Raw genomic sequence first — 69,081 nt, 5'->3', positions numbered from 1 at the left:
CTTGGGGCTGCACCGCTTCTCCCCTCTGGGTTTACCTGTTGGTCACATGGAGAAATCAGCCACAGGAGTCTCCCGTAGAGAAGAGACCAAACGTCAGTGATTTCCTTCTCCTGCTATCTGAAGTAAAAGAAAGCGGTGAATTCTCGCTGGACATTTGCTAAGGTTATCCTGCTTGAGCTCTGTGGTCAGGGCTCAGCTCAGAGGAATGGTGACAGTGCTGGGATAGGAGCACTGAACTGCCAGTGTGGCACTAGGGAGGGTTTGGTGAGACTCTCAGTGCTGGGCAATGAGGGCATCAGCTGCTCATCCCTGGGCCAGTCGGTGTGCAGCCTCACTGAAGGGGTTTTAATGGGTCAGGGAGACGGGTCATATGGGGAACATCAGGATCTGATTTCTTCTTTTATGTCCCCAGCAGTGGGGTCCTGCCTCAGTCTTGGGTTTTCCAAGCAATCCTCATTTCTGGATCTGCTGAGATCCAAGCTGGAGCTGCAGGGCTTCCTTCTGGTTGCTTTGCCTGTATTGCGATGGGACTTTTCCCTTGTGGCGTGCAGCTTCTGGGCAGGGATGGGATGGAGCATCTCCAGAGGAAAGCAGTGCCAGTGCATCTGACAGTGGTCCCTGAGGGCTTCCAGACCCAGAGTGAGGTCCCAGAGCAGGACTTGAGGGCAGGTGGGCTGCTTGGAGAGGTGGGACATGAATGGAGGAGGGATGGAGCTCCCATCAATCTCACAGCAAGGCCACGGATCCAAGGCAGCAAACCCCAGATGCCATCAGGTGCCTCCAAGCCAACCTCCTCTGCAATGTGGTTCCACATTTTTATTTCCAAACCATTCCAGAGCAGCCGTGGTGGAACAAATCTGCTCAATTCTCAAAGCAGGGGTTGTGATTTTCCCATCCTTCACATAAGGGGGAAAAAAAAATAATAATAAATCAATAAAAAATGAAAACCTGTCCGCAGGAAAAGCTTCTTCAGTTTCTCAAAGGCTTTTTCAATAAAAGAGAAATGGCTGTTTAACACCCTGTGTCCTCAGAGCAAAATCTGAGTTGAGGACCCGTGTAGAACAAAATGATTTTTGCAGCAGCTTTTCTCAGCCTGATGCATTCACACTTCGGCCCAACCAGAGCACTTTCAGTGGAAAGGTTCCTTTTGATCTAGAAACTGTTGTCTTTGGCTTTTCTTAATTGAAAACTGCTTCTATTTTCACTTAGAGCTGCTCTGCCATCCCCAGCCTGCATGGAACCACTCGCATCCACTGCCTTGTTATCCAGGACTGGGAGCAGCCGCTGTGAGGGGCTTTGAGCTCAGGGTGTTGCTGAGGCACAGCTGCAGCATTGGGACAACAGTTGGTTTGTCCTGTTCTGGGTATTAAAAGGGGGAAAAAACACCACCCGTATTTCAACCCAGCTCCTTGATTTTTGGCTGTGGTGCCCGTGGGGTGGTGGGGATGCTGCTGGAGCTGGGACTTCAGCACATGAGGTTCTCTGCCGAACTGATGATGGCTTTCTTGCAGCCACGGGTCAACACGGCACCCTGTGATGCTGCTGGGGTTGGCACCCACTGGGTGCCAGGGTTGGGTGTCCCTGGGGCTGGGGGATTGAGCTGAGTGCTTTTCTAACCACGGCCTCTTTGGTGCACACGTCTGCAGGAGGCTGCAGGGAACACGTGTGCACGCCTTGCCTCTTATCACCACCGCCTGCCCCGGCTGCTCCATCATTTCCTTGTTGTTTCCTCCCAGGGTGAGCTGCTCTGCATCTTTGCTTTCTGCTCACACAAAACAATGGTTGCAGAACCGTCTGCAGCGAAATAATAAAGTAATAATAATAACAGAACAAAGCAACAACTGCAACAACAACAAAACCCGACGAACTGCAGCACTCCAGGCATCCATTGACACAAATATCATTCGGACACCCCTAATGTCTCCACCATGCAGAGCTTCTCTTGGTCAGGGGGGGCTTTGCTGCTCTGCTGCCAGCACTGCAGCCATGGGGGTGGGTGTATCATACCTCTGGTGGGGAATGCTGCTTGCTTGAGCACTGCAGTGCCCTCAATCTTGCATTAGGATCCCTCATAGGAAGGAAGGAGAAGCCCAAAGAGCAGACTGTTGTAAGGATGCTCTGGTTGCTGCCTGCTGGGCTAAGCACTGCATACCACTCTGGTTTGCAAGCATCTCTGCAAGGCTGTTGCAGCACGCTGCAGGGCCAGGGGAGCATCGTGCCCTGCAAACCTCACTGCGTGCTCCTCACTGCAGCCCCCTGCTCCTCTGCACTGCACTTCTAGCTGCCATTCGCAGCTCTTTGTTATTTTCTGCGGTTCGTTTTTAAAGACAAAAAAAACAAATAGCTGACAGCATCCCGCTGCTCATGGAAGGAAACTATTTAGGGACACAACCAGTGGGTTTTGGAAAATGTACCATAAGAGGAGAGCTGTGCTTCCTTCCAGGCTCTCTCCCTGCGATGCAGCGGCCGCTTTGCTGCCAGCTCAGCCGGGCTCCTCCAATTTCCAAGTGGAATAATTGGGAGACAGCTGGAGCCGGGGGCTCTTTGTGCTTCCCGAGCCTTTGTCCCTCTTGGAGAAGGACGTCATCCTCCTGGAACTGGTTTGAACACGTCCTCGGAGCTGGCTGATGGGTTTGGCAGGGCTGGGTTTGGGGGAAGAAATGGGTTTTTGAGAGGTTGGGCTGAAATGGTGCAACTGGTTGCGCTGGAAATCGGGGGTCTTTGAGATCACCTCCAAGCCAAACCGTTCTGTGATTCCATGAACCCCTCCAGAGCCGAGCTGGGAAGCGATCAGAGAGGAGATGAGGAGATGGGCAGCTCTTGGTCGGTGCTGTCCTGCAGGGGGTGGGCAGAGAGGACCCTCCTTGGTGCCCCCCATCCTCTGCTAAAGCCTTCAGGAGATGTGGGCTGAAGGTGGCTGTGGGGCTGTGCTCTGCTTGCAGGCAGTGCTGCCATCCCATGCTGGCAATTCACGGTTTGGAACTTCTAAATTTGGCTCTTTTGGGGTGAATGGTGGGGAAGGAGGAGCGCAGCGCTTCTCTCTCTCTCGCTCCATTGTCGGATCAAAGTCATCCCGGCTTTAAAGGCTTCCCATTCAGCGCGGGGCCAACAGGGAGCAGGATCGTTAAAACGTCCGAGCACCGCCTTTCCGTGCTTTGAAATCACTCGGGATCGCTCCAGCTCTGCACAACCACCCTGAGCAGCTCCTGGGCCCGGCTACGTGTCCCAAAATGCAGCTGTCACCGGGCTGCAGCCTGCAAGCTCACCCCAGCGAGCCTTCTGGGGGCAAAGCAGCTCCCTTCGCTCCTGAGGATGCTTTGTTTATCTCTCCGTGCACAGGAAAACAGCTCTGCCTTGCCAAGGCAGCAGCACGAGCATCTGCACAACGCCCATGGGCCCAGTTTTGCACCATCTGGCAGGGTCAGGATGCTGCTGAACCACCCTGACGGCAAAGGGGGGCAGCAGCCGAGGGGCAACGGGAGCTGCTCAGGGAAGAGCCCGCACTGAGGACGCTGCTCCGGGCAGATCGATGCTAATCCCATTGTGTGCACTGCAGAGCTGGCAGCAGAGCAGGAGGGCAGCAGGGACAGCCCATCCCCAGCCCTGATTGTGCCACTGGTGAGCTCAGGATGCAGCACTTCACCCCCAGGCTCAGCTTCTCCATCCCAAATCCTCCTTTCTGTGCCACCTCCAGAAGGCAGCTCCGCTTTCCCTCCTGATTATTATCATTGTTTTGTGGCTAGGAGAGACCATTGTGTTCGACCACTCTGACTTCCTGCGTTAGGCAGGCCGTGAAGCTCCACGTGGCACTGAGCCTCATTATTAGCATTTATTACTGCGGAGGGAACGAGCACAGAAAGCACAGCTCCACGGGTGGGGAGCTTTTTAAAGCAATCACCTACGGCCACGCAACCTGTTATGAAAACTCTCTGCATAACCGAGCTGGATTTGTTACGTGACATGTGGGTAATTAGAGGGAAATCAACGTCTCTTGATGAGATGAGAGCCCACCGTGTTTGTTCTGGAAATGAGGGGTGTCAGCGGTGTTGTTGGGGGTGTTTCCCCCCCCTGGGGGCTGTGCAGGAGAGGATGAGGGTGGTAGCAATGCTGCCTGATACCCAGGTAGGAAGCAGCAGTGCTAACACTGGCTGCTCAGTGGTAGATTTGCCCAATCATCCTCCATGCTCAGTGCTGATGAGGGCTTTGATTCCAGTTTTTCTCCCCCTGCAGCCCAACCCCACTGAGGTCCAGCCCAGGTAGGAGCTCTCTGGACACAAAGCAGCTGTTTGGTTTGGGAGGAAGAGGGATAGAAGACCCCAAATAGTTGAGGACACAGTGAAGCTTTGGGCAGCTCGGAGTGGAGTTTAAGAGGTGATCAATGGGTGTGTGATGAGACAAACCCGGGGAGCAGAGCAGGAGGAGGGAGGGATTGAGCTTGGTGCAACGTAGGAGCTGCAGTCCATCTCCTCCCCATCCCTCCCTCCCCTCAAACAAGCACCTGGCTTAGCCTTAACTCTGCCCACCTCTCCTTCTCCCTCCCCATCACTGCAGGATGGCTCCTGTCCCCATTCACCCTGCTGCACCCGAAGCCACCTGCTGACCCAGGTAAGACCTCCAGAACTTCTGCAAGCCAAACTGAGCTGCTAAAGGGTCTGGGTGAGGTTGGCATCTGGGTTCTCTTTCTCCCTTCTGCACAATGAGGGAGGATGAGAGAACTCAAGGAGCCAGCAGGGCAGGGTTCAGCCCTAATGCTGTGCCCCAGGTGGCGGCATGGGGAGAAGGAGGGAAGAGACAAGAGGCTGGACTCATCGAGGCATTCACAGCCTGGCTTCCCTCCTCTCTGATTTTGTTTAAATTAAGCCATCTGCCCACATTAAATGGTAAATTATCTCAGCTGCTGCCTGTCTCCCTGTGGGGAAAGCAGCTAGAGGAGGGAGGAAAGGGGGGCAAAGGCTGCAGAGTTGCCTCTGGCTGGGATCTATGATGCTCTCATAGAGGTGCTGCCTCTGATGTATGCCAGAAGTCAGACCCAGGTAAATCAGATTCACTCCTTTGTCCTTGGCACAGGGCTGAGGGCTGTCCCTGATCCACCTGATGATGAGCAGCGAGTCACAGCGAGAGTCAGCTCGTGTCCTTGGGCGTCCTCTGGGCACAGCACTCAGTGGAGCGGGGAGATGGGAGCCCATATGAATCTTCAGCTCAGAGCAATGAAGGAATCCAGTGTACCGGGACGGCAGCACCAGAGCTGCCATGAGGAATGGGCATGGCAGGACCTGGGTTAGGTCAAGGGAGGCTTGTACCTGATTATTATTATTATTATTTTTAATTATTATTATTATTTTGCAAGTGGCATCAGCAAAAGGATGGCTTGTCATCATGTTAATTGAGCAAGAGCCTTCTGGTCCTCTCTGGGCACTGGGGGGGCTCCTCTGGTGGATGTCTGTCCCCAGGGAGCCCCATGCCCTGTGCAGGGTCAGACCTGGTGTGCCTTTTCTCACTTGGTATAACATCAGGTGAAGCTGTAGGGTCACCTCCTGCTCCCATCCCCAGATGCATTTCGGGGCACCTTACCTCAGCCTCTGGGCTGTGACGTGTGGGTGCTGATGGGCTCCCAAGAGGAGGCTCCTGGATCCATCCCACACTGAAATAGGGATGCAGCAGTCAGTGGAGCATCCCCAGGGCAGGGCGAGAAACGAGGCTTTGAAATCTTGGGATTAAAAGCAAGCTGTGCATTTTCCCCTGTCCACACCTCCTCTCTCCCACCTTCCAGCCATTATTTGTGAGTTATTTTCCAATCAGCAGGCTAATATTCACAGCAGCTTGAGTCTGAGGTGTGAGAAACAACGGCAGTGCCAAAGCTCTGAATGTGCAGCAGGCACCCAGGGTGGGATGGGTGGAATGCAGCAAGAGTGTCAGCAGCAGTTGTTGCATCTCCTTGGAGTGATGGTGACCTGATTGCTGGCAGCCTTTAGCCTGGGCTCATTAAACACCAGCAACTTGGGTCTCATAAAGCTTTCTGGAGAGATCCGGAGGAAAATCTCAGCTCTGAGCATCCTTGGGCTGGGAGATGTGTGCTCTTGCGTCCCTGCTTCTCCATCTGCCCTGTTGGATGGTTTGGAGGAGGCTGAATGGGAAACGCAGGCTGGATCCCAGTGGTGGAATGCAGGGGTCAGGATGGGGCTGTTCTGCTGGGGTGATGCAGATGTGGGTTAAATCCTGCCCTGGGCTGGGGGGGCTCTGGTGCAGTGTGCCTGCCATCATAAAGGCCAGCAGCGCTCAAGCAGGGGGGAAGTGCTGCATAAAAGGTAATGGTGGGTTGCAGGTGGGGGAATTCAGGTAGGAAGCGGTAGAAAACCCCAGAGAGAGAACAGAGGAGAGGCAAAGAGATTTTTCCTCCTTTTTTCCTGCTGGAAGACAGCGGGAGATGCTTCACTTTTCCAGCAAAGCCACCAAAAGGATCCAGGCAAAAACCAAAGTGCCCAAAACAAAGCAGTTGGAGGCGAGGGGAGGGAGAAAGGGATGGGGTGGATGGAGCTCAGAGCCCAGGAGTTAATGGCCTGTGAGCAGGATGGATGGCGAGGGTGGGGGGCAGAGCCTGAAGGGCAAATCCAACTGCAGGAAAGATGAATGAGGGCACCCAGGATGAGCTCTGCAGCTTCCCAAGGGCGCAGCAGGAGGATGGGGCAGGAGACGGCCGCGGTGATGAAAGGGTTAAACAAACAAAGCAGTCTCTCGTCGTTTTCCAGCAAACATTTGGGCTTTCTGCTCCTTTGTGTGCCTCTCCTGGCAGTGTTTAGGTGCAATAAACCCACGTGTGTGTGTGTGTGCAGTCAGTGCCCTTCCCTGAGGGCTGCCGGGGGAAATAACCCCCTCCATCTGCAGGGCCTCTGAGCCGCGGGATGGGTGATTATCCACAGGTGTCAGACGGGGAAACTGAGATGCAAAGCAGTGGGGTGGGTTGGAGCAAGGTGGGAGGAGAGCCGGCAGCGGGGCTGCAAGCAGCGGGGCTGCAGTGTTTGCTTTGAGGGTCGCCTCAAACCATGAACCATGAAGATCAGGGCAGAGTCTGTGCTGAAGTCTCCTCTGGAGCTGCTTTCAGCCCGGGTTCTCTGTGCTCTCCATCAGCTCTGCTCTTTTTTTGGATGGCTTTTTTTTCTCTGCACCCAGCCGGGCAGACAGGAGAGATGAAAATGAGCTCTCATCTTCTGCGGAGGAGAAGTTCATGGAGAGAGATGGAGGAAAAGCGAAGGGAAATTAAGCAGAAATAGCTTCGGGGTCATTTAAAAATATCCCCACGGCTCCCTGAAATATAGACTGAGCAAGAATTCATAGTCCATGGCTGAGGGAGCTCCAGGCACCGAATGTACAGAACGGTCCTTGATGAAGACCCATGGGATGGGCTGGAAGGGAGAGGTTGTGGGGATGGAGGGGGTAGGTGAGGGCTGCAGGCAGCTCCCAGCCCCCCCCCCTCCCCGTGCCCACCCGTGTGATGATGCACTGGGGGATGAAGCTGCCATGGGGTGATGTTTAGGGGGTGCCAAGCACTGCGATGGCAGCAGCGTGGTGCTCCTCGCATCGTCCAGCCTGTTGGTTTTGAGATCCTGCTTTCCATCTTGCTGTGCTTCAGGAGTAAGGAGCCCCCCCTTGTTTCTAACAGCATCCTGGACTGAAGGAAGGCTAAAAAGACAGGTCTGGATCAGCCAAAGCCCATGAATTATTCACTGCTTCTCCGAGTTGCAGAGGATCCCATTACGAGGTGCAGAAGGGTCTCCTTCAGCAGCACAGCCTCACCCAGAGCTGTCAGCTCAGAAACCCAAGAGCCGGAGGGATCTCAGCTCGCACCTTCCTTCCCCAGGGCCAGCGCTGCTCCCATAGCGAAGGCAGGCAGGCTTTGACTTTGGGGCTCTGCCTGAAGGTTGGTGGGTGTCTCCTTACAGACCCGATTATTGATTGTCTCCTGCCTGAATTCCCACCCTGTCCAGATTGTAGCTGCTGCCCTCGAGATGACGGATGGAGCTGCCAGCCTCTGATTTATTTTAATTGCCATCTTCCCTTCCCGCTGGCGATGGAGAGGCACCGTGCTGGGGTGCTTGAGCTGGAGGCTCTGGGGGCATCTGGGTGTTATTATTATTATTGTTTTGAGGTTGTCTGGGTTGGAGCATCCTCTTTTCCTGTCTGTCTGGTAAAGGAAAAAGTCCCTCTGAAAATACACGGTCCGGGCACATGGGGGCCATCTCCTCGGTCCCCATGAGAGGGTGCTGAGCTCTGCAAGCTGCTGATCAGCTCATCCCTTTGTGGCTGCTTGTGCAAAAGGCTGAGAAGCACCGTTTGCTGCAGGCTGCACCCTTGCTTCCCTCCCCACCAGGACAGTGGGGAAAGGGCCTGAGATTGTGCTGGGAGCTGGGCTGGCTTTGCACAGCATCTCTTAGCGTTGCCTCTCCCTCTCACAGCAAGCGGCACTCATCCTGCAAGCATGTCATGCTTGGCAGTGACCACAGCTTGCAGCAGAGATGGAGGCCTCCCCTGTATGTCCCCTCTGTCCCTATCCAAGGAGAGTTCTCTGCCCAGGATCCCTTGCTGGGGCTGAGCCCTATATCAGACATTTGGGGGGGGCTATGTGAGGTTCCCTTGTCCGGAGCTGCCACCTGTTTGCAGGTCATGCAAGGCTGCTGCAGAGCTCACTCATCACATCATGGCGCAGCAGCGTGTCGCCGTGCAGTGACATGGCAAAGCATGGAGCAGAAATTCCAGTGCTTAAAGGCACCGGGCTGAAACTCGTCTGCTGAGCCTGAGGACTTCGCCATCCTTCTGCAACGGGTACCCAAAATCTTCTGCCTCCATCCCAGTAGATATCACTGGATGGGGAATGGCAGGAGGGTCCCTGATGGATCCTGGGCTGCAGTGCAGGATGTGGTCCTGCTCTGTGCTCCTCACGCTGCCTTAATTCTTTCCCCTCTTTGGGGCTTATTCTCCCCTTTCTATTCATCTCCGAATGCTAGGTGGAAAGTGAACAATTACTGTTCTAACGGCTCCTCGAATTCCTTTGTGACTTATCAAAGCCGAGAGGTATGGGCAGAGGAGGAAGGGCGATGAAACGCAGAGGGAAGCAAGAGGGAGCGATCTGCCCAGGGCTGGGATGGGGTACAGCGGAGTCGGATCCAGGTCCGGCAATTCCTGGGCTGTCGCTGCCCTCTGCCGGCTGCGGGGGCCGGGGAGCAGCGGGGTGCCGGGATGCTCACAGAGGATGCTGCCAGGTCCTTGCTGCTGTGCAGTTCGTGGGATTGGTGTTGAGCTGGGCTGGATGTTGGAGGAATGGAGGTTGGCTTCGGCTGTGCAATTAGCTGATTGACTTCAGAGCGTGGGGAGGAGAGCAAAGGGAGGAAAGGCAGGCGGTGGGGCGAGCTGTTCTCACTGAGCACGTTCAGGTGTGGAAGCACAGAGCCGACCTCAGACTCTGCTATTTGGGCTGCAGGATGCAGCCTGCTCCTCCTGGCTTTCCTCGAGGTGCCGTGAGCTGTCTCGTGGTTTGCTGCCAAGCTTCACCAGGAGCCCATGGGGTGGATGTTCTCCAGCTATTCCTTCTGCTGGCCAAGGCAGACAGCGTCACATGAATTGCAGTGAGTGTGTGGGGGAAGCTGAGGTCAGAGTGCACGCCTGCTCACTCTTGCACTGCAGAGAGGCTCCCAGGAGGGCTCTTGTGGCTTTGCCTAAGTGAAGCTAACACATTTCGACATCTCTAATGGCCAGCTGGGATGCGAGTGGATCTCCAGGAAGAATGGAGGCTCGTCTGGATGCAAACCTGCCAACAGGCCAACGCCTCCCCAGCGGAGATGCTCAGAAGTCATCAATGCAGGGGGCTTGGCACCCCTTTGCCTCTCTTCCTCTGAGACCATTTCCGCCCTGGCTTTGAGGAGAAGATGCTCAGTTAAAGCCAAGAGAAGTGTTTCTGCAGAAAACAGCACGTTTCACTGCTCCTGCAGCACCCAAGAGTCCCCCAGGATGAGTGCAGCTCTGCAGAGGGACCTGGAGGGCCGACTCCCACTGACTCCAAATGTAATTAGACATCTACATCTAGGCCAGGGGCTCAAGGGCCATCTGGCACTTTAATTATTCATGCACGTAAGTAAACACAGACAGAACGCTCGTTATCTAGCTTGGGCCTGGGGAGCCATTCCTGCTTATGCAGAATCATTTCTCATGGTCTGACACAGCATGCGCTTCTCCAGGGCTTATTTTGGGTGCTGCATTATCTTTCCCTACCCCCAAACTCCCCCCTTCCGAAGGTACCAGTGCCGCCAAACCACCCATTACACAAATCCACATCTGCCGTTGGCTGATGAAGGGGTGGATAAACTCGAGAGAAGTCCCTGCTTGGAAGGAGCAGATCTGGAGGAGGGAAATGAGCTGAAGTGCCTGCCAGGAGAGCCGTCCCTCTGGCGATGCGGCCCAGTGCTCCCCCAAGGTGTCTTTTAAGCTGTGACTCATCAGCTGTGGAATTTTAATTTCTGTGTTTCGCTCCCAACCTGAGGACCTTGGCAGTTAGAAATCTCCAGCATTCGAAGCCTTTCCTCTCGAGCCCGTGGAGCTGTGCCACGTCCGACCAGATGTAGCCTCCAAGGCGAAGCTGCAATGTGGCAATGGAGGATTTCCCCCCCACGTTTCGATCTCACCTGGCCAAGGAGCGACTCCTCAGCCACGGGACACCCATGGAGGGCTGATGAAGGGGGTTAGGGTTATTTGTTCTAAACCAAACTGTTGGGGTTTTGTTTTCAACTCTGGAATGTTCTGCTCCCCAAAGCACGCTGTGGGTTGGATCTCCTTCCTGAAGCTCGGGGTGCAGAATCCTTCCTAGCAGCACAGGTCCTGGAAGGGAAGCATACAGCAGCAGTGCTGACAGGGCAGTGATTTTCCTCTGGGGGAAAGAAGAGGCCAGGCTCTCTCCTCCTGTCGTGTCTCCCCAGGAGAGCAGCGATAGGAGCTCATTTTCCGAAGCCCAACGCTTATTTCAAGCAATTCCCATGGCTCCTAGCCCTATATTTAGACACGAGCTATTTACCCACAGCTCAAACCCACTCAGTTTTGCGAGGCTCGCTGAACCGCCCCTGTCAGATGGAGGAGATGCGACAGGGCGACACAAACCCTACCGGGCTGCTATTAAAAACCCCGACTCACTTCTCTGTTGGACGCAAGCGTCCCGGGGGAGTGATCCCGTTACTGCCCACCTCCCCGAGGAGACCAATCAAGATCAGAGCGCTCCTGACTGACGACCGCGTTAGCCAATCCGCGTGCTCCAGGCCGCATCCACTCAGATGCCTGGGGAGATTTTCTCGTCCAATGGTAAACGAAGAGCGGAGCGTGAGCAGCTGCCCGCGCTTCTTCAAGAGTGGCGTTGGCTTCAGCCAGTCAGAGCTGGGCAGGCCGGGTTAGCAGTGGCCAATGGAGAAAGGGGCGGGTAAAGTGCTGCTCGCGAGAATTTGAGAGGGACGACGGGAACCTGCGGACCAATGGAGAGCGGTGGGGCGGCAGGGCCGCGACAACTGGCAGGCGAGAGAGCCAATCGAAAGGAGGAAAGGATTTGGCCCAATGACCAATGACTAAAGGAGGTCCCTCGCCGCCGAGCCGCTCCTAGTGACAGGAGAGCGCGACCAATCAGAAGGCCGCGCCCTTTCTAACTATCCAATGAGATAGCGGGGCGGGGCGGACGGGGGGCGGCTCTTCCCGGCGCGCGAGGCCGGCCCGTAGACGGACATCTCTCTGAGCCAATGGGAACGAGCATCGAGAGGGCGGCCGGGCGGGTCTTCCGCCCGGCGGGAGAGAGAGGGTGGGGGCGAGGCGCCAAACGGCCAATGGGCGCCGAGGGGGCGGGGCCGGCGGCCGCCGCGGCTTCCAAGATGGCGGCGGATGCGTGAGCGCGGCGGTCAGTCCGTCGGTGAGGCCGCCGGGGCGCAGGGCCGGGCGGGAGGCGGCCCCGCCGGCCGCCGCCATGAAAGGCAAGGAGCGCTCCCCGGCCAAAGCCAAGCGGTCGCGGGGCGGAGGGGGCGGCGAGGACTCGGCCTCCTCCTCCTCCTCTGCGCGCGGCGAGCGGAGCAGCAAGAAGCCGAGCGGTTCCGGCGGCGGTTCCAACGGTGGCAAAGCGGCGGCGGCGGCGACTTCCAACGACAGCAACAGCGGCAGCGGCCGGCGCGGCCCGCACACGGACAAGGCCGCTCGCGCCGGCAGTCGGGAGTACGAGAGCGGGGCGGCGGCGGCGGCGGCGGCGGCGGCGGGCGGCGGGGGCGGGCGGCACAGCTACGGCGGTAAAAGCGCGGAGCCGTCGCGGAGCGGCAGCGGCCGCGGAGCTGAGTCCAGAGCGGCGGTTGCAGCCCAGTCGTCCTCCTCGTCCGAGACGGGCGGCGGCGGGGAGTACAAGACGCTGAAGATCAGCGAGCTGGGCTCGGCTTTGAGCGACGAGGCGGTGGAGGACGGGCTGTTCCACGAATTCAAACGTTTCGGCGACGTGAGCGTTAAAATCAGCCGCCTCCCGCCCGGCACCGGCGCTGCTGATGAACGCGTGGCTTTTGTCAACTTCCGCCGGCCCGAGGATGCCCGAGCTGCCAAACACGCCCGCGGCCGCCTTGTGCTGTACGACCGCCCGCTGAAAATCGAGGCCGTCTACGTTGGGAGCAGCGGTGGGAGCAGCCGGAGGCGGAGCAGCCGTTCGCCGGCACTGCTGGATAAGGAATCTCCCTACGGAACGACCGCCGTGGGGCTGGCGGCGGCGGCGGCGGCTGTACGGCATCCTGCAGCCGGGGCGACGCAGCGGGCTTTGTCCCCCGCCGGCAGCGGTGGGGCTTTGGGTTATCGGGACTACAGGCTGCAGCAGCTCGCTTTGGGCCGCCTGCCGCCTCCGCCCCCTCTGCCCAGGGAGTTGGAGAGGGAGAGGGACTATGGGGGCTTTTATGAAGCGCGAGTGCGGCCGGCCTATGGGCTGGAACGGGTGGCCAGCGTGGCGGCTGCTGGGGGATTCCGTGGAGGAGGAGGCGGTGCTGGAGCTGCTGGCGAGGAGGAGATCAGCCCTGAGGATGACCAGAGGGCCAACCGCACGTTGTTTCTGGGCAACCTGGACATCACCGTGAGCGAGACAGATTTACGCCGAGCTTTTGACCGTTTTGGGGTCATTACTGAGGTGGACATCAAAAGGCCGGGGCGCGGGCAGACCAGCACTTATGGTTTTCTTAAATTTGAAAATCTGGACATGGCGCACCGGGCCAAGCTGGCCATGTCAGGAAAGGTGCTTTTGCGCAACCCTATCAAGATCGGGTATGGTAAAGCCACTCCAACTACCAGGCTCTGGGTGGGTGGTCTCGGGCCCTGGGTGCCCCTTGCCGCCTTGGCCAGGGAATTTGATCGTTTTGGCACCATTCGTACCATTGATTACCGCAAAGGTGATTCGTGGGCCTACATCCAGTACGAGAGCCTGGACGCGGCGCAGGCGGCGTGCACCCACATGCGTGGCTTTCCCTTGGGTGGGCCGGACCGCCGCCTCCGCGTAGACTTTGCGGATACCGAGCATCGGTACCAGCAGCCCTACCTGCAGCCCCTGCCTTTGCCACCTCCTGCTCATTACGAGCTCGTGGCAGAGGCGGCTGCTTTTGGGGCTCACCGGGGAGCCCCTCCCGATCCGCTTCGGGGGGCCCGGGACAGGACGCCACCGTTACTCTATAGAGACCGTGACAGAGACCTTTATCCCGAGACAGAGTGGGTGCCACCCCCACCCCCTGTACGGGACAGGAGTAACCGAGCAGCTGCCTACGACCCACTGGAAAGCCTAGAACGCCGTCGGGATGGTTGGTCCTTGGAGCGGGACCGAGGGGAGCGGGAGTTGGGCAGTAGTAGGGATCAGCCTAGGAAAAGGAGGCTGGCCGAGGACGGAGGCCGGCACTTGGACCGCTCTCCGGACAGCGAGCGCTCCTCTTCCTCTCGGAAGCGTCACTGCTTGACCACGACCACACCGCCAGACCGCAGCCCCGAGCTCGTCGGAGGGAGGGAGCGTTACAGCAGCGACCCGGAGCGCTCGTCGTCCCGCTTGCTCCTCTTGGAGCGGCCCTCTCCCATCCGGGAGTCGCGGAGGGGCAGCTTGGAGAGGGGTCAGAATGAAAAGCGTGACCGAAAGAATTCCGCTGAAAGGGAGCGGAAACATCGCACTTCTGCAGCAGCTGCTGCACAGGAGTGCAAAAGCCCGGCCAAAAAGGATGAACGTGCTGCAGAGGGAGGCGGTGGAGGCTCTCGCCTCAAACCTCCGCCTCAGAAACAGCAGCAGGACGGAGCGTCGCAGGCTGGGGGAGCCCCCAAGCTGTGCTTGGCGTGGCAGGGGATGCTTCTGCTGAAGAACAGCAATTTCCCGTCCAATATGCATCTGCTTCAGGGGGACCTCGGAGTTGCCAGCAGTCTCCTTGTGGAGGGAGCGACTGGTGGGAAAGTAGCTCAGCTCAAGATCACCCAACGTCTTCGTCTGGACCAGCCCAAGCTGGACGAGGTGAACCGCCGCATCAAGGTGGCTGGTCCCAATGGCTATGCCATCCTTTTGGCCGTGCCTGGCACATCAGACAACCGCTCCGCAGCCGGGGCTGGCGAGGCCACCACCTCCACCCAGAGGCCGCTCAGGAATCTGGTCTCTTATCTAAAGCAAAAGCAGGCTGCTGGGGTGATCAGCCTCCCTGTGGGGGGCAACAAAGACAAGGAGAACAGCGGGGTCCTGCACGCCTTTCCGCCCTGCGACTTCTCCCAGCAGTTCCTGGACTCCACGGCCAAGGCGCTGGCCAAATCAGAGGACGACTATCTGGTCATGATCATCGTCCGTGGGGCATCCTAAGGCCCTCGTGTGCTCTGTACCCAACCCTGCCTACTCCTCCACGCAGCCCCTCCAGCGTGTGCCAGGTGCTATGGGATACAGCCTTAGCCAGCCCCGTCGTTATTTTAAATTAGATCTTTGTAGGTGATTTTCCTTGCCCGTTTTTTTTTTTGTTGTTGTTTTGTTGTTGGTTTTTTTTTTTGTTGGTTTTTTTTTTTCTTTTTTTTTTTTCTGTTACTGCATTTTTCTATAAAGTTAGAAGCCAGAAAGGTTGGTTAGCCATTAGCGTGAGTAGGATGTTTGGAGAATCCCTTATCCGTGGGGATAGCAGGGAGGCTCGGCCTGCTTCGATTTATGAGGAAAAAAAAAAAAAAAGAAAAAAAAAAAAAAAAAAGAAAAATAACAAAACCCCACAACAAAAGACTGGGGAAGGGGGTGGGGTGGGGGGGGGAGGGAAAAACAAACTCCCATCTTCCTCGTTTCGATTCGTGTCCTTTTCTCATTTCATGTATTTTTAAAGCAAGTCGGACAGCTCATCCTCTATTATAGAGTTCCGAACCGAAAAAGACCAGATTTAAAGCACTCAGTAGTTTGAATGAAAAAAAAAAAACCAACCCCACATCCCTGCTAAATGCAGCCTGGTGTCAGCTGTTGTTTTGAGTCGTGGTTGTGCTGTGATGGCCTCAGGCCCACATCGTCCCCTTCCTCAGGAGCCTGAAGGGTTTCCCTTTGAGTCCTATGGCTCGAGGTCGATGTCCTTCAGGTGAGCAGCACCTGCTCTTGGGTTCATTGCAGAACATGAGTTTCCTCTATTGGGTGTTTGATTCATCCGGCCCCCACAGAATGCATGCACTGAAAAGTATGCTTTTTTTGGGTTGGTTTTCTGAAAGCAACAAAAACAAAACAGCAGGCGTATTTCTCCTCTTTCTCTCAGTTCTGTTGTATCCCATATATGCACTTTGGGTTTGTAGCAGTGACAATGTTTGGTAAATAGCTGAGGACTTTGTTACAAACCATGAATGTCTTGTGCTTACTCTGGTATGCAAGAAAACAAGGAGGTGCTTTAAGAATATATTGTGGTTTTTTGTTTTTACTGCCTTTCTCAAAGAGTTGCAGGTACAGTGGGGTCTGCTTCCACAGTGCAAACTCTGAGCAAGTGTGCTTCTCTCCAGAGATGGTTTTAATTCTGTGATAATTTAATTACCTAAAAGTTCTCGTTATCCTTTTACCTCTTTGTTAATAGCAAGGAACTGCTGTCTGCTAGGAGCTTTTCAGGTACAGTACAGTGGGCATTACATGAGGTTTATCATTCTGTAGGCATGAAGCGTTCTTAGCATCTTGGAGAAGCGCTCCAGGGTGCTGAGGTGGGAGGAAATAGTTTGCCTTGATTTTTCCAAAGAACTTTGCTCGTTTTCTCATTGGTTTTCCCCTCACTGGGCACTTTCCTCCAGCTGCCACACTTTGCTAATGCAGCATCGATGAGGGGGGAAAAGGCATCCAAACCCCCGCTGTTTCAGTTAACAGCTGGAGGGATGTTGTCTCTGGCTTCTGAGCTGAAGGGTGACTCTGACTGTATTGATACACAGGCCCTGAAATGTAATCTTGCACTTAAACCCAGAATGTAGTCTTGCACTTAGCCCCATTTTCAGAGACGGGCAATGTAAACGCAGCACTGCTCCTCTCGGTTGCCCTCCAATGACTGGTGCAGGTTGGTCTCCCCATCGACTTCCACCACACACACACAGAAAAAACCCCATTCCAAGAGTGGGGATGGGTTGCCAGTCGTATCTGTGAAGGAGGAGATGTGTTGAATGTATTGTATGGACACGGCAGCTGTGTGGTGCACTGGGGATTCGCTGTCACAGAGGTGCGTTTCCGTAGGACCTCTTGATGGAGCAGCTTTCATTGGGGTTGGGTTTCCCATTCGTGGCCTGAAGGAGCAGTGCTGCGTCCCGAGCATCGCTGGCAGCTGAGAACTTGAATGTGGCAGCGTAACTTGAAAGCAAATTTTGGTTTTAGAGCCACTTTTCTTTCTAAAAGCCTCATTTAATGCTCTTAAGTGTTTGAGGGCGAAATCCGGGCTTCCTGGGTTCCTGTCCTTCAATGTGAATGTAACAGATGGCAGAAATCAGCCGTTCGTCTTCCTATTAACAAGGAGAACTCCTCAGAATGGCACCAACAGTGCAGATAACGACGTGTTAGGAGATGATCTGGTGTGTTCACCACTTCCTGCACTGAATGTCTGTTTGAATTCTCGCAGGTGTCTGTTGTGTGTCGGCCTGCAATCAGCGCCGCTGCTGACTTGCTTTCAGTGCTCCTTGCATTTGGGCTGAGTTTTCCCCTGAATCCGAAGCGGGGAGCAGAGTTTGAAGGGAAAGAAACTTGAACTGCTGGCAATTCCAATCTGCCCAAGGCCCCAGAGAAGCACTGATGTTACTGACGTCCAACGCTGACGCTTGCTGAGCACGCTGCTTGTTCATGCTGACACCCAACGGATGGCTGCGGTCGTTTTAAAGCCTGTAAAACTTGGGGTCAACACAGCTTGTCCACGCATCAGAGCAAACTGTGGGTGAGCAGCTGGGGCAGCGTGGGCTGCCTTTCTCCTTGTTCAGTAGCAGTGGTTGTGCTTTTATGGGTCGAAGCCGCGCTGCGCCGGAGGACAGCAGGGAGCGTGGCAGGCTGTGTTTGACTCCAGGTTTTCTGCTTTCTTGTGGGACGGAGTACCTGCTTCTTTAAATCTGGTTTCTTTGTGGTTGCTGCTCTGTTTTGTAAGCGAGGATTTTTAACACCCTTTGAGGGTAATTAACGTCAATTCATTGACTGGCAACATTTGTTTTGCCGGCTCTTAGTTGCGTGCTGCCATTGAGTCTGGCACGGCGTTGGCTGTGCTTTCCCTTGGGCCCCAAAGCGTGCACCATTGGAGTAACTGTCCTCTGAAAGTCATCTTGGCCAGGGCTGACCGCGTGTAGAGGTCCGTATGTGACACCACTTCTGTCTAGAGCAGAACAGATGTAGCAGACTTCAGCTCTCTAATCATATTTGGCATTATGCTGCTCAGGCAGGAGCTCAGTATTCCTTCTGACGTCGCGCGCAGCCAGCGTTCCTTGTTGAATTACTGTGGAGAAAGGATGTCCTTTTTCCTGAATCATTTTGTATAGCTGTGCTTTTATGCTTTGGGGAAAGAACCTCAAATGACTCAGACTTTTGTTTAAGATTTTAGTAGGGTTGTTTTTTTTTTTGTTGTTGTTGTTGTTTTTTTAATTGGAAACTTTACGCAACTTCCTTGGCTGCTGGCCAGTGGCTTTGTTTGCTCCAGCCTGGTGCTCGGTCTGCTGCTGCCTGTTACCATCAGCTCTGCGGGTGGAGGCTTCTGGGTTACAAGTCCCAGGGGATCCTTTAAAGCATTGCAGAGGGAGAAGGGATTTTTACGTGCCGGGCAAACCTTAACCTTCTCCGTTGAAGTGTATGGATGTTGAAGGAATGATTTGGTGACCCTACGGAGGAGAGCTTGGGGTGTCTCGCATCGTTGCAGAGCCATCGAGCTGATGGTAACCGAGGTGAAAGGCCTTAAGTATTAACGTGGAGGAGGAGTGAATGAAAATTGTGAAGACAGGTTCAAAAACTCTGAGGACTCAGGGAAAATGGCTTGGAAATACTCAGTTCCGGGCTTTATGTAAACAGTGGTGAGGGCAGTGCTCCTGTGGAGCCTCTTGCACGCCTGTTGAACAGAAACAAGAGTGGAGAAAATTGCTGCCATGCATAATACAGAGTTTTTGGGGTTCTTTCCCCCTTGTCTGCCCATTTTTTATGGACTTTCTGCAGATTGTGCTGAAGGACAGGTATTCCAATGAATTCTAACCTGAATGCTGGGATGGTTTTTGCGTTATTGGGCTGAAAGCAGAGCGTGTTGTTCAGAGAATGGTTAACCAAGCCCACGCCTGCAGTTCTGGCTGTGTGCAAATGATGGGTGAGAAACACAACTTGAACAGCATCGGCTGCCGATCCTATGGGGTGCATCTTTGCTTTGCCCTCTCCTTTAACGTCATTAGAATGACATGGGAGAGCTGAGAGCACGAGAGAGCCTTGTGAGCACTGAATGTGGTGCTTCTGTTGATACGTTGCCTTCAGGAGGTGCTCTCTGAGGAAAGCCAACCCCATTGGCATCGCTTGGGTTGGTTTTTCTCGCGGCTGCTCCTTCTGATTTGTCACGCTGGCTGTTAATGGATTCAGTCTGGTGACCATTGATGCTGTAAGCCTGCTTTAACCTCGGTCCAAAACCAAACGCCGTGCTGCTCGTTGTGCTTCTGTACATGGAAGGTGGCTTCGTTCGAGGTTTCGTGCCCTTGGGTGGTGTTGGTGCTCTTTGAAGTCTGGGTAGAATATTCAGGAAGGCTTTGTCATTCTGTATAATGTCAGGAGGGGGAAATCTGTTGTATGCAATTGTATGGAATAACGTTTTCTTTCCTCCTGCAAGCAAAGCTGGCGGACTGCAGAGGACAACAGCATGGGATACCGAGCTCTAATGGACCTTTGGGAAGAGAAGCTGTGGCTTGAGTGGAATTTACATGGGCCTCTTGATGGAAGAAAGCTTATCTGTTTAGTATTTGTGCATTTTACTAAAAATGGCAGCTTTAAAAAAAAAAAAAAAAAAAAAAAAAAAAAAAAAAAAGTTGTGTATCTGCTATTGTGATGCCAATGGCCGTGTTTTAAGTGGAAAAAAAAAAAAAAAAAATGACCTCTTTGCTTTGTGCTGTGTACACAAGATTGCTGGAAAAGTAAAGGAATACCCTTCTGATGGCTCACACAGCTTCCCGTAGCTGTCACTCAAACATGCGCTCACAGTTGAGCTGATTTTGTTTCATTCTAAATAAATTGTTTCTTTTGAGGAAAATGGTTTTTCTGCCTGGGAGTGAATTGACAACAAACGTTTGACCCCTTTGTTTGCAGCTGAGGGGTTCTTTGCTGCTGCTGCTGCTCGGTGGCTGAGCCGACGCTTGCGGCTCTTGCGCAGAGAAGCGGGGAGAACGGAGCTTTTGCATTGACCGGCGTGTTTTACCTGCTTGGAAGAACCCAGCATCACCCTTTGGTTTGGCAGCACCGGGGTTCCTTTGCTGCTTCAGTCCTCATCCGTACGAGGAAGCGGTGCTGATGCTGGCATGCAAGGAGCAGGGAAGCGGCGCCCTGCAGCACAACGGTGCCCGAGGCTTCGAAGAGCCGGAGTTTGCTGAATGTTGTGTTTCTGATCGGTTTTGGTTCACCTCGCTTGTTTTGGGCTTTTAGTTTTCATTGTGATTTTCATTTTTTTTATTTTTTAAATCGTTTTTTTTTTTTAATTATTTTAAGTTCGAAGAGAGAGAGGAAAAAAAAAAAAAGCTCGAGAGCGCGTTGAAATCTTGCACGTAAAACCTTTACAGCAGGAAAAAAAAAAAAAACCAAACCTAAAAACCTGACAGGAGGCGTTAAAAGCGTGTTTAGATGCCGTTAATAAAGCCTGTCCTCCACACGTGGAGCTGCTCCTCCACCTCCGGGCCCTTTGCAGCCGTCCCTTTGCAGCAGTTGCCTCCCTTTGCAGCGGTTGTGCGGTGCTGGGTGTAGTTCAGGACGGACGACGAGTCGGTGTTGGTTAATTTAAAACCTTTGCGTTGGTGTTCAGTGCTGGTTTTGGAGCCCACCCCACCTGCCTCGGATGTGCATGCGCCCTGATCGCGTCCCAGGTACGGCTGCACGTTTGCTTGTGGCCGAGCACGCTGTGCAGTGCAATGGTGACAGGAGGACGGAGGCGGCCCGCCGCGTTTGGCTGCTGTTGTTCTGCCTTCCCCTGGCCGAGGCTCTGCGGTGACTTCGGGGCGCAGTTTGACCGTCGTCGGGATGAAGAGGAAGCTGGCACTGCTGCGTCGTCGCCTTCAGAAACCTCTGGTGCGGCGTTAGGATGAACGTGGCTCGCGGATGAAGACGCCTTGAAACGCAAGCTTGCCCTGATTTGCTTTGACATCCTTTCGCCTGCCGTGGATAAACAACCTGGTGCTGGCCTGTGGCCATACAGGAGGGCTGCAGGGCCTCCCAGCTGAAGGATGCTGCTCCCGGGGCACGGAGCTGTGTAGATCCCCAAAAACAGGTAAGGGGGTCGAGAGCTTGGACTGAACTGTGATGTAAAAAGAGGTGGTTTTGTTGTTTGCCTGTTGGTTTTTTGCTTCTCCAGCCTCGGGTGCCTGCTCACTTGTACTAATGGGCTTTGCTCGGTGCTGGGATGAGCCCCGTGTTTGCTTTGGGGGTTCTCCTATTTGATGCCACGAGGTTTCCATGCCCACAGGATGGGTTTTCAGTGTGGGAAAGCAGAGCTGATGTTTTGGCTTTGTGGGCTGACTCACCCAGGGCACAGCCTTTAATCGGGCTAATTGCAGTGTGGAGCTGTGCGTGCTGATGGGATGCTGGTATGGGTGTCTAAATGAATCTGTTGTCAACGAGAGCATTTTTAGGTATCACCAACGAGGTTTCCAGTCTTGCTGACGTGGGGAGAGCCCTGAGCTGAGGTTTTCTTCCCGCAGTTGGTGTTTGTAGTTCAAATTCGTGTGTTGAAAATGCCTGTGCATGCATGTGCCGTTGGGCTGTGAGCTGTGCTGCGACCCAAAGCATTGCACACCTCCAGCTGTGCCCGTCCTGCTGTTCTGCTGCTGGTTGTTGTGGTCCTTTTCACAGGTTTGGAGGTCCTATGGGGCAGCTCTGTAACGAGACATTGGTTGCTTACAGAGGGGCGCTGCAGCTGCCAGGTGGACCCCGGCTTTCATTAAATGCTCTGTGTGCATCGTGTTAATTTGGCTAATGAGACTTCGGGCAGGCAATCAGGGGAAAGTGGATTTGTAAAGAGAACCGTTTAATGAAGTGCACTGCAGCAGGAAGAGCTGGGAGCAGAGGAGAAGGGGCAGCAGCTCCTTGGATTCACACCTCCTTTTTTTTTTTTCCCCCCCAAATTGTGCTTTTCCCAGCCGCAGCTCAATTAATCACTTTAAAACATCAGATGGCCCAGCTCCTGCTCTGGGCTGATAACGAGCTGGCTCTGCAGTGAAATGGCAAATGCTCTCTGAGGATCTGCTCTCGCCACGTGTCTGCCCTCGCAGAAGGGAAAGGAGTGGGAAGCGTTGTGGTTCTGTGTTGGCTGCAGGGCTGTGCTTCCCTACAGCTGCCTTGGGGATGGGGAGATGGGGCTGTGGAGGGTGAGGATGGTCAGCTGTGCTTTGCTGTGGGCAGTGCTGGCAGCAGAGGGTGAGGGTGAGATGGCAAAACCCTCTCTGAGTTTGCAAATCCTTTGTATCCCGTTCCGGCATGGCGTTAATTGCAGTAGGGCTGTGCGGGTGCTGAGCTCCAGGTTAATTGTGGTTGATGGATATTTCATCTACTCGTTTCCCTGCCTTGACCTTCATACCTAGCTCTGCAATCGGATCTGAAGATCAGCCTGTAGCTTTTCAGCTGGCTCCAGTATTTCCTGTCCCCAGACACGGGGGAAGGATCGGGCTGACTGTCAGCACCGCGTCCTGCCCTGTGCTGGCACCTTTCCCTGCAGTGCAATGGGTTTGGTGAGGAGCAGCTCCTCCTGCACGACACTGCTGTGTTTTGAGTACTGCAGAGCTAAGAGCCCTGGGGGCGCAGGCAGGGAGCTGCTGTTCCTGCAGCCATGCAGCCCTATTGCCATGTGTGACCACTGCCCTGCAGCACTTGGGCTCATCCCTCTTGCTGCTCCTCTCCCTGCTCCCTCTCTCTCTTCCTAAGGCAATAAAAGCAGTGCAGACACGTTCCCAGCTGTCACGGGGCTGGTGACAAATACCTCTGCTCTTCCTCATGGCCTTTGCTTCGTCCTCTAGGGTTTCCTTCCCCTGCTTGAATGAAGGCTCGAGGGCTCAGGATGGGGCCTATGGAGTGCTGGGTGTGCGGGCACCTCCCAGCCCTATCTCACCCATGTGAGAGATATCTGCAGGGGAGAGTGCTCAGAAGCTCAGGAGCCAAAGTCTGCATCACTCCAGAGTGGGGACTTTGGTCCATTAATGACTTGTGAAATTGCTGGTGGGCATGGATGTGAGTTTGTGGTTTTTGAGGTTACTGCAGGCTGGAAGGCCTTTTCAGTGAGCATTGGGCTCTGTAAGCTTAACCCAAAGCTAGAACTTACTTTATCAAACACGTCCTTTTTTTTTTCTCCTTCTTCTCTTTGGTTTCCATTAGGGCAGCTGATGAATTCCCATCACCCTCAGTGAAAGCAGCTCTCCTAAACTTAAGGGCAGCTTTCCCAGGTGTGAGAGAGGAACGGAAGCAGCGAGAGGCTTGGTTTGTTCTGGCAGTGAAAGCGTGCTGTGTCGGATGCGGATCTGGGGGGGGAGAGTTGCACGATGCTCTTTGAAAACAGCAGCATTTGGGGTGTTGAATATCAGAGGATCACAGCACGGGGGAGGGTGGGATGGAAGGAGCCCACGGCCCCCAGCCACTTTTGCATGAACCAATTCCCATGTGCAGCAGGGATTCGTGCAGAGTGCTTTCTGATGCCGTCTCCGGCTGCAGCTGCATCCCAGCAGCTTCCTTCTCCCAGCTCCTGCAGAGCCCTCAGGGCAGGATCAGGTCTGTGGGTGCTGCTGCTCTCTGGGAGCAGCTCACTGAGTGATGGCAGTGCAGCTGTTTCCCCTCGTGCTCCCTGGAGGTGGTTTCACTGATGATCTCTGCTGCACCTTTTTGCAAAGGTTTTCAGCTTCCTCAGCTGTGGTGGGGATTTTACAGCTAGATTTCTATGGCAATTGCTTTGCCCCAGCAGAGCCCACCGTGCAGGGCTGCCTTTAGGAAGCTCTTTGTAAGAGGGCTTCATTGGGATAGAGGATGTTCCTCTGGGCAGATGTTCCCGTGGTCGCTGTGATGTGTGCGTTGTGCGTGAATGGATCAATGAATGGCTCTGCTCCTCAGCCATGCAAGGAAAAACTAAAGCATCTGTTCTGTGCTTGCCTCCTCAGCAAAAGGTTTGAGAGGAGTGGATCTGCAGAGGTTGTCCTGAGCTGCAGCGAGGAAGGTTTGGAGCTGTGTGTCAGCTGGGACAGCATGGGGCTCCTGAGCTTTTTGGATGGAGATGAGGAGGTGATCAGGGCACAGGAAAGGTGCCCTGCCTATGCTGAGTCATTTCTGGGCTGCTGGTGTCAGGCTGTGGGTTGGGTGCTGCAGGAAATGGGGAATTCAGAGCTGTTTGCAGAAGGGGGTGGGGGGTGCAAGCATGATGGAGACCCTCAGTTTTCCTAAATAAGAGTAAGGAAGCAGTGGTGTGGGTCACTGCGTTGGAGAGCATCTCTGCTCCCACGTTGCTCTGATGGTTGGGTCTTGCACCGCTGGGCAGCGGGAAGCAAAGCGCACGTGTTAGAGGTGCAGAATGAGACTGAAGGGTTGTTGGGTTTTGTTTTAGTTTTTAAGCTCTTGGGTTGGAAAGAGCACAAGGGGAGAGTATGGGAGAGGAAACCCAGGAGGTGGGGGCTGCAAAGCAATGCACCCTGTCCTGCTGCAGGTCGGTTCTCAATGGGGAAGAAGGTGAGAATGCAGCAGTGCTTGCTTGGGAGAGGTTAGAGCATGCAGTAGGTGGGTGCTGCAAAGCAGGCAGAGAGGTCAGTGCAGTGGACTGAGGCTGTGGATCAGCTCTGTTCCCTGCATTTCATGATGCTGGGTAGCAGGAAGCACAGCACGTGTGTTTGAGGTGAAAAATGAGAGGGTTGTGGCTTTGTCTGAAGCTCTTGATTTGGAGAATCTGAAGCCAAGTGTAGAGCAGCACAGCCCGGACGGTTCCTATTGCAGCAGCAAACGTGGCAGTCTTAATTTGTTCAGCAGGAACGTGAGTAGGAGCTTGAATATTGCAAGAAGTGAAAACTTACATTTGCCAATGAAAGCTTAATCTCTGCTGCAGCTGTCAGCCCGATGCTCAGTGCAGGACTGGCTCACAACCGATCACAGTGGTCCCGCTCACCCCTCTTTATCCCCTGGTGCCTCATCTGGTCTGCTTCAGCCTCACAGCCCTGGTGCTCAGAAGCTGACCCACTGCAGATCCTCCCCCGGCCCCAAGGATGAGCTGGCACAGCTGAATCACGTGCTATAAAGGTGCAAAGGACAATTTCTGAAGCAGGTGCTGCCTGTGCGTTTCTGCAGGAGATGGGCAGGTCTATGAAAAGCAAGGCATTTGTACCATTGATACTCCCCCATTGACTGCAGATTCAAAGCTCTCATATTTCCCTCTTAAGCATGCACGATTTCTTTGGCATCACTTAGTTGTGTGCCCGCTGAATTTGGCCCATTACCTGCGAGCCAGTGTTCCTCCCTGCAGCTCCTCGACACCACTGCAGCTTTTTGTGCCCTACAGACCACTTCATCTGTGCTTGGAATCACCCTGCAGCTTGAAGTAATGTTCCTACAGGGGAGCAACACCCCTCATCCATCCAAATGGAAGCGTGGGGCCAACATGTGGGGCTGGGGCTTTGTGGGTTCTGCTGCTTTGGGGGGAGAATCCTGATGGGTGGGTGTGATTCTGCCCTACTGTGCTCCTGGCGTTAAGGAGAGCAGGTTCAGCTCTGAGCCCTCTGCTGTGATCATTCATGCAGTGCCCAGCTATTACTGCATCCCGTTGGAAGTTCAAATCTTCTCTCTGCTACCTATCCCTATTCCTGCCTCCTTCCCTGCTGCTAATTAGCTGTATCTGAGTTAATAAGCTAAAGCTCCTGCTGTGCTTCGGCTCTTGGTGGATCCCAGCAGCGGGGTGGGGGTGTAGGGCAGGAGCTCAGGGTAGCCCATATCCCCAGCCCTGCCACAGAACGCTTCACACTGCATGTTTTGAGGAGCTCAGGGTAGCCCATATCCCCAGCCCTGCCACAGAACGCTTCACACTGCATGTTTTGGTGGCTTTAATGACACATCTGGACACACAAGCTGTGCGTGCAACATCTAACAATTCTTGCTTTGACATTGCAGGTCTGTGCTGGCGGGCATCTGGCTGTGGCTGCAACCAAAGCCGGTCCTTCCCGAGCTGCCCTGCAGGATGGCTTCACTCTGCATGGGAACGTTGGCTTTCTGCAGCTTCCACCTCTGGGCCAGCGGCTCCAAGAAGAAGGAGACAGGAGAGAGCAGAGCACAGGCACCAGCAAAGAGGAACGAGCAGGCGTAAGTCTGCGTGTAGTCGTACAGCCACCCTGCAGGAGAGGAGATGGTTATTGAGGCTGTTGGGTTTTTCTCGCCGAAAACCGCTTCGGGGAGATGTGTGGGAAGTAAGGGATGTGTGCTGTCCTGTAAGAATGCCTCAGATATTTTCTGCAGGTTGTTTGCCTTTGTGGCTGTGCGGCTGGCACGTGGTGGCCGGCAGGCAAGGTGTTCTTGGGACCGACATTGCCAGCCTCTTGTAGGGGATGTGGGTTTGCATTGGATTACGTTTAATCCCCAACATTTTGCTTTTTCCTTTTTAACCACAAGGGCCAGAAGTAGCTGCTGCAGCAGATGTGAGGTCCTGCTGGATAATGAGATGCTTTGCACGTGTTGGGCTTTGCAACATCTGCGCCGCAATCTCCGCGTTCCCCCAGGCTGCCTTTTGAGCAGACCCAGTGCAGCAACCTGTCCAAAGTGAGAGATCCCAGACGAGGGGCTGCGAGAAAACTTGCTTAATAGTAGCTTTGCTGGCACTTGAAAGGAAAACCTGAATTCCACAGAGACTCAGGAATCTGCAGAGGGGCAGGTCGCCTTTTAAAGTGACCTTGAAGTGTTTTGTTTGGTTACGTCTAGTGTCTGGACCTTCAGATTTAAGTGTGTGTATCATCTATTATCTGGGTCTTTCATTTAATTCTTCCTGCTTGAATCTAAAATATGCAAAGCAATTGGAGCTGCTGCTGCCTGTCATAAACCCTGCAGTATATTCCCAAATCTGGCATCCGGATGTGTGGGGTGGGTGAGCAGCACAGTGACCAGCGGAGCTCAGAGCTGCTGCTCATGTGGAGCAAAATTCCTTGCGTGACATCCATGGATTTACACCACTGACAGCAGCAGCTTGGGATCCAGATAGACCAGAAAACAGCAGCAGCAGAGCCTTGTTCCCAGCATTACCTGTGGAACTGTGGGGAAGGAAGCAGTGCTGCTCAGTATGGGGTGACCAAAGGGGACAGATGCCAACGCTTTCCTTGCTGGCATTTGCAGAGCCATGGAGGGCTTTGGGGAAAGAAAGGAGGTCTTGCACAGTGCCCTGTGGGCTCACCAGCTTTCAGTTTCAGTTATCCCATGCCTTTGCCAGAGCTCAGCTCTGTTGTTTTTTCTTTTTCTCAGGGATATTGCTTGAGCCCAGGAGTGCCTTTCCAGAGGGCAGAGCCCAGGGAAGCACAGTGGGGAGGATGTTCCACGTGCTCCCCGTGTGTTGTGCAGGATGGGCTGTCATCAGAGGTGGGGTCAGCTTCTGCTCTTTGAAGATCTATGGGATGCAGACCAGGGATGCTGACGTTGTCAACCGTACAACGCAGACATCCAGAGCAGAGCATTCCAGCTGTGATAAGCTCTGAATCTTTTTATTATTACTTTTTAAATCTTCGTGATCTTTCTAAATGCAGGATTTTTCTGGTTGTTTTTTAATATAGAGAAGCTCTGCTGAAGCCTCAGTGTCCCCTCCTGGCTGGCAGTGCCATGCAGGTGATGCTCTGAGCACAGCACGTCCTTTCAGAGCCTGCGTGCCTCTCCCTGAGCAAGAAGGGCCAAATCCTGCTGCAGGGAGCTGAGTGCCTGCAACACACAGCAGAGTGGTGGTTCTGCAAGCTGGTTGGGTTGTTGGAATTGCAGAGCTGCTCTGTGAGGGGCCTGGCGCCTCTGGGTTTTGTTTGCTGCACATTTCCTCACAGCAGTGCCTAGCACAAAGGCAGCCATGCTGGAGGTGAGAGCATTTAAATCCCTGTGCCAATGCTGCTTTCAGATGACTCCTTCCTCTCCTCCTTTACCTCCCACATTTGTTGGAGCTGGAGTTGCTGTGTGCTGCCTGCTGGAATCAGTTTTGTGGTCTTGAATTACATCGTTTGTTTGGTGTTGGTTTGTTTTTTTCCCCTTTTGCAGTTTGTTACTGATTTCTCCTCCTTAGGAAAGAGGATGTGCCTTCTCCTTGGCTCTCTTGTAGCTTGCCAAAATGATGTTTGTTCTGCCTTGTTCTGCTGTTCAGGAGTGCAGGAGCACCCAGCTACGAGGAGCCTCAGCCCTGGCTTAAGGGCTTGCAGTTAAACAGATTTGCACGTAAGTCACCTCTTCATTGCACTGTGATCAGGCTTTGCTCTGCTGTGCACAATAAGCATTTATAACCTGTGTCTCCCTCATGCTGTGGCTTCCACTGCAAAAATGACTCAAGCTGGGCTTTTGAGGTCAGCATTTCAGGGAGGTCAGCAGCAGTGGGATGCACTGAAACCCCCAAGGTCTTTCTTAGCACTTCAGTCCTGTTGTGTGTTCTGCAAGGAGCAGCTGCTGTTGGAAACAGGGAGTTAGCAAGTAGTCCCAACTGGTTTTCATGTTTCCTATGGCAGTGTCGGAGCACTGCAGTAGAAAGCATAGGAAGAGAAAACTACAGCAAAAGGAAAACTGTGGTGTGCCACCAACCTGGATCCGAGCTGTGACTCATTTCCCTCTCGCCCTCCTTGCAGTGAGGTGGATCAGTGCGACTCCTTGGCTTTGTTGGGCCTCGATTTATCCCATCTGGATGGAGAAGGCTGATCTCTGTATGGGGCTTCTCACCGAAAGCCTGCTTGCTTTACGAAACCCAGACCCATCCTCGCATCGTCAGGAAGCAGAAGGCTTCCAATTAGCGAAAATAGATTGGAAGCAGAGGGAAAGCAGAACCACTGCATGATGCATGGATGAAGGAGAGCCAACTTACTTAGCTCTTTTCACACCGTATGTTATTCTGTCAGAAAATTTCCTGCGCTGGTTTTGCAGGTATTGCTTTCTGCTGGACGTACATCTTGTATCAGCAGAAGAGATCTTCTCCAGCTCGGGCTATGGATCACTGTGACAGAGTAAAGCATGCTGTCAATGAAACGCTTTAGCTGCTGCAAATTGCATCCATACCCAGAGTTTGGCCAACCTAGAGATACTGATTAGGGAAATCAATCTTTCTCGTGCCTGCAGCATGGCAGGGCTGCTGGAGCTCTGCAGCACGGAGGTGGTGTCACGGAGCACTGACGCAGGGCTGTCTTCCTTCAGTCCCTCTGTTTCTGGTTCAGTATTAACAGTGCCCTGATCGTGGTCAAACCCAACGGTAGTGAGGTCGGTGCTGCTGTGCTGTGGGTGCTGAGCTCCTTTCCCATGCAGCTGTCACACTGTACATTCATGAGCAAAACTGTTTCCTTTGCACAAAGCTGACGGTTCTCAAACGTGTTGTGTTTTATCTGCTTGGACAGAAAAGCCATCCGTGGATGTGTACGGGTAGGAGGCTGAGCCAGAAGAAGGTTTTACTGGTGGTGGGTATGTGAGATGTGAAGGGTTTACATTACCTGCGAGAGGAGGTCCGCCAACAGCTGCTATCCCAGCAAAGAAGGAAGCAAAGCCCAAATAGCTGTGGAGTTTTTGCACGCCGACCAGGTCGACCTGTTGGTGTAAACGCAGGTAAATAGCGGGAGGGTCGGTGGGAAGCACTGAAGACCTTTTGTGGAGAAGTTCATCTCCGGATGCTGTGGGGTTTGGGGAGGACTTTGCACCTCCGGGTCTGACTCAGCCTGGAATCTGCTCGCCTCCCGAAGGTCAGCGCTGAAATTGCAGCGTGCAAAGTGCACTTCTGTCTTCCCACCGTTTGGGCGCATCCTGGGAGGGCAGCCAAGCTGCGAGGATGTTTCCCTATCCAGATCCCACTGTGGCCGTTCTGTGAGTGTTACAGACAGCCCAAGGGTTGGGACCACGGCTTACAGCCCTTTGGCTTTGCATTACAGGGTAGTCAATGAATGGATTCGTTCTGCTTCCTATCAGCTTTTAGAAAGGAGGATGTGGAAGGCAATTCAAGAGGCTCCCAGTGCTGCTGCTGCTTCCCATTGCCAGGGCTGGGCAGACTGGAGCCCTGCCATAGGGATTTGGGGGCAGGTCCCTGTCACTGCAGCCCACAAGAGCACACGGGGGCTCTTCAGCCTCACAGAAATGTTGTTATGTGTTTTGGAATGCTGTTAGAAATACCATACGTTTCTATTTTGTTCCATATTATATTCCATTATATATATATATATATATATATGTAATTTAAAACTGAAATATCCTCACCAGCACAGGGAGCACCAGAGCCAGGAATCCACCGCAGAAGATGGCGAAGGCCACAGCGTAGGTCATGAGCAGAGGGAAGGTGGTGGCCAGGGGGCAGAGCAGGTTGGTGACACCACAGAGCACCAGGTAAGCTGCGTGGTAATGGTACTTCTTGGTCCAGTTCTGGTCTGCAATCCAGCCTGAGAGCAGCTGGCTGCCCGTCTCGGTGATGCCTGCAGGAAGAGGTCACTGAGCCTCAGGGAAAGGTTTCTTACATAGGTGTCGATCTTTTTCCCAACTTTTGGTGCTTGTTTCCACCATTTTTGGATGTGTTTGTTAAAAGATCAGAGCAGTGGGGGCTGTCAGCTCTCAATTAGGGGCGTCACATTAATTGCTGTGCGCTCCTCCTCGATTCCTTCACAACATTACCTCAATTCTACGCGCTGCACAGTGCTGTGGAAGGAAGATTTATTTTTATACAATAAAATGTTTTATGATGACTGAGGCTGGGGCCGTTTTCTTGCCATGATGTGACTGCGGTGTTTGTGTCGTGTTCTTGGGGGGGGTGGAGGGCAGCTTTTTCTTACCTCCCCCCAAGAAGCGAATGTGCCAAACCCCGATGCTCAGATCCAAATTAGTGGTGGCTTCCTTCCCCTTCCCTTCCTTCCCTTCCTTCCCTTCCTTCCCTTCCTTCCCTTCCTTCCCTTCCTTCCCTTCCTTCCCTTCCTTCCCTTCCTTCCCTTCCTTCCCTTCCTTCCCTTCCTTCCCTTCCTTCCTCTTATATCCCCTCTCTGTACACTCCGTGGTCAGACTGGAGGTCTTTGAATGCAGAATGCATTTCTGTGGTTTTTGTGGGTCTGAGCAGAGCAGGGACAGCTGGGAGGACAGGGCCCACACCTAGCAGCCTGAAACCTGCATTTGTTCCCTGCAGAAGGGTTGGCTGAGAGAACCACCCACCATCTGAGAGCAGCTCTATCCATGTGCAGCAAGCAATGCTATATATACAGAAGGGAGTAAGGGCTGTGAGCTCAGGCTCTTCCGTGAGGATTTATTTTAGAACACATCTCGGGAGCGTTTCTTGGCAAGATGTGTGTTGCATTGCTTGCCTATTTTGCAATTATAAAGGTGGTTAAAAGATTCTCTTGCCTACCGGCCACTGAGATGAAGTAGGAGGCATCCATGCTGCTTATGCCCAATGTCCTGGCTCTGGCTACCAGGTGGATGGTGGGCACGAAGTAGGCCAGGTGGCTGAACAAGAAGGACCAGGTGAAAATGAAGAAGAGGGGATCCTTTAGGGGGGAGAAGTCAATGAGAGGCTGTGGTTTCTCCTCCTTGAGCGCTAGGGGGGAGCTGCAGCTCTTTGTGGCCTCGCTGATGGTTTCAGGGCAGCAGCTGGCAGTGGGGGCTTTCCCTGGTGCTGCTGTGGTTACTGCACCAGTGCTGCAGGGCTCTGTGCTGGGAAGGTCCTGAGCACTGCATGGCTGTGCTGCTCCATCAGTGGCTTCCTCGAGGGCTCCTGCTTCTCCTTTGGGCACTGAGCTCCCGTCCTCATTGCTGGCTGGGGGGCAGGGAGGCAGCTGGGTGGGGACGGGGCGCAGCAGCATGCTGGAAGGCACAAGGTTCAGCATGATGCCACTGAAAACCAGGAGAGTACCTGCAGCGAGGCAAAAGGGGCTTTTTTAAAATGCATTTTGCTGGGAGAAAACAGGGGAGAAGGAAGAAAGGATGTAATTTGTTGTGAGTGTGAAGAAGGAGGTAGGGGTGTCGTGCAGGAGCCTTTAATTGGGCTTTTCTAACTGGAAATCCCTTTGTAACACATGCAACAAGTTCAGAGCTTTGCTTGCATTCATTAGAAGTGCTGGACTTAAGGTGATGGAGCACAAGTCGGGCTTTCTGTGTTGACTCTGACATATTTAATGACTTTACTAAGCGTTTAATCATAGAATAACAACAGCTGGAAAAGACCTCCAAGATTATTTAGTCCAACCACCAACCCATCACCACAGGGATGCTCCCAGAGAGGCAACGCCGCTCCTCCTGCCCTCCCACTGAGCTGCATGCAGGGCAGGAGTTGTGCTCACCCTGCCAGCCATAGGTATCGATGAGCAGCTGCGTGAAGGGTGCAGTCAGGAAGGTGAGGCCCATCCCTGAGCGTGCAATGGCATTGGAGAAAGCCAGCCGGGTCCTGCAGCGCTTGGCCGTCATCACTGCTGCTGCCTGGTATAGGCAGCAGAACCCCATGCCTGGGAGCAAACACAAGGGGTCAGTGGCAAGGCTGGGCCATCCTGAGCTGATTTTCTCTATGATGGAGGTGAGAGCGGGGTTCTTCTTGCTGGCTGAGAATAGGATTTCATGCACAGTGTGGGTTTTTGACACTGGGTGCTTTTGCTACGAGTTAAATAGGGGAGGGATCACAACGTGTGTTGGATGCAGGGAGGAAAGCAAGGTTGCTTTGGTCTGGCTTGTGTTGGATGTGGGATTTTGTGCTCCTGGGTGTGAACATTTGGGGTTTCACGCAGCGTCTTGTAGAAAGGGGCTGGGGATGGTCAAGGGGCAGGGACAGCGGGGACGCAGCCTGGGTTAAGGGAGCTGCCACTCACCCAGCAGGAGTCCCATGGAGACACAAAGGAAGGGGACACTGGTGGCCTGTGTGCTGAGCAGGCAGCCCCCACTGACCAGCCCAGCCCCGAGGATGGAGGTCGGCCGCTCGCCGATCCGCCTGCAGACCACGGCCACCAATGGGGCTGCATGGGAAAAGAGGCAGAGCTTGGTGCCCAAAGAGCCCAGATCCCCCCTGACCCCCACCCTTCGGATACTGATCAGATCCCCCTCAGCTTTCTCTTCCCCTGGTGAACAGCCCCAGAGCTTTTCCACATCAGGAGTTGCTCCAGGCCCCACCATCTCTGCAGCCCAGTGCTGGGCTTTTTCCAGCAGTTCTCTGGAGCTGGGGAGCCCAGCACTGCATGCAGCCCTGCAGATGGGAGCCTCTCCAGGGCACAACACAGGGGAGAAGCACCCCATTCCCACACTGCTGGCCAGTTGTACCCCAGGGAACCATTGGCCCTGGCCTCATGGGCATGCTGCAGGCTCGTGGTCAACTGTTGACCAACCGTTGGTCAACCAGGACCTCCAGGTCCTTCTCTGCAGAGCTCCTTTCCAGCAGCTCAGCCCCAGCCTGCGCTGATGGATGTGATGTAAAGCAGCTGTAGATGAGGGACCTGAACCTGCAGCACCCTCAGGTCCCTCCCCTGCAGTGCAGTGCTCACCTCCTAGGAAGCGCAGTGAGGACATGATGGAGCCGATCCAGCTGACCTGCTCTGAGGAGCCCCCCACATCCTCCTGGAAAGCCACGAAGAAAATGCCAAAGGTTTTGAGCATTCCCATCACGAACACATTGACCTGTGTCAGAGCAGGACAGGTGAGGTGCTGCAGGGGATGGATGCGCTCCCTCCTTCTGGGTGATTGCCTTTGGGACAACTTAAGGAGTGCTGGGGAAATACCAGTGAGGTTCCTGTGTCTTGGGGTTGAACCTCATTTGACCCCGTGCAAAACTGGCTTTTCCAGAGCAGCAGAACAAAATGACATCAGAGCTTTGCTTTGCTCTCTGATGAATTCATTTCTGAGCGGGTCTCAGTGGTTGCTCCCTTCCCAAAGGACAAAGGCCAGCTGGTGCCTCCTGGCCCAGGGCTGGGGTTAACCATTGCCAGCTATGGAAGACAGCATCATGCTCTTTGCTCTGTCCTCCTGTGGCAAAGCCTCTGAGCCTTCCCCTAAATTTTTGCCATTAGTTGGATGGGATCAGGCCATCCTGAAGCTTCCCACATACCCCAAAATTCCAAAGGTGTGGGGTGAATTTGTGCTCTGCTTACCAGGAAGAAGTGCAGCACCGCTGCCCATGCCCACCTTCGGTCCGTGCCTTGGCTCCCATCTCCCTTCACTGCTGGTGGCTCTGGCTTTCCTTCTTTCCTTTCCCCTGCGAGTGAAATTTGGGGTACATTAACTCCATGCTGTTGTGATTATCTATGAAGCTTCTCCCAGGAGAACCCCTCTGGTCCTTCTCTGTGAGGAGATGGGGAGCAGCATGTTGTGCTTCTCTACAGCACGTTTTTAAGGACCATGCTACCAATCTTTTTCTTCGCTCTCACAGTGTCACTGCTTGCACTCAGCTCAGTTTCTTTTCTCCTCCCTAAATTGCTGAAGGCACAGTAATTAAGCACTTTCCCTGCTGCTTTAGAGCACGGGGTTGGGTTGGTTTGTGCTAAAAGCCGGGGACTCTGTTTGCCCCATCTTTGAGCCCCTGGGGAGGCTTTCCCTGCACTTTCTTCCCATCCACCCATCTATCTGTCCCACACGTCCAGCAGCAGCGGAGCCAACAAAGCCGACCCCTTCCTTACCGCCTTGCTGCTGCATGCTGGCAAACCTTCCCCGAAGCTGCAGAAAGCACACAGGAATCTTCTTGTCATTTGCTCCAGAAACGAAGCCCCCCCCTGCTCTGGTTGTCACCCTCTGCCCCCAGCCTGGCCCTGGGTCCGTCTCCGGCAGAGATGACGATCAGAACCGAGGCAGGACTTCTGCTGTGAGCCTTCCTCCTCCCTGCTGCTCCAGGCCGGGAGTCCCTCCCCTTCCCCGTCCGGGGCGATGGCAGAATTCCTGCCTGGAGGAAACGGAGCCGCCTGCAGGGATCCGACCGAGTCTCCGTGTCCGGTTGCTGGCACTGATGGATGGAAGCCAAAGCTGTTGGCCCAGCCCAGCCCTGTGGCCCCAGGAGGAGGAGGTGAGCCGCCACCAGGGCAGCAGTGCTGAAATGGGGTTGGGGTGGCTGTCTGTCCCCATCCCTGCTTTACTCCCTCTTGCTGCGGGATCCTGGGGCAGAGCTCTGGAATAAACGGGGATTATCATCCTTGGGTAAACAGGACGGCGTGGAGAATCTTCCCCTACGGTTGGGCTTTCAGCACATGAATTGAGCTTTTATGTATGTGGGACAGTGTTTGCAACGTGTGCTATGAGGGCTTGGGGTGCCCGGGGTGCAGGGTGGGAGCATCTGAGGCCAAACCTGTGTTCCAGGTACCCAGCAGCCCTGCTAATGAGGGCAGTGGTCCCAGGGCTCGTTAAAGGAGAGCTGAGTGCCTGCTTCTGTGCTCACACTCCTTTAACTTTTGCTTTTTGAGGAGCCTGTGGCTCTGTAGGTTCGGGGCTATTTAAAATGGGCATCTGCAAGCTGTTTTGAGGAGATGAGCTTGGAAACTGAGCATTAAAGAAAAGAAAGGGGAGGTAAATAATGGGCACTGTGCAGCAGCGCTCACCTCCCAGAGCAGCCAGGCTGGAGGGAGAGCAGAGCCCCATCCCTGCTGCTGCAGGAGGCATTAGCACCAACCTCACCAGTGCTGTGCAGAGCAGCCAGAGCCTGCTTCATACAAAACAGTGAGGGTGAGACTGGGAACATCAGCAATGAGTGCAGCAGTAAAGCCTAAGTGTTGTGAATGCAGTTTTACCTCCAGCTGTGCCCTATTTGTTGGCATATGCTCTACTGCAAGCCAGCTCCTTCCTGCTCCCTCGTGTTGAAGAAGCATTTGAGCAAAACAGATGCAGGGGAAAAGCCTTTCTATGGGAATGACCCCCTGCCCAATTCCAAGTGCTTGAATCTCTAACGTGAAGAGAGGATTTGCGAGGATGCATTCAGCATATGTTTACAGGTCACACAAGGAACAGGCAGGGCCACCACGTTTAGGTTTGAACTTCAATCCAAAGCATAACAATCTGCAAGGACTCTCATAGAAAGCATAACTAGAAGAGGCTAAACATTTCCTAGGAGAAATTCCTAGTGAACTATTTGCACCTCTTCTACCAGAGGAACCTCCCAGTCTTGGTGCACTGCTCCCTTTCTCTACAGCAATGCTAATGAAGAACAGACTGGGAGAAGTCACCTGATTGGGCTTCAGGGAAAGCAACAGGCAACATTTTTCACAGTGGGATCAAGGAGAAGCAGAGGTTTTCACAGGTCATTTATTGATTTCTCCAACAAATAAGGCCACATGCACGCACACACACACCTTGTAGTATCTATCATTACACAAGCTTGGTGAGTGACTCACATTTCATCTTTAACAGCACGACTGCTAAAATGTGAGCTGGAAACCCTGATAGATGCATAGGAGCTGGTAAGTAGAGAGGGAGAGCCTTCAGCCCAGATTTGGTACTAGAAGCATGTTCTGCATTGGAACAGCCGAGGACAGAGGTCATCCAGTGAGGAGGAGCTGGTCTGGAGCAGAGAGTGGAGCAGCAGGATGCCAGGGTCAGGATGCCAGCTTGTGCACTGCTACGGTGATGCTGTCATGCTTCTGGATCATGATATTCCTAGAAGAAGGAAAGTGCTGTCTGAGGCAGGTGAGAAGCCAGCTGGGAAAGCAGGAGCTGACTCGGCTGGGAAACCAGATGGACAGTTCTGTGCCAGACCTGTCAGTTCTTAGATCTCTTCACCATACCCACAAAGGGGTCTGAAGAAGCCCTGCTAATCAAAATGACACTGCAGCACGGGCTAAATAATGCACGTGGATCCCAAAAGCAAAATATAGTGCTGCAGCAACCACCAACCCCTGAAAGGCTTCCAGCTGCTTCTGCACTTCCCACAACCCAAAGCCCCATGAATCTGACTGCTTTCCATACCCCCATCAGTGACCACCCTCCCAGCACAGCTTCAGCAATGGGGCTTCCTCCTTAAATAGAAGGCACAGCGCTGCTCTGGAGATTTGGGGTGGGGAGGAAAGGAGAGCACAGGGAAGAGCAGCACCCTTGGGCTGGATGCTCACCCGCTGTCTGACTCCAGGCACACCACAGGCGTGTCGGTTGGGTCGGAGGTGAGCTTGGCTGCCTGCTGGGCGAGCACAGAGATGACTCCAGCATGTTCATCTGAGAGCGTTCCTCGGCCTGCAAGAGGGGAGATGTGGGCTGAACCCATGCATACTGTGATGAGAGGCAGCTCCCCATGCCTGTTTCCTCAGGGCTGTGAGCTGACGTAGTGATCCCCAGATCAAAGAATCATTCGAGTCGGAAGAGAGATGTAAAGGCCATCAGTCCAACCCCCCTGCAATGAACAGGGACACCCACAGCTCCATCAGCTGCTCAGAGCCCCATCCCCCTGACTTCCAGTGTTTCCAGGGACAGGACACCCACATCTCTGGGCAACTTATGCCATTGCTTCACTTCTCTGATATTTATCATAAAAATCTTCTATCTTATATCCAACCTAAATCTTCCTCCTTTTAGTCTGAAACCAACTCCCCTTGTCACAGATAGAGCTAAAAAGCCTGTCCCCTTCTTTCTCATAGCCCCCCTTTAGTCACTTTCTGGGCTGTGAGGGCACACAACTGGCTCGTGTCCAGCTGCCACCCACCACTGCCCCCAGGTCCCCATCAGCAGGGCTGTGCTCAACCTCAAATCCCCCACCTTGTACTGATAGCAGGGCTTGCCACGACCCAGCTGCAGAGCTGTTACTTGGAGTTGTCACCTCTCATGAGGTTCTCCTGGGCCCACTGTTCAGCCCGCCCAGGTCTCTCTGGAAGGCATCTCAGCCCATAGGTGTATAAACTACAGCCCTCAAACCACCACCAAAAAAAAAACAAAAAAACCCAAAAAACCAAACCTCATTTAAAGCGATAGGAAAAGCAGGCTGGAGTTTAGAACCATGCAATATCCCAAGCTGGAAGGGGGCCACGAGGATTATCCAGGTCAAACTCCCGGCTCCACCCAGCACCACCTGAACACGGTGTCTGACAGCGGTGTAACCCGTGGGACCGACCAGAGGCGCGGGGGGTCCCTGGGGGCAATGTGAAGGACCCTGGGGGCAACGTGGGGGTCCCTGGGGGCTCTGTAGGAATCTCCAGGCCCATCCCCGAGCGCAGGCCCGGCCCGGCGGCGTTCCGGTACTCACATCCCAGGTTGAGGCCTTGCGAGTCGGTGCAGAGGACGCCCACCACGGCCGGGCTCTTCATGCTGCGGGAGAAGCGGCAGTGAGAGGCGGTCAGCCCCGCACTCCGCCCGGCCCCTCCCAACCCCCGGCCCGCCCTAGGCCGCGGCTCGCTCGCTCTCCCTCCCTCCTCTCGGCCCCCCTCGGCCCCGCCGTCCCCATCTCCCCCATACGTGTCCTCCAGGTGCTGCTCCAGAGTCCCCTCCATGCCGCCGTACCCCGCGCCCCCACTTCCGCCCTTTTAGGCGGCTCCTGGCAGCTGCGTCGGTCACGTGACTCGCGCGTACGGTGGCTCCGCGGGGCCAAAAAGCGAATCCCGCGCACGGGAACCTCCCCGCTCAGCACCGTTTTGTTGCTCCCTCAGCCTTCTTTTATCGAGGCGAACAGCCCCACTGCTCTCAGCCTTTTCCCATCAGGCGATGATCCAGGCCCCACCATCTCTGCAGCCCACCCCGTCTCCTTTGAACTGGGGAACCCAGCACTGGGTGCAGCGCTCCAGATGGAGCCCCTCCAGGGCAGGGTGCAAGAGAGGAGCACCTCTCTCATCCCATTGGCCATGCTTTTTGTAACACACCTCAGGGTACCACTGGCCTTCTTGGTCACAGAGGCACGACTGGCTTATGGTCAACTGTTGGTCAAGAGTTGGTCAACCATTGGTCAACCATTAGCCAACCGCTAGTCAGCTGTTGGTCAACCATTAGTCAACCATTAGTCAACACTGGTCAACCATTAGTCAACCACTGGTCAACTAGGACCTACAGGTACTTCTATTCGGAGCTCCTTTCCAGTAGGACCACTAAGTCCAACCCCCTCCACCCAACCCCTATGGTTTTGGGTGCCCCTGCAGCTCAGGGCTGTGCCCACTGCCCTGGGGAACTGTGCCATGCTCACCACCCTAACATCTTTTCCTAACACCCAGCCTGTCCTTCCCTTGACACAGCTCCGTACCTTTCCTTGTCCCCATCGAGTTGTGAGGGCCCCACATCCACTCCCACAGAGGACGTGGGGCTGTAGTGGGGTGTCACAGCCGTGCTTGCCCTGCTCTCCACGTGCAGGAGGTGATTGATGGCAGAGCCTGGCGACGCCGGCACTGAGCTGGCTGAAACGCATCCAGCTCACGCCTGGCAATGGATCTCAGCATGTCAGGCTGGAAAATTAAAATATTATTGATGGGGAAAGTGAAGTGCAGTGGTGATTTTTCTTAGTTTTATTTATCTTTTAATTTTTTCCCTCCTTGATTGAGCTGGGAGTTGTCACTAGTCAGTCCAATCCCACTGCATCCCCCTATGCTGGGTGTCCTGCCCGGCCCAGAGCCCTATTTTGGGGTTATTTTCGCACTCCTGGGGAGAGACACAGGATAAAAGGTACAGCTGTGCCCTTCCCCACAGGGACCCCAAAATCACAGCTCATTGTCCATTCCCTGCAGCAAAGCTTTAGAACTTCTGGAGGAGGAATTTCTGAGGACTGGGAGAAATTAATTCAAGACCAGGTGGAGACTTCAGCAAAGCAGGAGAACAGCTGCCACTTCAAAAGGAATGCTGGTCTTTGGAGGGGGAAATGGCCAGACTATTTATAGGCAATTAACTAGACAATTTAACACTGGACTGATGCTATGCAAGAGAAATTCTGCTGGCAGTGACGGCAAGGAGCAAAGCTGTACTGCTGTTTGGCAGCCTAGACTCCAGGGGAATGGTACCTCAAAGTCCAGGGCTGGAGAAATTCCACTCAGCGGGTCAAAATCATGAATACTCCTTCAATTATGGAGAAAAAAAAATAGAGATTTCCTTGCAGGCCTTGTGTAAAGGAGCATCGCCACCTCCTGGGCACGCATGGCTCTGGGCAGTGGGAATGAGTTGGTCCTGGCCAAATCCAGGCCATGGGAGCCCAGGGCAAGCAGCGGCCATGGCTGTGCATTTACATGGATTCACAAAGCTTTCTCTGTCCCTCGCACCCTCCCACGATGGATAAATAAAAGCAGATGCTGACGGTTCATCCTTTCCTGTTTTTAAGCCTCTCCAGCAATCCCTGCTCTTGTTTCCATGTGTTCCCAACAGATGCTGCAGATCAGACCTATGGGGGCACACCTTCAGGATGTCACACATCCTATGAACCGCAAATCAAGACATTTACACACTGTGTTCACATACAAACGTGCTCTCATTCCCAAACAATACATTTGCTCCTTATTTCATTCTCCACAACCCAGTTTGTCTTTCTATGGGAGGGGCCACGCCATTGCATTTTGTGCTTTACCATCCAGGACGGACCTTTCTTTCCATTTTCTTTTAGCTCCATAACTGCACATTCTTGAGTTGATTCTCAGCTACACCTGTCAGGGATAAATATGCACATGCCTGGGAAATCCAGCTGTGTTAGCTGAGCTGAGCAATAACCCAGGGAAATGGATGGGGGCGGGATGGCTGCTCTGTGAGTATTCCACCCCCCTTCCTCGGTGGGAAAAGAATATTTCTTGCCTACTATTAGCAATGCAGGTCTCATCTGCTTGCTCTGAGCTCGTCGGGAGGGGAAAAAAACCCAACAACCCAGCCAGGCTGCAGGGGAGGGCAGGGGGTATATAGGGCCGGGGCGCGGGCGGCGCAGGCAGACGGCACCATGCGACGGCTGCTGCAGACCCTCTGCCTGCTGCTGCTGCTGCCCTCACACCATGGAGCTGTCATCACAGGGGTAAGTGCAGCCTCAGCACGCTGGCACTCAGCATTTTGGGTCATTTTATGGGTTTTTTTTGGGGGGGGAATAGGGCGCCAGTGGTGCTCAGCTGCTTCTCTTGCTCTCTGGAGTGCGTTGGTGTTTGATTTGTGTTGGGTACCGCTGTGTTTTGCTTCATCTGTGCAAAGGGGGGGCTGAATTTGCTGCCCTGAGCTCAGCATGCTTTGAACTTGCCCTACAATCTCCCACCTGCACGGTGCAAAGTCACGTTTCATGCGAACCCAACTGCCTGCCTCTCCCACCCTCCCTGTTTGCACTGAGAAGACAAACACGAGGTGCTTGAACTCCTTTCCCTGTTTGCTTTGGGTCATTTTCTGCCTGGTTTTGCAATGTGTTGGTGCTGTTCCCTATCAATCCTGTTTCTTCTTCTCGTGCTGCTCTGAGCACTGGTGAGTGTGAAGTCACCCCACAGGAGTGCAGCTTCTCCCTCTGTTTCACCTCTAAGCATTGGACCCATGCAGGGAAATGGGTTTTTTTTTCCAACTGGGGAGAAAAATAGCTTGATGGGGAGAATGATCCTGAATTAGGCTGGGAGCAGGGCAAGGGCAGCCAAGCTGTGGTCTGTCATTGGTTTTTAGCATTATTTGGGGGCTAAGAAGGTTTTTGGGTGCTTGGGGAGAACTGGGTTGCTTTTGGGGTTTGAGCTGCAAGCTTCTCCCCTACGCATCGCTCCTTTTCTGCAAGCACGTTGGACCTTCATCCTGCAAACCACCCCAAATCCAGGCTGCGCCACAAACCTCCCATCCCACCCCAGAAAGGATGAGCTGTGAGCATCCCTTACCTTCCTTGGCTGCTCCCCCTGACCTAGAGGGGGTGACCAGGGTTGTGGGGGGCAGGCAGGCTGACCCCATTGCCTTTCCCCAGGCCTGTGAGCGGGACCCGCAGTGCGGCAGCGGGACGTGCTGTGCTGTCAGCCTCTGGCTGCGGGGTCTGAGGATGTGCACCCCGCTGGGGCAGGAGGGGGACGAGTGCCATCCCTTCAGCCACAAGGTACCTGGGGGTCCCCAGGGTGGGGGTCCAAGCACTGGGTGGGAAAATGAGCTCAGTGCATAGGAGGGAATCTCAGTGCATCCTGCGGCGTGGAGAGGGGATGGGACAGGTTTGGGATGAAGCTGTGGGCATCGCTATGGGGGTCTGCAGGGAGGCACGGTGCAGCGCTGTCATCCCATGCGGTGTTTTCTGCCTGTCCCCACCGCCCTAAACCCGTACGGTGCCTTGGGAGCAGGGGCTGAGCAGCCCGACGCATTCATTTAAAGCAAACTGCTCCGAATTGATTTGTAAATGCGCTGCCAAGCGGGGAGACGCCTCGTTAATACCTCAGAGCCTCCTGAGCGTTGCGCTCTCCATCCGACGAGAAGCCCCGACGTGTTCGGATTATCCCAAACTGCCATCCCTCTTCCAACTGCAGACACCCGGCCCCCGGGGGGCTCCTTCTCTGTGCCCACAGATCGATTGTGCGCGGTGGGGACAAAGATTTAATGATCCCGTTCCTTCTCCTGAGGAGGGAACAAAAGCGGAGGGATCAGAAATTCATTTCAGAGGTATTGCCACGAAACAGCTGAGAAGAAGCAGAGGGAAATTCCCAGGGCTTTGGTCCTGCCTGATTGTTTTTCACTCGCCTGCAGCCCGAGGGCTGGCACGGGGTAAGGGTTGGGTCAGGGTGTAGGTTTGGGTTAGCCTTAGGGTTCAGTCGGGGTTGGGTTCAGGATTTGGGTTAAGGTTAAGGTTGGGTTGGGGTTTCTGCATTCTGTCTCGCATTTCTCTCTGCAGGTCCCATTCCTGGGGAAGCGCCAGCATCACACCTGCCCCTGTTTGCCCAACTTCAGCTGCTCCAAGTTCCTCGATGGCCGCTATCGCTGCTCGCTCGACTTCAAGAACTTCGACTTTTAGGTGATGGAGCTGCGAGTTTCATCCCAGCCTGCAGCTCCCAGCGCCCATTTCTCACCCCTCTCTTTGCTCAGTGCACTGTATCCCCTCCCCCCCCCCCCCAGACAACCCTACAAGCACTTTTCCGAGCATTGCTACAAGCCATGTGCATGGGGAAACTGAGGCACGGTCAAGCAAAGCTGCTCTGGCACATTGCTTAGCAAAGCTGTGCCCTCAGGGCAGATGGAGGACAGCAAATCTCTTTGACCTCCAAAATCCCTTTCACGGAGCATAGCCTGCATGCAGTGGATGCTGTCAGCCAGATTTCCTCCATCCTTTCTTTTCCTGATGAAATTTGGGAGGAGTGAACTTTCTCATCCAACCTGCAATTAAGAGAAACATCTATCAATTAGCTCGGCTAATTAGGGGTTGGGTTTTCCCAGGTGTTCAAGCTCTGGTGCAAAGCATCATGCGATGCTGTGTGTTTATTTGGAGGGGGGGGTTGGGGGCAGTGGATCTGTCTGCTGCCCAATGGGGGTCTGTGGGATGTGGGGAGTTTTCTACGTCAGCTTCTATTTCTGGTGGTCAAATTTGAGAGCACAGCGCATCCCTTAAAGCAGCGGCAGTGCTTGAAGGCAAAGCTGGCCATGGGGCATGGAAGTGCTCTGTCCCCCCCCTCCTCTTTTAGGTGCATTATTACCAGGTTTGGTGCTATTGCAGTAACTGTTTCTGTTTCTAAGGATGCCCACTGGATGGCTGTGGCAGACGCTGTGTTGATGGAGAATGTAAAATCAACAAGACTGGGAGAAAGCTTCCCCACCCTTCTGTCTCCCCCAGTGAAATGTTGTATTTTGGGTGAAAATAAAACATTGCAATGCCTGGGTTGATTTTATTTCGTTGTGTGGTTTGTTGTTGTTGTTTTTAATCTGCATCAAAATAAATCCTTATCTCCATGAGCAGCTTGGCTAAGAAACAAACCTCATGTATCTCGTTGGTTTGGAGGGGATCAGATATAAGGAGAAAGTCCTTTACTTGGGGGGTGGTGATGGGGATGGGAAGATGGGAATGGGCCTTCCTTTGTCCTGGTGGGACTGAGCAGATGGGAATGGGCTTTTCTGGAGGTGTCCATGGCTGGGTTGGATTGGGCCCCGGGCAACCTGTTCTAATGCCTGGTTTAGTGGTTGGCAGCTCTTCCAATGGCTGGTGCTTGGAACTAGAAGGTCTTTGAAGTCCCTTCCAGCCCAACTATTCTATGATTCTGTGATTCCTTGTGTCCTGGTGGGTCTGATCTGATGGGAATGGGCGTTGCTTGTGTTTGAGGGGGATGCTGGATGCAACCCTGCAGCATGCACGTGTTGCTGGTTCATCCAGCCCTGCCCATTCCCACCGCTGTCCAAATCAACAGAACAATTCCAGCTGCTTCCCATTACGCAGGTGAAGAAATCATCATGAATCCCTGCTTTACCCAATGCCAAGATCGGGGCCTGTTACAGAAAGATGCTCACCTTGCAGCAGGGGGACGTGCAGCATCACTTCAAGGCCAAACAGTGGAAACTGCGATAGGGGACTCAAACAACAGAGACAAAAGAGGTCTGTCAGCTTTGCTCCGCTATCATCAGAGAAACCCAACCCCTACCGTGATGCCGATGGCTGCCTCTGGCTTTTGGGGCCTGGGGGGGCTCAAACAGGAGCTGATAGGGGGCTCCTTACATCCCCCTGCCCCGGCCAAGCCCCCAGTGAGCAGTGCAAGCTGATGCCTGTTGCAATTAGCAGCGCTGCTGATAGCAAGGTGCTCATTAAGGTGTTTAATCTTGGGTTAATGGTCTCCGTATCGCTGGGCACACAGCACATGGAGAGGGGTCGGCATGCTGCGGGGGTCACCTTCCCCATGGGCTGTTTGCATCCCACTTAACTAATTGGTTTTGCAGATAACGGCAGGCCAGGACGTGCAGGCAGCCCTCAGACCCATGTCCCCACACTGAGGGGCCCCCTTCCCCATTCCAACCTGGGACAGACCCTCTGTAGTTGGGGGGGGGGAGTTTGCACAAAGCTGGGGTCCCAGTGCTGCTTGTGCTTCAGATACCCAAATGGAAAGCGATTCCAAAATTTGGTGCCCACAGTCTGGTGGGGATGAAGGATTTGGGGTGTTAAAGGATGGGGGCAGAGCGGGAGCACCTTGCTGTCCCCACGCCCCTGGTGACGTGTGGAAGTTGGGTGTTGTTTGCCATGGGTGCCAGCACCTGGGTGTCACCGGGGTACCTTGGCCGGGTGCCCACAGGTGGGGACGGCTCCCAGCCTGCCCTTGGCCCCACAGGTGGGGAGGACTGGGGTTATTTAAGCCACGGGGCATTTCTCCTTGCAACCCTGCATCCTTGGCACAATGCAATTCCTGGTGCTCCTGTGTGTGGTCCTTGCTCTCTCCGACGGCATCACCAGGTGAGTCCCTGCAGCATCGCACTCTGCACTGATACCGGCACTGCTGGATGCTGCTGCAAGCAGCCAGCTCCTGGCTCACTCTGTTTTTATTTTTCCAGGCTGCCCTTGGAGAGGGGGAAGAAGCTGAGAGAGATCCTCCGGGAGAAGGGCTTGCTGCACCGCTTCCTCCAGCATCACCACTACGACATCAGCACCAAATTCCCGCATGCTTTTCCTGATGTTCTCACTGTGGTCACCGAGCCCCTGCTGAACACCCTGGACGTGAGTGCTGGCTTTGACCCACAGCAGGGAAGCCCAGGGGTGGTTTGTGGCACCCTCATTCCTGTGACTGTGCCATGCATGGACCAAATCCTGAAGGGTTTCTCCCAAAAGTTGATATCTTTCACCTCTTCCCATCCAGCAGCTGTGCTGCAAGCTGAGTGTTCCCATGCATGCACAGAAGGCTGCGAGCCTGGGGCAGATCCATGGCCAATTTATGCCCTAAAAGCATCTCTTGATCCTGTCCCATAGATGGAATACTATGGGACCATCTCCATTGGCACCCCACCGCAGGACTTCACTGTGGTCTTCGACACCGGCTCCTCCAACCTCTGGGTTCCCTCTGTCTCCTGCACCAGCCCAGCTTGCCGTAAGTAACAGTGGGCAGGACTCCCTGTTTTGGCAGGGCAACACGTCCTGGGCTTACAGCTGCAGGATCAACCCAGATTTTTGGGGTGACGCTGCTCACAGATTGGAGGGCAGCAGAGTGAGGCTCTGGGTCCCGTTGGATCGGCACAACATGCTGACGGGATGAGTGTTTGGGGTGTAGGAGCTGCTGCTCCATGGGGTTCTACTCCATGGGGCTGTGTGTGTTGCCTCAGTTTCCCTATCTACCTCAAAGGAGTGATGGGTTATCGTACAGATCCCTGGCATTAGGATGCAGTAGGGACGTATAGCAAATGTTCACAGCTAAATTGTTCCTGCAGCAGGGTAATAAATGGCAGGTCTAAACAGCAATTCAGCAGGGTTCCGACTCCCACGCTATCCTTGTGGCTCAGCCTTGCTGAAAATCTTCATTTTTGGTTTCCCACTTACCTTCTAGAAAGCCATCAAATGTTTAACCCATCGCAGTCCTCCACCTACAAAAGCACGGGGCAGAACCTGTCCATTCACTATGGCACTGGTGACATGGAGGGCACCGTGGGCTGCGACACCGTCACTGTGAGTGTCACGATGGCATCTCAGTGGCTTCTTCTGTGCCTTCTTCACCCAATTCCCACCTGCGTTGCAATGTCCCAGAGCTAACAGTGTTGTCCCCGTCCCTAGGTTGCATCACTGATGGACACCAACCAGCTCTTTGGCTTGAGTACCTCCGAGCCTGGCCAATTCTTTGTCCATGTCAAATTTGATGGGATCTTGGGCTTGGGCTACCCAAGTTTAGCTGCTGATGGAATCACTCCAGTCTTTGATAACATGGTGAATGAGAGCTTGCTGGAGCAGAACCTCTTCTCGGTCTATCTATCCCGGTAAGAAGCGTCAGTCCTGAGGGTTGGGGGAGGCAGCGAGTGGGTTTGGTTCAGATCATTGCACTTGCTGGGCATCCCAGCTCCTCCACTGCCACTGATGCTACATGGTGCTGTCTGTGTGTCGTGATGGATAGATAGGGACAGGGGAGCACGCTGCTGTTGTGCCACGGCCCTGCTGGTGCCCAGCAATGAGAATGTGATCGTGGTGTCACAGACAGCATCTGATCCACGGCACTCGCAGGCCCTTGTTTTAAGGTGGCAGCCCTGGCAAACCCTTTGGTGTTTTTCTTTCATGTGTCATCCAGCGAGACAATGGGGAGCATGGTCATCTTTGGGGGAATTGATGATTCCTATTTCACTGGCTCCATCAACTGGATTCCTGTCTCTTACCAAGGTTACTGGCAGATCTCCATGGACAGGTAATGAAATGAGTGCTGATTTATGTTCATTTCTAACCGTTGTTTCTCGAGAGACCCATGAACCTTGTAGGCTTTCTGCTGGCGTAACACAACACGGTGCAGGAGGCCAAGGGACCAAACCCCACCGTGATTTGGTGATTCCCTGATGTGGGGATGCTTCTCCTCCACTGGTTCTTCTCTTGCACTAAGCCCGTTCCCTTGGGGCTGTGTTTGAAAGCATCACCAGGATGCAAGGCCTTGCCTCTTCTTCCTTCCCTCCTGCCAGCATCATCGTGAACAAGCAGGAGATTGCGTGCAGCAGTGGCTGCCAAGCCATCATTGACACTGGCACATCCCTTGTGGCTGGGCCGGCCTCAGACATTGATGACATCCAAAGTGCAGTTGGGGCCAATCAGAACTTGTATGGAGAGGTAAGAATCTCCACGTCCTCCTCTGTTAGTGCTCCATGCAGCCTGGCACACACCTGGCTTCATGCCTGCTTCCACACACAGATGCACCATATCTGCAGCAAACCATCCCTGCTGCTCCAGTCCTCCACAGGACTCTCCCAGTCTCCAGTTTACATCAACCATATCAAATCCCCCCCCCATTTTGCCCATCAACATGTTGCCTCTTACCTAAGAGCCTCTTTGCTCTGCCCTCCGCAGTACAGCGTGAACTGCAGCCGTGTCCTTGCCATGCCTGATGTTGTCTTTGTCATCGGTGGCATTCAGTATCCCGTGCCTGCCTTGGCTTACACCGAGCAGGTAAGGAGGAACCATGGCAACAAAGCCAGTCTCCATGTCCTTTTACTTTCTCCAGTGGCTCTCACGGCTTTGGCTTCTCCATGAGAGATGGTCATGAGCCTGTAGAGCAACCCAACAAAAAAGCTGCTAACCCACCTTTTCCCCATTTGCCTCCTCTGGCTCAAATGCAGAATGACCAAGGAACCTGCATGAGCAGCTTCCAGAATAGCTCTGCAGACCTCTGGATCTTGGGAGATGTTTTCATCAGAGTGTACTACAGCATCTTTGACCGGGCCAACAACCGCGTCGGACTGGCCAAGGCTATTTAGACCTACTGAGATGACAGCACTCAACCAGACCATGACTGTGTTTTTCAGTGCAGCAAGAGGTCTCATGTAAGGTGTCCTTGCTTGCATACAAATAAAGTGTTGATGACATGGAGTTGGTGGCTGCACATTTATTGGTGATAAAAGGGCAGGATTTAGGGAGGAGGTGTCATATACTTGCTGCTTCATGGCAGTGGCAGAATTTTGGGACAGCTGAACAAGACTGGGGCTGCTGGGAGCTGAGGCTTATAGGAAGGCTTTGTACTGGGAATGTGTCAGACGAGCAATACTGGAAGATCTCAGTTTCCATCCAGGGAAAGTGAATTCCCCACCCCAGACCCACAGACGGCAGACCCCCATTGCAAACCTTCTGCACACAGCTGTGCATGCGTAGAGAGGAAGTCTTGCTTCAATTTCTACAGCTTAGGGCACTCCATTGCCAATTGCTCTACCACTGTTACGAGCCCAATGCAGCAGGGCTCAGCAGCCCTGGTGGGACCAAGACCCCAGGGATCATCAAGCACGAATGAGAGTGGGGAGCACACACACACTGGGACTGCTGTCGTACTTTTATGTCTAAGAAATGTCTGTCCTGGAGTGCCATCTCGTGGCTGTGGTTCCAAAAATGTATTTCTGTGCATAGGGGAAGGGTGGAAATAAGCGGTGCCAAAAGGATGCCCCAAGGCTTGCTAGGAAATTTTGCATGGGAGGAAGGAGGAGATGGTCCTAGCTGAAAGATATGTCAACCCTCCTTATGAGCATTGAAAGCTCAACGCTTTCTGCTATGAAATAAAAAGAGAAATGTGGTAAAACTGCTGGAAAGGAGCTGGGGGTTTCTCAGAGTGCTGCTGTCCCTGCAGATGCCTGGTGTGAAGAAGATCTGGTTGTAGGAAGTCCACCCGTCCGACCAGAAGCTCTGCAGCAGAGCAGAATCTGGGTTGGATGAGTGTAGAATCTCAGCTAGGGGGAAAATCCCAGCACGCCCCACCTCACGTTTTACATCAGACTGGGAATGAGAATAAATAAAGAAATAATCTTTCAGCACTCCTTTCTGAATGAAACTGCAAACCAGAGATTGCTGGCACGTTGCACAGTGATGACGCCGACCTTTTAGGAGATGAGACACCGAGTAGAACAGATGTGGGATACAAAGCGGATGCGTCGACACTGCATGAGAAGCTGTGATTTTAATGTAGGCAGAAACATCAAAAAGAGCCAACCGAAACAGAGAAGTTGGAACAAAATGTTTTTGTCAGAAGAAAACCTGCTGGCATTAGAGAGAACAGCATAATGATCTGTTTCTGTTTCTCCCCCTCAGAAGTGCCTATGGAAATCTGCACGTTTTCGAAAACCAGAAGTGCCTTTTACAATGCAGAGCCAAGCTGTCAGGAAACGTCAGCCCTCATTACTCTGTGCTCCATTTGCAGCAACAAAAGTGACAATAAAAGCTACAAGGTCACGGAGATTGGTCCCGAAGGGCGTTCGTGCACCAGATAACCCACAAGTCGAATGTTTGTTTGCATTAAAAGTCCCCCCCTGCCCTTCTCAGAGCTCAGCTGGTCCACCAGAACCCCCGTGGGCACTGAGCCACGGCCCTTCCTTGGCAGCTGTACAGCTGCATCCCAGCCTCATCCCTCTCTTTCCAAATCCCTGCACCCACTGGCTCGGTCCCATCCATCATCGTCCACCCTGCTGTGCCACCAGCACAGACCAGGGAACTGAACCTGCAGAGGGAACATTGATAATGCGCTGAGAAGAGCAGGGAGATGAGGCTAGCTCTGCCCCTGGGAAGCTGGGTGGCACCAGAGAAAGCATTTCTTGTATTTTTTCCCCTTTTTGCCTCTCAGCAAATGGGGAAAATCTCCATGCATGGCCCCTGTGCTCTGATGCTGTGGTCAGGAAAGATGAATGTCAAACAGATGAGCATCGAGTAATAAAAAGCAGACCGAGGGGCAGGGAAGAGAGATAAGAAAGATGGTATTTATTTGAACAGCCACGGGAAATCAAAGATTGAAAAATGTCTAGAAAAAAATAAATAAATAAATAAATAAAAGCAGCAGCACATTTGGTTTAAAATGAAATAAAATAAAAACAACAACAAAACAGCTTGCGGATGTTGCATGCCTTATCCAGCCCACCCCACCTGACAGCGCTCAGCTCTGCCATGGAAACAAGCATCACTTTTTGGCCTTGTCTCGAGGGTAACCCCCATTGGTCTTATTGAGAGACTCCATGCTGTCGTTGCCCGTCACCACACTGTTGAGTATCCTCTCCACCTCCCCGGGCAGAATTTGCTTCTCTTCATTCTCTGTCTCCCTGTGGTAGAAATAGTTAAAGTTTGAGACGATGACGGGGACGGGCAGGGCGATGGTCAGCACTCCTGCAATAGCACACAGGGTGCCCACGATCTTCCCACCCAAGGTGGTGGGGCACATGTCTCCATAGCCAACGGTCGTCATCGTGACCACGGCCCACCAGAAGCCGTCGGGGATGCTGGAGAAATGGGACTGAGGCTCGTCCACTTCTGCAAAATAGATGGCGCTGGAGAAGAGGATGACGCCGATGAAGAGGAAGAAGATGAGCAAACCCAGCTCCCGCATGCTGGCCTTGAGGGTCTGCCCCAGGATCTGCAGCCCCTTGGAGTGCCGGGACAGCTTGAAGATCCGGAAGACCCGCACCAAGCGGATGATCCGCAGGATGGCCAAGGACATGTTCTGCTGCCCGTTGAGTTCGCTCTGCTGGATCAGCTCAGTGGTGAGCGTCACGAAGTAGGGGATGATGGACACGATGTCAATGATGTTCATGATGTTCTTGAAGAACTCGGTCTTGCTAGGGCAAACAATGAATCGGACGAACAGCTCGAAGGAGAACCAGATGATGCAGGCAGTCTCTATGACAAAGAAAGGGTCTGTGAAGGTGCTGTGGGCCAGCAAGGTGTCCGTCGTATTCTTAGAAAGCTCCTGGGTGGACTTATACTCCCTTTCCTCTCTGAACTCTGGCAAGGTCTCCATGCAGAAGATGATGATGGAGATGACAATGACCAGGACAGAGACCAAAGCTACACCTCTGGCCGCGCTGGAGCTTTCGGGGTACTCAAAGAGCAGCCAGAATTGCCTATGAAAGTCATTGGTTGGTAAGAGGGTCTCAGGGTCCTTGATAAACCCTTCATCCTCCCTGAACTGGTCCATGGCTTCGTCACCCAGCTCATAGAAGGTGATTTCATCAGCAAAGACATCTATGGGTACGTTGGCCGGACGCCGGATTTTCCCTCCAGATTGGTAATAGTACAGGATCCCATCAAAACTGGGCCTGTTCCTATCGAAGAAATATTCATTCCTCATGGAGTCAAAGTACCGCATCCTCTTCTCTGGGTCACCGAGCAAGGTCTCCGGGAACTGGTTGAGGGTCTTGAGCCGTGTCTCAAACCTCAGCCCAGCGATGTTGATGATGACTCGCTGGTCCCCCTCCTCCATCCCCACCCGCTCCCCCACCAGGTGCTCGCTGAACTCAGCAGAGAACCTGGAGAAAATGGTCTCATTGTTGGCGTTTTCGCTGTTGATGAGGATTCTCCAGTTGGAGAGGAGGTTGGCGCAGCTGGGATGGCCTTTCCGCGACTGGCTGGCAGGGCTGAGGTCGTTTGAATAACAGGGATCCTCCACGATCTGATCAGCGTTGTCAAAACTGACTAGTGCCACCTCCATCTCCTTCCAACTGGACACGTCCATCATACACTAATCAGATTAGCAGCATAAATCCCCGGGTCGAATGCCGGCAGCTTGCTTCTTTCCCACGCTATGAGAATCTGCAAGCAAACAGGGAGACAGATGAACTGTGCATGGGGCTCACTTTGCTTGACCGAAGGGAACGAAACAAACCTGAGGTCAGAAAGCCCCGAGTGTCTTAAAACACTCCTTAATTTCATCTGCATTGTAGTTCCAGTGTATTTTATCAGATCCTGTGGGCCCTGGCGGCACAGCTTCGTTGTCATCACTAAACCTCTCAATTTCTACAGCACTCAAGGACAGAAGGTCAAGCAGCAGCACCAGGTGGGGAAGGATCCAGGTTTTGCCCACCCATCCCAAGCTTTGTTTGTTACAGCCTTGCTCCAGCTGGGAGTAAGACTGGTCAAACTGGAGGTGCTGGGTGACCTGGCATATGGGAATCAGTTCCCAAAGCAGAGGTCAGGAGAGGTTCTGAGCAGCGCCAACCATGAGGAAGGCAGGATGGGAGGAGAAGGAAGCATCTGTGAGCCTCGGAGAACTCCTCTGTTCTGCATGAGGAGGGGCATGAACTGGGACTCCTTGTATCGATCCAGCACTCGGGGTGGGTGGTGACCCAACTTGAGGTTAACAGAGAGAAATCCTGGGAATATTTACACCCAAAATGCATTCATCCTGGCCCCTCCACCCATTTATTTTCCCCTCCTTCCCCCCTTCAGCTCTCTCCCCTCCAAATGTGTTTTCCAGCCATACAGATGAGAAGTGCTGCTCCATTTTCCACATGCTCACTAATCACCAAGGACACACTGGCTTTCTTACCCAGCAAAGTTCAGCAAGAGGGACTGAAAAGCCCAAATGCCCTCAATTGCCAGGAATAGCAGTGCAATCCAGGCCACGTCCGCATGGGGACCAGTCCTGCACTGGGGCTGTGAGCACACAGTTGTGCCTGAACCACCTCACCGAGCCTGAGCCACTGGGGCTCCAAATTGTTCCCCACACTTCCCTTAGGACTGGACTCATCTGCCCAGGCTGGGACAAGCTGGAAAAACAAATCTGCTGGAGGAGATGTTAGCATTCTAGTTAGCTACCAATCCTCCTTATGAGCATCACAAGCTCAAAAGCAGAGCTTTGTACAGGAGCCGGTGGTGTCCTTCTCTCTTTGCTTGAATGAAAAACACAGAGCAGGGCTGCTGGTAGGTATCTCCCTGCAGCTTTGCTTTTGTACCCATTTTCTTACATGGAGACACCGAGAGAGGAGCATTCGGGGCAAGGCAGCTGAAAATAGAGCTAGGAGAAGCAGCAATGTGTTTCAGACCTGGGGCAAAGATGAGCAGCCCCAGAACTGAGTCCTTGAGCCCAGGGATGGAGTTGGCCAGGGTTAAGGTGAACCCAAGGTGCTGCAGCTATCCATGGGTTCAGCTCACACCTGAGGTTTCAGCAGCTCAAAGCTGCTATGAGCGAGGCGAGATGCAGCTTTGGGGCAGCCCACATCTCTGTGTCCACACAGCATCAGCAGCCAGGCTGGGAGGAAGGATGCTGAGAGCAACCCAGCCTGAACAAGGCTCATTTGGAGGGAGAAAAAGGCGCAGAGAAGACAAATGAGGAGAGCTGATCTCACATTCATGGCACCTCACCCCTGCTGCAGCCCAGGAGGGAACCTGTGCCCTCAGCATCCAAGCAACCTTAGGGCAGCTTAAGCTGATTGTGAAACTGCATCTGAAGTCAATACCGTGAGATGATCTCGGCTTTAGAAAGCATTAAGGGTGTTTAACTCCTAACAGCGTGCAAGAAGACTTCCAAGCCCTTGCTTCTTCAGCCTAAGACTTCGAGGAGGTTGCGATACTTCAGGATCTGGCTCTGCTCTGGAGCCCATGTGCAGATCACACTGAGCCCTGGCACCATCGCTCAGGGCAAAACGGAGGCAAAGAGCAGGAATGGCACTTCTTAGCTCCCTTCCATGCATTTTAGCCCCATCTGCAGCCATCAGGGACCTGGACAGGCAAAGCAGGGCTGTGACCCTCATCTCAATGCCTTCAGACCCCCAAAGCATGCTGACATCTGCCTGTCCCCACACCCAGAGACCAGTGTCCTACCTGTCCCAGAGCCCAGAACACCTTTTCTGTCTCATTTTAAATTTAGACCAAATTAATGGCACTTCCCAAAGGCACAAAGCAATCTCTCCAAGCAAGAACAGAGCCACATGCTTTGCAACACGCGCTCCAGGCTCCAACGAGAAAGTCGTCTCGTTTTTTCCTCCTAAATCACCTAACATCTGCTTCTCAGAATCTGATTAACTAATACGCTTCATCCAAAATCCCTGGCTGGGAAGGGGAAAAAAAAAAAAAACCCGAAAAAAAACCACCACCAAGACAGAGAAACTGCAAAAGACAAAGGTCATTTGAGAGAGAGCTTGCATTTTCCCCATCAAACCCCGATGGCAAGTGAGGAAATGGGGAGCGTTGTGTCCACCATCCCCTCTGCAACCACACACCAACATCCCCATCCACGCACGTCCCCCAGCTCTGCTCCCATCCCCACTCAGACCTCACACACGTGGACAAGTGACAGCGTTCTTTGAGGTCCCCATAAAGAAGCAGAGGTGCTGAACTGCCTCCCCCCACCCCCTCCCCATCACCCCTCTGCTCCATGAGACGTGCAGTGATTTCTCCCATAGCCCCCCCCCCCGCAGCATCACCTACAACTTACCCACGCAGGGCATGGAGGTGCCAGCGCTCTCTGCATCTGGAAGGAGAGTCGTTAAACACACATAGGGACGTGTAGAGGGGAAAAAAAAAAAGAAAGAAAAAGGAAAAAAAAAAAAAACAAAAACCAAACACCAGCCATACCCTTGAAAGGTCCCGTTGGGATAAAGCAGGCAATGTCATTTAGAAGTCTCTCCTCTATTTGGTTCACTGTATAATTGGCAGCCCAGCACGCCAGGGATGGGCTTTGGCAGCATCCGATGTGGTTTGGAGCCTCGGCCCCACCGTTGCCTCGGGGAAAGGCACCTGCTCTGCCCTACAAAGCGCTGGGGGTCCATCGGGAAGGGGGAACAGGGGGCACCCAGGCCCCCCACCTCCTTCCCCCAGCCGCTCGCCGGGGGAGGGACGGTCCTTTCTGCCGGATGCCACCTTTAATCCCCAATAATGCTCCGGATGGTCCAGCGGGGACAGGTCTGGTCGGTGACGTGGTGAGGTCTGAGCCGGTGCCCAGGAGGGAGGCAGAGAGGGGACGGTGACCGAGCACCACTGGCACCAGGACAGAGATTTAGAGCAGGCGGTCGGGCTTGTTTAGCATTAATATACACCAACAGCATTAAAAAGAAGAGAGGGGGAAAGCCCGAGGGCTGGAGCACCCCCATGTGCCCACCTACCTCTTGCCTGCAGCCATGGATGCAGTGGGCTCCTTTTCAGGAGGGGATGGCTGCAGTGTCACCGCCATGTGGGACGCCATGACCCCCCCTGATGTGACAAGGAGCAGCCAGCACAACCCCACAAGGCACTGACAGGGACAACGCAGGGACGGGACAAGCAGAGCCATCAGATTGTCACCCCGAGCAGTGAGAAAGGAACGACCCCGCGGGATGTCACCGTGAGTCACCAAAAGGAACTGACATTTTCCTTCTCTTCTCCTGACCCCACCTCATCCTTGCTGGGTGACTCTGTGCAGGGCCATCTTCACACCAGTGAGCCCACATCTTCCTCTTCCCCAGACCTCTGTGTTTGGACACATTCCTGCCTGTGTGCCACAGCCTCAGCTCCTGCACAGCACTGCTGCCTTGTTCCCGTGGGACCCGATCACCTCCACCTCCCCCAGCTCTCTGCTCTGTCCTCAAAACCATTTTCCACTTGTGATGTTAACGAGCACATTAAAACACAGCATCCCATAGAAGAGCACAGCACCCAGGGGTTGGGGCATCTTCAGCTGAAGTCTGGGCATCCACACCTACAGCCAGCGATGGAAACGGGCCAGAGCATCTCGCAGACTTCAGGGTTGGTTTGTCATGCTCCACATCCCCTTCTGCACCCCTAGAGTCCCTCCACACTGGGGATCCATCAGCAGAAAGGAGTTTAACCAAACTGTGCTCGGCTGAGGGGACTTGGGATGTGTCAGGATTTCCCCACCCCCAGCCAGGTGCCCCATCCTCCTCCCACGCCTCCGGCCCACTAATCCCACCAGCAGCAGCTCCTGGCATCTGCTGGGATTTATCCTTTAGGACAGTGTTGCTCCTGAGGGCGTCCTGCAGCCAGGGCAGGGGTCCAGAGAGCGTGGCTGCAGAACTCTGCACACGCAGCTCTGCTGCAGGAGGGCAGGACAGACCTGCAGGGGGACTTTGCTGGACTGTTCACAGCTTTTGAACAAAGTGATGCTTGCACAGACCTCTGCAAGCTGCTGTGCTCCGCTCTGCACCAGCCAGACCCAAGCTCCAGCTCACAGATCAAATTAGTGCAGTAATTAGCCCCTGCTAGTTTTCCTCATTTTTAGCGGAACTAATTAGCTGGGGTGCAGCGCTAATTGCAGCTCCTGGGTTGGGCTGGGCTGACTCTGTGGCATCTTCAGGACATATCAGGGTGACTTTTCCATATACCTCAGCACTGTGTGATGTGCCCCTAAATCAGAAGTGCCCCCAAACCAGCACCAGGGTAAAATGTGGGGGAGGGAAGAACATGGGAGGCTTGGAATTGAGAACATGGAATTCACAGACAGCACAACACAAACCTTCACTCCTTGATGTTCTGACTCCAGCACTGAGGCTAATGAACCAGTGATAATTAAAGGAGCTACAGAACACCCTGGCACCAGTGAACCTAAAGTCCCACCTGTGACACCCACGTGCACAGAGAAACCTTTGCTTTTAAAAGGAGAGGTTAAGATGAGCCCTGACATTTAAACCCTTTAATTAATTGCACCATCAAAGAAACGCTTGGGCTGAACTGGCAGCCACCAAATTCTGAGCCCCAGCCTCCTCTGTGCCTCTGTTTCCCCACCCACAACAGCACTACATGCTGCATAGCAGCCCCACATTGAAGGATGCGCAGGAGGAAACATGCAGGCTGGATTCCTGGTGCAGGATACAAGCGTCCCTCACTGCCAGCATGCCCAGCCAGCCTCCCTCTGTACATCCCCCCCTTCTGATTTTTCCATATATATATAGGATATATATATGGAATATATATATATATAAACCAGATTACCAGAGGGCCCAGAACGTACAGTCCACACCATGAGACAGATGAAACCTTTCTGATACCCAGCCCAAATTAATCAGCTACGGATTAACCGGGTCAGGAAGCAATTTAATAACGAGTGGGGCTGAGCACAGCCATCCCTGCACGGAGGGAACCAAGTGCTCCCCATCACAGGTGCTCATTCAAAGCTGCTGCAAAGCCAGCCCAACAGCAGGAAAAGACAGATGGGGCAAAAATGAGCTCTGCAGCGAGGCAGGCTGCAATCACCTGGGTCTGATCCAAGCCCTCCCCACCTTCCCCACACCCAGCATGGGAGTTTTTAGCCTGATTCAGAAGAATAGAAAAGGGTTTAAACGGGCGTTCAGCAGGAGGCACGCCTCGGCGCCTCGCGGCGCTGCTGAATGGGCTGCTGGAGGTAACGCGATCGAGGAGAGTCGATGGCGAATCGATGGGAAAGTTTCCCCCATCTGCCCCAAAGTGCTGCGGGTTTGGCCAAGCCTGGGGTGCAGCACTGCGACCTCCTCCTTTTCCTAGGGATGAGCTGCGTCCTGAGCCCACTGCCATCAGCACTAACCCTCCCGGGAGGCTGCGGCCGAAGCCAGAAGTGGATGGATGGTATAAATGGAAAGCAATAGGAAGCCACTAAGTGGGTCACGCTGATACCTGCATCGATCCCGAGCTTTGCAGCAGTGGCAGCAGGAGGAGGAGGGGCAGGGGTTGGGGTCGTTTGGGTTGGCAGCACCGCGTGCTTTGCCAGAGAGCAGTGCAGCTGACCCAGGGCGGTCATCCCAGTCCTGCAGTCCCATCCAGGGAAGGACATCGTAATTTGGATGCGGCAAGAACAGAATTAAGGTTTAAAGGGACTGAGATTGTCAATGGGACCCTGTGGCTCCTGACGCTCCCAGCATACCCTCAGCATCCCAGAGCAATCCTCTGATTCTCCAGCTTTTCTCCAAGGACAAACTCAACTTGGTCACCATCACCCCAAAACCACCCAAAAGGAGAACAGCAAACCCCCCAGACCCACCTAATAACCCCTCCTCCTCCCTCCCTCCCCACCCCGGCCTTTTAACCCACTGCAAAGAGGAAGGGAGCAACAAACCCAGCTTCTGCATCATCTTCATCCTGCCCCAGGCTCCTGGTCCTACTGCCTCCTCTGCCTCTCCCAGCTCCTGGCTGTGGGATGCTCATACCCGTCCTGCACTGGGCAGAAAGGCGATGCCAGTGCCCACGTGAGCCCGGTGGGACTCCTTGCCCTCATTCTCCTTGTGCCTGAAATGGGATTTTGCTCCCTTGCTGGGTTCTGCTTACTCCCAGCCTGCCATCTCTGTGGCTGCCAATGCGTGCCTTTGCTTTCTGAGCAAGGGTGAGGAAGAAGCAGCACTAAGAAGAACATGGGGGTGAAGCCCAAATGTGCCCCTTTCTGCCCCCCCCCCCAATGCTGCTCAGGGGGCTGTTTTGCCAATTGCAGTTGGGGCAGTGCTGCTTTGACATAGGCTGCATCCATTTACCCCTGCTTGGACCCTCCCATGCTCCCACCACCAGCACAGCTCTGGTTTGGCATCCCTCAGCCATGGTTCCCATTGAGCAGGCACTTCCTCATACACAGGAGAGTCCTGACTCTGCCCCAGTGCATGAAAAACCCCTCCATTACTGGGAACCCACATTTGCTTTTGGCTCCTAATCTGCTGAAGCTCTGCATCCCTTTGTGCTTTTCAATTGGATTTCTTGCCGTTTGTTTTACCCACTTCCCCATGGGTCAGGCAGCGGGGTCACCTTGCCTGTATCTGGACATGGACAAAAACAGCCCCATCCCAGTGCAGAACAGAGGCTGTAGGATGTGGCTCCTGGGTCCATACCAAGGATGGTGAGCATCCCCTATTGCCTTCTATGCAGGCTTCCGAGCTGCTGCCGCCCCAAACCCCTGCCTGCATTGCCTGCAGACACAACCACTATTTGGGGGTTTTGGAAAACCAGCCCTGGAAAATCTCCCTTCAGTTGTAGAGAAAAGGGGATGTCAGAGTGATAAGCAGCCTTTGGGATCCTGTGCCAAATCAGAGCTGGCTTCTGCCTCGGAGCAATTTCTCAATCTCCTTCCCATGACCTTTGGAAAAGCAAACAGCCAAACCCAGCACTGTTCCCTGATGTGGCCACCAAGTCCTGGGAGCTGGGAGCCCATCACAGTGAGGGCTGAACTCCATCTCCCACGTGGAGTGGGAATCACCCACTGGACACAGACTGCAGCAGTTCACTTTGATTTTTGGCAGTCTGACACGGGAAGGAGATCAGATCTTAGGGAGATTTTTGTTGAGAAAGCCGAGAAGAAAAACAGACACAAAGTGTAGGAAAGCCCCCACATCTGACATGTCAGGAGATGCCCAAAGAAAAATACATCCCTGCAAGCTGGGGTGATGCTCCATCCCACCAATCTGAGACCACATCCACCAGAATCAGAAGCGCTATCGACTCAGAATTACACAAATCCATCCCAAATTCTCTGCATCACCGGGTAAACGCTGTACAACCCCACGTGGCTCACTGGAATCCTCATGCTTGGTCACTCAGAGTCTTCTAAAGCATCCCTTTATTTCTAGGCGAGATCGAGCCAAGATAAAAACATCCCATTCTCTCTCTCTCTCCTTACTGCAGAGTGAATCTGATGTAATCAGCTCCGCATTTAATCCATCCTGCCCCTTTTTCAGGTTAAACCAACTGCCTGGCAGCAATATTGCTCAGCCTGCCAGAAATGCCAGTGAATTATTTTGCCCCACTCCTTACGGTTTAGCGCGAGCAAACTGCATGCAACGAATATTTCCTCATGCCTTCAGTGCTTCTTTCTGCAATAAAGCAGATTGCAACAGCCGATCATTTTCTAATGGAAGACTTGCAAAGCATTCAAAGCCATTAAAAAGATCACAGCCAAGAGTAACTACTTTATTTAAGTCCTGGAAAAGGAGCAAAGGCTGTAAATGCAGAAAGCACAGAGCGTATCTGCTTGGCTCAGGCAGGAACCCAAGAGCATCCAGAACTCCTGTATCAGCACAGCTGGTGAACAGCCATGAGCCAAGCACCATTTTAACAGGAGATAAACAGGAACCTTGTCAACCAGGTGGTTCCTCCCCACCTTACTGGGGATGAAATGACATTAAGAGTGGCTTAATAGAAGCGGGAACATCCCACAGGTGTTGGGCTCTGTTGTATTTTCACGGTATCGTTAACACCACACAAAATTTTACAGGTGGAATAAAGGTAATTAACAGCACTCACTCACCTGCAGCCAGGATCAGGCAGCCGAAATGACAGCTCTTCTTCCAGCAGTAGGAGATGCTTTGGGTGGGTACGGATGTGTTGGTGTCTGCGCGGCTCTGACAAGCAGGTAAGGATTAGAAAGAGTTTGTCTCAGGAAAGACTCAGATTCAGAAATCCTATACCCTCGTGAAACCCTATCTTGCCTTGCTGTCCTTGGTTTTAAAGGAAACATAGGGAAGAAACACGGCGCTGCAAGCAGAGCTGTGCTGACTGCACTGACGCAACTCCGGGGTGCAAAGAAACCAAAACTCTTCTGCAACCAACCCTGAGAGGGGAGCAGCCCTGAAAGGAGAGCACCCACGAGCTCAGCACCCAAAGGACAGCTTCAGAATGTGAGAGCAGAGCTGCCCCCATCACCGCTCCATGGACATCAGGCACACAGCATAAGGGAATCCCCTCACCTCTTCCCAAGGGATGCCAGGTGAATATACTGAGGACCAGTCGACTTGTGGCACTTCCACATCTGGGGGCCTTTCGGAGGGGTTCCCAGGAGGTGTTGAACATTTCTCACTGCAAGAAAACACAGAAATCAGTCACACACTGAGCTCTGAGTGGCAGCATCCAGCAGCAGTGGGGAGGAGGTGAGGCAACCCAGGGTCACAGAAGGGTGTCCCCATTAGGAAGAGCCCACCTTGTTCCCTGAACCACCAAGGAAGACCAAGGAAATAGGAGCTGCTCAGATGGAGTCCTTCCAACACTGCTGCATGGTGTCTTGGTCTCTACCCTAAAAATATGCCTCCAAGTGCTTCTGACTCCCTAGAATACATGGGGTGGGTTGTGCCTCTCTCTTGTATAACATGCGGAGAGGAGGATGGGAGGAAGGCACACACTGGATTCCCAGCAGGATAACCATGACTTTGCTGAGATGAATTGGGTCTTCTCCACCTCCCCTTGCTGCATTCAGCTGATGTGCTTCCTGTTATCAAACATCACCCCCAGTCCTGCAGTAACCACAACTGGCAAGAGGTGGAAGGGAAGCTCCATCGCTCACCCAAGTCATCAGCTTGGCCGTTCCCCTTTCACCAGGCAGACCCAAAGCATTTAGGCACCATCCAAAGCAAAGCATGCCTGGTGCCCCTAGGAGGCATTCCCACCTCACAGGTACTTCCCAGAGGTTATAATTACAGAGCAGTAATGGGGGGAATCACATTAATTACTTGCTCAGCTGAATGGTGATAACGAAGGCACGGTGCCGGGCGAGGGACATATCAAGAATCATGTTAGCATGGCAAGTGGCACAGGAACACCCAGAAAGGGTGATGCTCTGCAGAAAGGCCTGAAGTTGTTACAAGAACGTTGGGAGACTTGATACAAAAGGCCAGCTTATTAATAGCTAATAGGCAAATAAATTATGTACCCACTCGGGTGGATTGTGTTTCTCCCTCCTTCCTGCACTCTGCTGTCTCCATCACCACCTTGGTCTCTGTCCCACATGGTTCTTTCTTCTTTATTTTCACGCTTTGTGTGACACAAGGACTGAGTCGTATTTGCTCAAAACTTCAAAGCTCAGTCCAGCTTCTCCCAAGGTTTTGGCCGCCTGCACCTTTCCAGACCACAACAGGTATCACCAACCATGCTGACATCCCCTGTATCAGACATCCCCAACACCCCAGGGCTGCTCCTGCTCGTGGGGACCCACTGAGGCCCTGGAAACACCAAGCCTGAAAGAAGAGCTCTGGGCAGCAAAACAAAAGCTTTCTTTGGACCTGTTTTCAGAATGCAGCCCAGCCTGCTTGCCATCTGCCCAGCACCAGCAGGAGCAGCCTGAGTCCATCCATGCCTGCAGCCAAGTGCCAACAGCTCTGCACCCTGCACGCTCCAATGGGCCCCTGGCAGGCAGTAAGGTGAGGGCAAGGCTAGGCAATGGTGCAGGGGAAGAAAAGGGGCACGCACCTTTGTCACAGATCCTAGCATCCCCAAAACCCCAAGCAGGATGTTGGAAAGCTTAGCCAAAAGTAGTTAAAGCAGGTTTGCTTTGTGTTGCCTGCTTTAGTCCACCACACTTCCCTTCCGGTTTGTGTGCAGCATGCTGCTGCCTGTCTGATGGTGCAATTACTATCATTCCTCCTCCCTTCTTGAGCTGGGAACATAAAATCATAGAATCACAGATCATCCCCACTTGGAATGGACCCACACAGATCACTGAGTTCAACCCCCAGCTCCACACAGCACCACCCAGCCCCAAACCCTATGGCTCAGAGTGATGTCAAAACACTCCTTGAGCTCTGGGAGTTCATTGCCGTGCCCACTGCCCTCAGGCAAGATGGATGCTCTTATAGAAGAACCTTTCACTAGAGGATCGAGCTCCCCCAACACATCACTGTGCATTGCAGCCTTCCTGGTGGCAACACAAAGCCACGTTCCCTGGGTAAGGCAAGGATGTGGGCCACGTCCATAGCAAATTCCATCCCCAGTCTGGGGTGAGGAGCATTCAGAGCAGAGCTGGGAGCAGAGCGCAGTCCCTGTCCCAGCTCCTCACCCCCAGGACGGCACCATTCAGCACTGAGCCCTCATCCCCCAATGCTGTCCCTTCTCTACTATTTCCCTATCGCTTTCTCTGCCCGCTCTGATCTCAGAGGCCACGCTATGCTATCCCTCTGCCTGGGCAGCATTTGGCAATCTGATCACCGCCTCCTCCTCACTAATCACCCCGGATCCCGCTCTGACCCCGATGATGTTCCACCCTCTGGTTCTTCATTGCCCAATTTGACACTGCTCCACCCACAGCCAAGCTCCTGTTTGCCGTCTGTTACCTTCTCCTTGTGTTTGCATAACCCCAACTCACGTCACAGCAGCTCCCAGCCACCAAAATCCAGCTATTCTGTATCAGTAATGGGAAACTCTCAGCACTGCCTCTGACCTGAGCACACATCTCTTCCTCCCTGGGGAGAGAGCATCTTCTCACTGCCACCCACGAAGGAGGAGGACATGGCAGCATCCATCTCCAGCCCTCAGCAAACCCCCACATCTCCCTTCCCCATGGAGGCACCGTTGCTGGACTGTTTCGTGCTGAACAAAGGCCAAGGAATCAGCAGCAAAGGGAGAAGTTTCACTTACTTTGTTTCTACTGCTGGACCAGAGCAGGGATGTTGATGCGATCTTCTCATCCATGGGAAATTTTAGAACCTCGTAAGCAAAGGAGAAGGAAGTAGTTTCTTTTCAGAAAATCAGGAGACCCAGCTGGAAAAATCAAAGGCAATGGTGGTGAAAAGGGAGGTGGTAAAGCAATCGGTGGCCCTGCAAACAAAGGAGAGATGGAGGAGCATGGGGAAAAGTCTGGACTGGAGTTGCCTTGTGTAGCCTCAAAACACCATCCAAGGAAAACTTATAAATGGGGAAACTGAGCCGCAGAGCTGCAAAATCAGCACTTTGCAGAGAGCAAAAGAGGTGCAGGCCTGCTCCCTCCATCCCTCTGCCAACACACAGACAGCAAACTGGGGGAGCAGTTCCCCACTGGGGTCACTGCTGCTACCATCAGTCAGCTCCCATAAGCAGAAAAGGCAACAAATACATCCTACCACCTCCCAGTGCTGGAGAAGTGACATAAAAATATGCATTCATATCTGTATCTGTTTTGCAAGGGGAAAAGCAAGGAACTTCAGCAAAGCCCACCTTCAGACCCCAAAAGCCAAAGCAGCACAGGGGCTTGGGCATCGATGGGTCATTCATTGGAGATCTATACCTGCCTGGCTTGCCCTCTTCAGTTTGGATAGTTATCAGCTTTGCACTCTTTTTAGGGAAGGACTCACGCAGTGCTGAGTGCTGCTGGCACTTTGCATGGCTTTTCCCCCCCCTTAAAGGGGAATTCGTGCCCCTCCTGGAGGAGCTTTAGCAAAAAGCAAAGAGAAACGGATCAATCTCTCTTACATCCAGAATGAAATCCAACAGTGCCCCTCTCTGGGGGATGGAAATACAGCAGCTTAGCCCAAAACGGTTCATTTTCACAGCGTTGCTTCTCTAAGGGAAAAGAGAACACATTTTCTCTACCTGCACATACATAGAGAGATGAAAGGAAATGCAAACGCATGCATCTCCTATAGGTGAAAGCACAGAGGGACAGGTATTGAAGCTGTTTGCTATCGCTCACCATACAGCCTGAGAACTCCCTTATGTGCCAGGCTTGTTTCTTGCTTGTGAATGAGATGCTGAGGATGTGGGCAAAATGCAGAGCTCAGAACACAGCAGGCCATGCCATACGCCTGGATCCTTGCCGTGGGGAGGAAGAGAAGGGTGGACATACAGGAAAGGAACCCTCCTCTACCAAACCTGTTGGATTCAAACCACCCAGGGAATCAAGCACCAGCTCTCATGAGAGCAGTTTTGTGTTCTGGACACCAAATCTGTATACATTCTATTGAAAATCATTCATCCTAATGGAGGGCAGCCAGGTGGTACCATACCTGTGGTGCTGCTGACACTGGGAAGCCCCATTCCCCCTCTCCCAGCCCATCCCTCTCACCTGATGCAGAAGCACTCACAGAACTGCTGCCTTCAGAATGGAACAGGCTCAGCAGAGGGCTCCCACAGCCCAAAACCTGCTTACAAGACATCCACAAGATATCCTCCCCACAGCAGATGGACGGATGACCTGCCACACTATGCACCATCAGCTTCCTCCAGTGCCTCATGCAGCCAAGAAGTGATGGGAGAAGACCCATCAGGCAAAGCAACAGCATCTTTGCTCTCATTCACCTGATTCTCTGCCTCTTATCCTCTAAACTCGAATTTAAAAAGCTGCAGTGAATCAGCAGCAAGGATAAACCTCAGACCAGGGGTATTCCTAGAAGTTGAGAGGTGCAAGCGCCTTCTGCAAAACTCACATTCCCTAAGGCTTAAAAGAAACTGCTACAAAACAACTCTGCAAAACTGGCTGCTGGGAAGCAGAACAAGACCCAAACCCCCACCTCCAACCCAGATAATTCAGCCCCTCTCTGCTGGCCTCACCACAGAGCATCTGGAGCTGTAACCACCAGCCCCAGAGCTGGCCCCAAGCTGCTTTCCTTCTTCCCAAGCCTCTTTTCAAACCTCAGGCAGGTGGAGCTGCTCACCAGATTATTGGCCTCGTTTCTCGTGTGCCTGAATAACCCACAGCCTTCAAACCACATGAAGCCCCTGTTTTCCTGCCGACTGGGAGCAGATGCGCTGGCTAGGCTGAAAATCTGGATGAAAATCTAGGAAATGGGCAGGGAATGGGGAGGAAGAAGTGTTAATGTGGAGCACCTGTGGTGCTGGGTGTTTTGTTAGAGCCCAGCTCTGATGCTGGTTGCAGCATCTTCCCTCCCCTTCCCCTACTAAGGGTGAAAGTGAGCAGTGATGGTAGCACAGCATCACTGCTTTGTTCCCATCCCTGTGTTCTTCTATGGGCAGCCAAGGTTGGCAATGGGACCCGGGGCAGCTGAGCCCCATCAGGATGCAAGATGTGCTTCCCCTGTACACATCCCAGCTGGCAGTTGGCACCTGGCACACTGAGAGCCTAAGCAGGGGCTGATGTGGGGTTTCCAGAGCCTGGTCTGGGGGTGTTGGAGCCCATTGAAATCCCATGTTGGTTTGCAGCTGCCTCCAGTTTGGACACACGGGCAGGGACGGGCCTCAGTGCAGTAAGAAAGGCAAAATAACAGCTGCTGTTCTGGGCCCAGCAATGACTAATTCTCCTCAGGGAGCAAGGAGATAATTATGGGTCTTTCCCAAGGAAAGGATAGCCCTTAATTACGAGGCTGGGTAAGCCCTCAGTGTAACCTGAATTTCTCTCCTGCTCCCATCATCTCCTCATATCCCCAGCTGTTAAATAGGAATGGTCTCTCACTCACACCCCACGATCCTGCCCTCGCTGGGATAACTCTGTGAGATTCATTACGTAAAATCACTTTAGCACTTTTCTGATTATGGCTGAATAACAGCGTAGAGGATCCCTGGTGCTGGTGTGTGGCCACTCATCCACAAGCAAGGAAGCACAGCCTTTCTCACCTGCAAAACCCTGAAGCTTCCTCTGTTTGCAGACTGATGACACAGAGCATCAGGCTGGGTGTGCAACTGCTGCTGCTCCAACACGGGGCACCCAAGGGTTCACTGCTCATTTCCCCCTGGGGAAAATGCAAGGAAACCCCCTCCCAGGAAAGGCTGAAAGCAACTGATGGCGATGCAGAGCAAGGCTGGTCCCTAGAACACTGCAGAGTGGCTGTGGCAGGCTTGGGGAAACTGAGGCACAGAGGCACTGCTGCTGAGCCCAGTGCCAAAAGGATGGGAACGCAGCAGATAGGAGGAATCCCACACTCTGCATCTCCTTGGCTGCCTGTTCCCCTCGTGCTGCTCTGCCAAAGGACCTGGGGAGATGGAAGCTGTGGAACCCAAGTTTAATTTTGCTCTCACTGGGGATGCAGAAAGCAGCAGAGCCACAAATCAAACGGCCCAGAGGCAGCTGTGGAGCACTGCACGCCTCCCACTGCGAGCAGATAAAATGCAACAGCCTGGAAAGCCAGAGAGGGCTGCATCCTCCTGCAGTGCAAATCAGCATTGCCAAGAGCCAGGGATGTCCTGCCCTTTGCAAGCTGCTGCAGCCTGCATGGCTCACTGGCCAAGCATGCTCCTGCCTTGCTTGGTTATCAGCTTTGCAAATTATGATGTTTTGCAAATACAACTCCTTTCAGAGCAGACAAGGAGATTGGCATCGTCTGCCCCATTGCCATCTGCAGCCCTGCATGGGTTATTCCCTTCTGGGAGGCATCCAGATCAAGTAGCTCTGGGTGTTGGGGGAAATCCTGCCAGGGACAGGCGGGCCAAAGGGGATTTTCCAACTGCATTTCACAATTGAGATTTTTCAGCTCTCTTATTTTTGCCTCAAATTAATCCTTTGAGCCCTTGGGAAAAGTGTCTTGCAGGAGATTGAGTTTTGCTTTCTGTGAGTATCTTTGGGGCTGCACCACCCCAATAAATTACTCACGACAAACAAGAATGCAGAGGGATTCTCAGTGTATCCCCCATTTGCTGGAAACCATGGATGTGTGGAAAAACACTGCCTTGCAAGCCATGCAGGCTGGGCTACACGATGGCCCAGTGCCAGGCATGCCCAAAGCAGTGGCAGCTCAGGTGAATCCCAAAGCAGTGACAGCTCAGGAGGATGCAGAGCCTCCTAAATGTTCCTCCTTCCCCTAGGAAGAGGCTCGGTGCTGAGCCTGGAGCTGTGCTTTACACCATACTTGGTGTCCTGCAGCACCAGTGCACCTGGAAAACTCCAACATGCCCACAGGAGCACCCAAATCCAGGGGCATTTGCTGCTGGCCAGCTGTGCCAAGCAAGACCTGTAAGAGGAAAGAAGCATCTTGCAGCAACGCCGGCTCCCTCTCACCATGCCCAAAGCATGGGCTCAACCCCAAGACCCCCTTTTCCCTCCCCACATCCTCCAGCACTTTGCTCAGCACATCCTCTTCCAACCGGAGGAATCCTCTCTGCAAAACCCGAAATGCGCGGCCAAGATAAAAGCGAGGCTGTGAATAATTCATGCCTCAATCTTTTTTACCACCGTCTGCTGTAAATATTTAAATAGCACCAAGATGTCTAGAGCTGAACTTCGGGAGGGTGAAGGGGAGCCTGCAGAGCGCTGCTGCGTGGTTTGCCAGGAGGAGGTGGGAAGGGGACAGAGGGGACGTTTCCTTGGCTTGGTGTGCAGCAGGGACAAGGGAGCCCCAGGGGGAAAAATGGATTTACATCAGATAGCAAATATCCAAGCCTTCCTGTGTAACCACAAAAGGGCAGTTTGGAAAAGATGATAGGAAATAGGGGATTTTTTTGGATAAACGTTCAGCTTTCAGCGCTTTCCCCCCTTCTTCTCCCCTGCTGCCCCCTGGCTCAAAACCTCCAAATTTTACATGAATTTATAATGGCCACAAAATCAACAAGCAAATCTCCTCTTGCAGCTTGCAGCTCCCTGCACTCCACCTGGAAAAGCAAGAAAACAACCTCTGGCATTGAAATAACACACAGCCCTGTGCCATCTGCAGGCTTCCCATGCAGCGCTCAGCCTGGAAGCTGGGTGCAGCCTTTGGGGGGTATTTAGGGTGAGGGTCCACATGTCCACCTGGGAGCACTGCACGAAGTGGGGATGCTCTCAACAACCCAAACCCCACTCAGTTTATTTCATTTGCAGGGCAGTGGTTCCCTGGGAAGCCTCCATGTGCCCAAACTCTTCCTCTTGCTTTGGTAATTTGCAGCTTTGCAAGGGTGGTTTTAAATGTCCTGGGTACCCTTCGTTCTTGCACTTCTCCCTGCACGTGTGAGGATGTGCACTGCAAAGCTCTGATTTGGCCACAGATCCCCATCATCCTTCTTCTAAGACAACTTCAGGGCTGGAAACAGCTCTCCTCTCTTTGGGTGCAATTTGGGGGTTGTTTTAGAATCAGAGTTTGGGACAGCAGAAAAAATGCAATTTGGAAGTTGGAACAAGTGTTGCTCTGAGCCGAGTGGTTCTCTTCATTGCAGCCTTTTATGAGACTTATCCCGACCAATTTAACATCTGGAGACTTTTTTTTTTTTCCCTAGAAAAAGTGACATTTCGTTTTACAAATTCCCGATGGGATGCTTAGAAAACTTCACGTCTTTTTCCTCATCCCCATTCCCAAGCCAAGATGTTAATCAAAACGTCGTGTTTTCCACAACAACAAAAACAGAAAAGGAAAAAAGAAGAGGCATTCAGTAAATGAGTCATTGTTTTTCAGTGAGAGAAAAAAAAAGCAAAGCCATTTCCCCAGGCTCCACGCACAGGAATGGCTCTGATCTCTACACCATCCTCTGTGGCCACAGCAGCTGCCTGGTCCTGGCCTGATGCTGGGGCTGTCTGGGT

At 53.4% G+C, this 69,081-nt stretch overlaps 6 protein-coding genes across 6 annotated transcripts; 3 read left to right on the top strand and 3 right to left on the bottom strand.

Moving 5' to 3' along the window:
- Positions 1-11,983: 11,983 nt before the first annotated feature.
- On the top strand, positions 11,984-14,851 carry RBM15 (RNA binding motif protein 15; the record flags this gene model as incomplete). Its single annotated transcript, XM_079546530.1, has 1 exon — positions 11,984-14,851. One exon carries the CDS (start codon positions 11,984-11,986, stop codon positions 14,849-14,851), a length of 2,868 nt encoding a protein of 955 aa, XP_079402656.1.
- Positions 14,852-25,774: 10,923 nt separating this feature from the next.
- Positions 25,775-34,474, bottom strand: SLC16A4 (solute carrier family 16 member 4; the record flags this gene model as incomplete). Its single annotated transcript, XM_079546469.1, has 9 exons — positions 25,775-26,019; positions 29,332-29,425; positions 30,086-30,297; positions 31,215-31,718; positions 32,146-32,307; positions 32,665-32,808; positions 33,331-33,463; positions 33,934-34,037; positions 34,459-34,474. The coding sequence occupies 9 exons, from the start codon at positions 34,472-34,474 to the stop codon at positions 25,775-25,777; spliced, it is 1,614 nt and encodes a 537-aa protein (XP_079402595.1).
- Positions 34,475-36,083: 1,609 nt separating this feature from the next.
- Positions 36,084-38,235, bottom strand: LAMTOR5 (late endosomal/lysosomal adaptor, MAPK and MTOR activator 5; the record flags this gene model as incomplete). The annotated part of the gene is made up of 4 exons (XM_079546364.1): positions 36,084-36,418; positions 36,871-36,988; positions 37,992-38,053; positions 38,201-38,235. The coding sequence occupies 4 exons, from the start codon at positions 38,233-38,235 to the stop codon at positions 36,358-36,360; spliced, it is 276 nt and encodes a 91-aa protein (XP_079402490.1). The 3' UTR covers positions 36,084-36,357.
- Positions 38,236-40,640: 2,405 nt separating this feature from the next.
- Positions 40,641-42,644, top strand: PROK1 (prokineticin 1; the record flags this gene model as incomplete). Its single annotated transcript, XM_079546252.1, has 3 exons — positions 40,641-40,712; positions 41,619-41,744; positions 42,525-42,644. The coding sequence occupies 3 exons, from the start codon at positions 40,641-40,643 to the stop codon at positions 42,642-42,644; spliced, it is 318 nt and encodes a 105-aa protein (XP_079402378.1).
- A 2,356-nt stretch (positions 42,645-45,000) lies between these two features.
- LOC306955019 (embryonic pepsinogen) lies at positions 45,001-48,034 on the top strand (the record flags this gene model as incomplete). Its single annotated transcript, XM_079546248.1, has 9 exons — positions 45,001-45,056; positions 45,155-45,317; positions 45,567-45,684; positions 46,138-46,256; positions 46,362-46,561; positions 46,867-46,980; positions 47,246-47,390; positions 47,628-47,726; positions 47,897-48,034. The coding sequence occupies 9 exons, from the start codon at positions 45,001-45,003 to the stop codon at positions 48,032-48,034; spliced, it is 1,152 nt and encodes a 383-aa protein (XP_079402374.1).
- A 2,174-nt stretch (positions 48,035-50,208) lies between these two features.
- KCNA10 (potassium voltage-gated channel subfamily A member 10) lies at positions 50,209-51,759 on the bottom strand (the record flags this gene model as incomplete). Its single annotated transcript, XM_079546279.1, has 1 exon — positions 50,209-51,759. One exon carries the CDS (start codon positions 51,757-51,759, stop codon positions 50,209-50,211), a length of 1,551 nt encoding a protein of 516 aa, XP_079402405.1.
- Between the last annotated feature and the right edge of the window lie 17,322 nt (positions 51,760-69,081).

The sequence above is a fragment of the Tetrao urogallus genome, assembly GCF_951394365.1.
Source record: "Tetrao urogallus genome assembly, chromosome: 24".
Lineage (NCBI taxonomy): Eukaryota > Metazoa > Chordata > Aves > Galliformes > Phasianidae > Tetrao > Tetrao urogallus.
This window is presented reverse-complemented; position numbering and strand designations above follow the sequence as displayed.